General features: G+C 41.8%; 1 protein-coding gene across 1 annotated transcript; it reads left to right on the top strand.

Annotated features, from left to right (window-relative positions):
- The first annotated feature begins 11,668 nt into the window (after positions 1-11,668).
- TFAP2D (transcription factor AP-2 delta) lies at positions 11,669-65,043 on the top strand. Its single transcript, XM_059699650.1, has 8 exons — positions 11,669-11,707; positions 12,638-13,135; positions 16,613-16,673; positions 26,513-26,678; positions 26,847-26,965; positions 39,330-39,471; positions 44,074-44,187; positions 64,824-65,043. The coding sequence occupies exons 1-8, from the start codon at positions 11,669-11,671 to the stop codon at positions 65,041-65,043; spliced, it is 1,359 nt and encodes a 452-aa protein (XP_059555633.1).
- The last annotated feature ends 7,046 nt before the right edge of the window (positions 65,044-72,089 follow it).

The raw sequence follows: 72,089 nt of genomic DNA, 5'->3' as shown, positions 1-72,089 counted from the left end.
AACCTTAATTCCCTCCTTAAAGGCCCCATATCCAAATACAGTTACATTGGGGGTCAGGGTTTCAATATACAAATTTTGAGGAGACACAATTTAGTTCACAACAGCACTCAATCCCCACATGTTGCTAAGTATTTCTGCATAAAACAGCACAGGTATAGACAATCTGAAATTGATTGTGTCTATTTGCTAGAGACTCATATTGAGTGGAGATATTTCTCAGTGGAATAAAAAAGATTTTGTTAAGTTTCACTACTCAGAAAGGAGCTCTGGATTTTCTTTGGTCTCTCTTTTCATTATCTCCTTTCCCTGTAATGCAATGTACTGATTTCATGGTAAAGAGTTCTTTAATTGGGTATTAAGATGGCCCAATTTTCTGCATTGGGGTGGAGTTGCATAAGCAGTTAAGTAAGTTAAACATCTCCCTGCCCTTTAGCAGTTTTTAATGTCCAGTCAATGAATCACTTCCTAAAAATACATTTTATGGTGTCAGAAGAACCCTAACTCTGTCATTCCAAGCCATCTAACTGGCACTCTTCCCAACCTAGTAAGAGTCATAACACAGCCTCTGTCTCATGTCAGATAATCTAACTTAGAGAGGAATAGGATGAACTTTCTATACCTATTTCCTAGTAGGCCAGTGGTCTTATTTAACTGTGGAAGTACGAATAGTTTCCATGTTCTCTGGAAAAACACAAATTTTTGAGTGTCCTTTGGTTTGCTGATTTTGAAAAAGGGGAAAAAACATTAGAGTGAACAATTTGAAACCCCAGACCTGTGTTTTTTAAAAATATATATATTTTATTGATTTTTTTTTACAGAGAGGAATAGAGAGTTAGAAACATTGATCAGCTGCCTCCTGCACACTCCCCACTGGGGATGTGCCTGCAACCAAGGTACATGCCCTTGACCGAAATCGAACCTGGGACCCTTCAGTCCGCAGGCAGATGCTCTATCCACTGAGCCAAACCGGTTAGGGCTCCCAGAGCTGTTTAAAGCGTGGGTTATTTTGGCTACCATCATCTATATGACAATGGTAAACAAGCACATTGTCAAAGTATACCATTTCTACATCTCAAGGATTTTGAATTTTGCTATCAACTGTATCTGAGACACACTTGACTTTGTCCATGAATAGTACCTTTAAATGATGCCTCTCTAACATTCTGCATTACTATTCCTCCTCCACCGCAAGAGTCCAGGTAATTAATGGGAGAGCCTCCTCCTCTAAGTCCAAATTGAATGTACGAGGGCAGAACACCTACATGCGCTTAGTTTTGTCACCATGTAAATTTCAGCAATTCTATTAGAACACACTCCTAAAAGACTAATACTGTTTCAATGTATTTAACTAGCAAAAGAAACCTGTTCTCTTTACCTGCTAGCACATAAATACTTGAGAAGTAGATAGTGTTCACTCATACAAAGAACCTTACACTGTATTATTTAGCAGAATGTCTACATTCATTACAGATATGTCTAATATATGGTACATATTTAATACATCACAGCCTATACGTGTTTTCAATGTCCTGTTCTAGAGAGAAGTCTCAATGCTAGAATTAGTCCCTAATTCCTCCTAAAAGGAGGACTTGAGAGATATCATTTTTACGTCTAAAAGATAGCAAAGCATAAACCCATACTGCCCCACTTCACAAAACTTAAAATGGATATTCCATGGCATGACTTACTTCCAGCCAAATTGGCAGGATACCTGCTGAAAGCCGGTCCATCCTTGCTGCTTGACACAGTCGCTGCAGGGAAGAAACATCTGCACAGCTTATGTCTCAAGGGACCTGGCGTATATGGCATACTGTTCTTAATATGTTTGCTCCCCTTCTGAGCACTATCTGTTTTAACCAAGATCACCTCTCCGAGAAAGGTTGTTTCCCCAGGTGGGATTTTTCCCTAAAGTTAGGGATTAACAGGACTAAGGAAGGGAATAAAACCCTTTAACTAAGTGCCAGGTGGGTAATTAATCATTTTAACTACGAACAATCACTTAGGATAATCTCCTTCAGTTACTTCCTTGTAGCTTATCAGAACAATAGAGTAGTGACTTTGGAATGGAGATAACGAACACCCTAACCTTTAGAATAGAATGGATAGGATTAAAATCAAATGGTATAAATACAGATGTAACAGGAGAAAAAAGGGAGAACCTCGCTATGCTGATCAACTGAACGCTGTCTCCATGTCATTCCTTCTTCGCCAACTCCGTCCACACCTTTGGGAACCCCTGGACCTGTTGGGGTTGGACCCCAACAGATACCCCTAAGGGGAAGAGACTCCAAGAGTCAATAGAGTGGGGTGTCTTCTCTTTCATGGTCATTTCTTCAGTAAAGATACTCTGTGTGGAGATAGAGAAAGTGAGTGAGTTGTTACGAGCAGGAGAGGAAAGTGATGGAGAGAGGATTACCAACGGGCAGGAATGGTGAAATGCTCTTTCTGGGACTGAAACCTCCATCTTTTTCTGAGATTGTTGGGAGACAGAGAGGAGTGGGGGAGGGGGAGAGTGGTGTCTATAGTTTCCATTAAGGGTTTTATGACAGTGGAATAAAGAAGAAGCTTGAGCAAAAGATGTCCCCTTTAGAATCTAGACTTTTAGAACACAGTCCTCTGACATGGAAATCAGTAGAAATGTCTACCATGAAGAGAGATAAACCAGAAGTTAGTGTTGCAAAGGATAGGTCATGGAAGAGAAGCGATACTCTTCATCACTATTAGGGCTACAGACCCAATGAGAAGGCTTGGCCTGTGGGAGGAAGGTAATTTACAAAATAACTCATACCCTAGTCATTTAAAAGAACATTATCAATTGCAAGTTGTTTCATATATATTTACCCCCATTTAATTCAACCTGGCTGTGAGAGAGAACAGAGTGGTTGAGTGACTTACCTGAAGTCACAAAGCCAATCAATGGCAGAATATGTGCATTCTTCACCATTAAAGATAAATCAAAAGAGGGAGATTCACCCTAGCAATTATCTGATGCCCATATGGTGCCTATATCCAGAACTCACTTAGAAAGAGGGCTGCCAAAAATAGCCGAAAAAAAAATTAATGGAATGTCCAGTTGGGTAAGATGTGTAATTAAGCAGAACTGGTACAAATTTCTGGACAATATCCCTGGGCATTCCAGACAGCAGAGAAATTGAAAGAAACAAAGGAATAAGGTAAATATGGATGGACCAGGAGTTTCAAAACAAAACTATTCAAGGGTAAGTAAAAGACAGACATGAGGTCTAAACAGCATTCACAGAGCGAGGAGATTCGGCAAGATTACATAATGAAGTCAAGAAAGTGTAAAGGCAAACACTAGCACAGCCAAGTTGAAGAATAAAAGGGCGATTGCACCAGAGATTAAGATAAATAAAATTATAAGGCATTGTTCCAGTACATAAGGAAGAAGAAGGTCAATGGAAAAATAAACATAACCTCTGAGAGGCTGCTGGGGTAATTGACATTAGAGGCAGACACAGCTCTTTTACTTAAAAAAAAAAATAACACACACGCACACAAAGTAACTGGAGGACTTGGTTGCCACAATGCTCCACAAAGCTGCTATCAGGGAGAAGTGCAGGGGCTTGGGGTTGACAACAAGACACAATCACGGGGTGGTTAGAAGATAAGGGAGAAGATCAGAACTTGAAGTACTGCAGATAGACAAGCATCTCCCCCACTCCAGCCCCACCCCCATGTCACTGAGAAGATGCCCAGGATATTGAGGCAAAAGTGAGATAAATCTTTGGAAAGTAAAAGGGAGGGAGCTAAAACAGAACAGACTCTCAGGAAGGCATGTGTGGTGGGGGGGGGGGGGGATACAGTAGGAGTGAGAGAAGGAGGGAGGGAGGGGAGAAGAGAGAGAGAGAAGAAATGAAATTCAAAATTTAAAAGACCAAAATGTTAATTAAGCCAGGAGGAAATAGTAATTAGCCATTTAAGAAATGGAATTTGAGCCCCCCTGGGTGTGGCTCAATGGTTGAGTCTTGACCTATGATCCAGTAGGTCATGGTTTGATTCCCTGTCAGGGCACATGCCCGGGTTGTGGGCTCCATTCTCAGTAGGGGGCGTGCAAGAGACAGCCAATCAATGATTCTCACTCATCATTGATGTTTCTATCTCTCCCTTCTTCTGTAAAATCAATTAGATAGATAGATATAGATATAGATATAGATACATAGATACAGTACAGATTTAAAAAAAAAAAAGAAGAAGAAGAAATTGAATTTGAGTTCTGGGAGGAAGACTGAGCTGTCCATTCCCTGGGTCCTGAAGGAGAGGCTTGGGAATGAATGGATGCAGGCATCTGAGTTCTGACTCAGTCTTGTCACTGCTTAGTCGTGTGACGTTACACCTTACCTTTCAGTAAAGGGTAGGATCTCATGGCCTCTGAAGTCTTGCCCAGCCCTATTTACATTGGTTCCATCTGTCCAAGGGCCAGGAAAATGAGCCCTAGAGAAGCAAGGATGCCCTAATAAGGCCTCTTCTTCGGTCGCCTCCTTAACAACACCCTTTTTCCAAATACTTCCCTCTGGTCCAGGCTGATGTATGTACACAACATATATACAATCTTTTAAACCTCACAACAGCCAAAGGAGCTGTTAGTATTATTTTTCCCATTTTACAAGTGAAATCCAGTAGAATCAGGATTGAAGCGCAGGACCTGTGGTTCCAGATTCAGCCTAACAATTAATCTCAGTTTCTGTGGGGTCCCCGAGGCCAGCACTGGATCTACAAAGTGACAGCCGCCCAGGCCAGGCTGGGAGCTGGCGCAGGAGACTGGTGGCCCCTCTGGTCCCCCTGAGGCCTGGCGCGGGGTGCAGCCTCCAACGCTCCAATCCGTGAGGGGCGGCTGAAGCACTGACTACAGGGCTGGGGGGATAGAGTCCAGGGCTGGGGGGATAGAGTCCGAGACCAACCAGCCAGAGGAGGAGGGACAAGCTCCGAACCACCCCGCCCCACCCCTGCCCCACCCCTGCCCCACCCCCTCCCCGCACGCAGTCAGTCACCAAAAAGGACAGGGATAAGATCAGGGAAGCCGCGGGAGTCAGAAAAGTTCCGGTCAAGGCAAATCCCTTACTGCAAAAGAAACCTATTGGGCCTCCATGTGTGTACCTTCTGTTAGGCTTCTGGAGAGGAACGGAGACGTGGGATAAAAGGAGGACAAGTTACTAGTATATGTAGCAGCAGAGGCCAGGAGCTGTCGTAGGGGGAAAAAAAAACCAAAAACCCTTTTTGAATTTGAAACCCAAATGACCTATTTCAAAGCCCTGCATGACCTTAGCAATCACTCATATTTCTTTGCACCTCACTTTCACAGCCATTTCTGTGACCCCGTTTGCACTAATACCTACCTCGTGCCAAGATTAATACGTACTACACCTACCACATAATGCATACCTCGTAGGGTTGTTGGAAGGGTACATTGCTTGTAAAGAGGCCTGACGCGTGTAAGTGCTCCTTAAATGTTAGCTGTTGCTGGCTTTGCTGTTACCAGTATTTTGGCCCTATAATCACACAGTCCTCCCTACTTGAGTCATGGGGAGGAGTGTTGTCCGGAGCAAATGAGCCAATACTGGAAAAAGTGCCCAGCAACCCAAGGCTGTATACAGGATCGGAATGCCCACAAGTGAACTTCCCAAAGCCTCTATTTGCTTCAAGGTCAAACAACTGAAGGACGGGAGAGAGGACGGAGCGCGCGGCCCTTCTGGAGCGCACGCGTGTCTTAGCTAAAGGAGGCAAGTATCCCTTGGGAGGGCAAGACCTTAGCCAAAGGGACGGCTTCCTGCCGCAGAAAGCACAGCCAGCGGAGAGAACACTCCGACGCCCCGCCCTCCTGGTCTCCGGGGTGAGCCCCCTCCCAAGCCGAAGCCGGAGGCTGGCGAGGCTGCGGTGCTGGCGCCCGGGGCGGCAGGGCGAGGGTGGGCGAGTGCGCGCCCTGCCAGCCTCCAACGCCACAGCTGTTGCAGGCGGGCGAGGAGTCTGTCTTCTCAGATGAGGGCCTCAGCTCCAAGTTCTACTGTTATCAAAGAGAAATTTTAAGACAAGAGAGTTCTTCCGTTTAATTTTCCACTAATATGTTCGTAAGGCTTCTTAATTGCTTGCAAATGCATTTTCTCTGTACGATTATGGAATCCCAGTTGCCTGTCGGCCCGCAAGGCTAAGACGGTATACAGATCCTGTATTAGGCTTTTGATAAACAGCCCAGAGGGCGAGGTAGGGTCATGCAAGAGGTTAAAAAAAAAAAAAAAGGATTGGGGTGGGGGGAGGTGGAGAAAGGAATATTAAAAATCAATGGCAACACTTAAACTGAAATGACTGGAGTGTCTGTCAGAAATGTTAATTTTTCTCTTAATATCCCAAAGCTCTTTTAAAGAGTGGTCTTCCATTTTTCCTTTTGCAATTTAGTAACGTTTTATGTGAAGTGGCCTTTCTGTTGATGAAGGGGGTGGATTACCTAGAAGAAGGCAGATGGAAAAATGACCCAAATCATAATTGGAAAGGAGAGTGGACGGGCCTTCAGAAAGACAGAGGCAGCATCAGCGAGGGCCAATCGGAGTAAGAAAGGCAAGCATTCATTTGGGGTGAGAAGGGGATCTGACCGGGTACTTGTGCATGAACACCTAGGCTGCCATGCCTTTTCTCATCAACTATTACACGCCTTTAGCTGGGTCGAGTTTTAGATTCCTGACTCCTGCCCAGCATTTTCCTGGTGTTTGAAGAGCTCTTCTTTCTCCACTTTGACTAATGAGTAAAAAAAAACGAATGAAGCCCTAGCCGGTTTGGCTCAGTGGATAGAGCATTGGCCTGAAGGGTCAACTGTAGACTGAAGGGTCCCCAGTTCAATTCTGGTCAGGGGCACATGACCAGTTGTGGACTTGATCCCCAGTAGGGGGGGGTGCATACGGCAGCTGATCAATGATTCTCTCTCATCATTGATATTTCTATCTCTCTCTTCCTGTCTGAAATCAATAAATATACATTTTTTTAAAAAAATGAATGAACCAGGGGTTGGGATACTGTGTAGCAGACCCAACTTATTTGCCTTTCCACTGCCTGAAGGATTGCCCTGACTCACCCACCCACAGCAGCAAGAACAGGAAGAGGTTAGGAGAAGCACACCAGAGTAGATCCTTGGATAAGAAGACCTTTCCAAAGTGACTGTGGGACGAGGGCGCTGAGAGCTCCCTGTGTGGTTGGCTCTTGGAGACTCCAGGCTGAGCTTGTCTTAGAAGCCCATCCAGGGCGGAGGCCTCAGAGGCCAGGAGATTCACAGAGTGGTGTAAGGGTGCCTGCGGGCAGTAGAACCAGAACACCACTAAGAGAGGAAACAACATCCATTGGCTTTCTTTGAATTCTCTAAAGGTATCTCTGCTCTCCCTGTGCGTCCCAAATAAGCCATGGGAAGACAGAGGCTTGGGAGCTTTAGGATAGGAACTGATGTTCAGATCTACAACTCCTGTTTTGCTTTGTGGCAAGAACATCTTCCGAATAGTGGATCTCCGGTGCTCCACTGTTCTCCCATACAAAGCCAGGGTCTTTGCAGTCAGGAACATTGTCTCCTATTGTGCAAACTCACGTCTGGTTAGGGAACTGCGTGCCCCACTGGAGCAGAGCACACTACAATTCGCTCTTAGACAATATACGCACGTGCTCTCTTTGAGCCATAAGCTTAATGGATTCAACCTCATCTCTAGCTTCCTCTAAAGAGGAAGGAAGATAGAAAGGAAGCAAGGGAGGGCGAGGGGGAGGGAAGAGAAGAAGGAAAAAAGAAAGGTAAAAGGGGAGGATGGAAGACACTCTGCTTGATCAACGTATGTGAATATGTCTTAAGGAAATATTGTTTGAAAATGCCCAAAAAAGTACAATCCTTAACTACTCCACTTCACTTAGTATTAGGCCATTTTGTGGGAAAGATCTATTCAGGCTACATGTAAACGAATCAATCCATTTGGAGAAGAAAATGATATTCCAAGTAGGAATAAGGAGGAGGGGGAGAAATATATGTTTACTAAAACTAGGGACCAGCACTTGTTTGCTGGTAATTGTCCACCAGCCTCAAACATGCAGTGGGTAACAGACCCTTTCAGTGCCGACGTTTCAGATTGGATAAAAACTGGGGTTTGTACAGGGTCAGCCTAGAAGCTCAAGAAGGGACCTGAGCTTCCCACACCAGCGGCTGAACTGTAGGAAACAATTCAGAAACTCTCTTCTCTAGCTCTGGATCATAACCAAAACAGTCATGATAGATACAAAGACTTCTCTGCAGTTTCCTAAGCCAAGCTCGGTAGAACAATCCCTCCTGGAGTGTGGCGCCTCGAACCAAAAGGAGAAACAGACGCTCTGGGTGTGAAGGGAGGCCCTCTCCAGGGTGCGGGGCTGGCAGGGTCACTCCCTTTTACGAGCTATCTCGAGTGGGCGGGCGCCTTTCTGGCCTGGGGCTTAGGCTGGGAAGCTCACTGCGGGTTCCCCGAGGGAGGGAGCCCCAGGCGATTGTCACCAGCCTCCCACTCGCCTAGGCCAGTTAATTCAATTACTCCGCCCGCTGGAGAATGTGTGGCCAATCGCTCTCCGAAAGGGGCAAAGCAGAGAAAGAGAAATTAGCCTTCGGGGCAAGCAGGATGGCACTTATTAATTGCTCTGGACTATTAATTGGATGGGAAGGGGAGACGGTGGGGGAGTAGGGGGACTGTCTGTCAGAAACAAATCCCGCGCGCGCGCAAGCACAACGCGCGTACACACACAGACACCCAAGCACACTACACACCTGCTTCCATGAGTTTCTTTAGAGAAGGGGCGCGCTGAGCAACCCTAGAGCAGATGGAAGGGAGTGCTGACCAGTATGTGCATATGGCGCGGATGCTTTCCCCAACTTCTCTTTCAGGGACAAACAGATTTTTCTGTTGTTGCTGTTGGGATGAGGCGAGAGGGAGCAGTTGGCTAAATGGAGTTTCCTTACAGTTCAGCCTCTGGTGTGGGAAGCTGGGACACCAGGGTGGGAGCAGAAGAGCTTTCCCAAAGGAGACGTGGTACCCTGGCAAAGTAGATCCCTACATTTCAAAAGATGCACTTTACCCTCCCTGCTTCACCTCCTCTAAATACAAGTTTTTCTCCTTATGCATTATCTTTAGTTTCCTCTAATTCCTGGGGATGGGGGTGGGGGTGGGGGGAAGAAGCACAGTTAAAGGCAGCCCTGGACGCCTCTTATCTTGGTACCTAGAAGTGACTCGGGAAAACAGGGTTGGACTAGGGAGTGGAATGGAGAGATACCATTGCCAGTTCTTTGGTGATGTCCTGAGGTATGCAGAGGAGACAACCAGAGGTCATTCGGTGGCTATACTCAGCGCCAGGCCCGAGCTCATTACCGAGAGCATCAGAAGCTCAGGGACTGCGTGTGCCTGTCCTCCTGGACAGGGAGAAATACCGGGCCAAATGCGCGGGGACTGCAGACAGAGCAGGCGGTCACGACGTCCTGAGCCTCCCCGTTCTTCCCAGGGGAGAGGATTTTGCGGCTGCCTCCTGGGCCTTAGCCGAGGCAAAAAGGTCCCTTTGCCTTCAATGAAGATGTATCTGACAGCAGGGGAGTTGGGGGAGGGGCCATCCTTTCCATTTGAGTTGGACTAACTGGGAGACCAACATCATCCACCCAAAAAAGCGCGTCTGGCAATTCCCCAGATAACCTGCGGGGCCCCACACATTCTGCGGGAGGTTTGTTTCTTCAAGGGGTGGGGGGCTCTGGATAAAGTCAGTGGGGAAGGGGGGGAACCCCAGCTCCCACAGATGATATTTATGAGTAGAATATAGAGGCCTCACCCAATCCTGGCAAACAAAAGATTTCGCTGCAAGCATTTTGGGATTCAGCCCCTCAGTGCCCCCTGCACTCATCCTACCCCTCCCACTTAAAGATCAAGGTAGGCATCCTTCCTTTTCATCTTCATCGGCTCTCTGTCTCCTGACTCCATTCAACCAAAATATGGAATTTCAAGAAGTTGGGGGTGGGGGCGCGTGCGCACCTTGGAAAAGAAGAGCAAGTGTTGGCTGCTGACCCTTGTGCAGGGCCGAAGCATCACGGATCTCCACTTCAGACAGCGCATTTCAATTCTTGTCGTGTGCCTTTGTCCATTTATATAAAGCAGAGAGTGCTGAGTGACAGCCCCACTTAGCCTGCATGAGCAGATCCTAATAAACCCTCCCAAACCCTGACCTAAAAAAAAAAAAAAAGAAAAGAAAAGAAAAAGAAAACCACATGCCTGTTTGCCTGCGGCTTATGATTAAGACACCTTCTCAGCTTAAACACTTAAAAGCTAACCAAATGAAATGGCAATTAAGACTAAATTACCCCTTCTATCTCTGAGATGACTCTGCGGGGCCAGCCAGTTCTTATGAGGCAGAGGAGTCTGGAGAGAGGATCTTGCACAGCCTCAGTATTGCCGGCATGTAGCCACCGATACCCCTCCAGGCGCTAGACAACTTGGAGCGAGAAGCCACATTTTGAATGAAGTAAAGCTCGAATACTCCTTGAAGGTCGAGAAACCCACGGCAGAGCTAGAGACAGTTGTGTGCTCCCCCCTCTTTATAAAATATAACTTCCAAACATTTAAGGGTTATTTGGGGTAATGGTGTTCCAATACCTGGTGCCCCTGTTCCATGGCCCACCCCCACTCCTCACCCAGCAATGTTTCCGAAAGGGAAGGGACACACACAAAAGAGGGGGAAAGTGGGTAGAGTTGGGGTTTGAAAGACATTTTACCTACATGTGGAATCTTGTCATAAGTCTTTATTCTCTTGTATTTTTCCTAAATATATTGCCAATTACAATGTTTCTTTATGATGGGAATGTGGGATTGTCCATCATGGTTATTTATTTTAAAAGCTACAGAAAGTGTAAGCCACCGCCGGGTGTTTCCTTCCAAAAGAGTAGAAAGAACCCAAATTCGATATAAATATGGGAAGAGCAGTATTGTTTCCACTTGTGTAAAAGCAGAAACCCCAATCTGGATGAAATTGATTCGGGTGCTTGTTGCAAAAAACCAGCTTTCAGCATCCAGGGAGTGGAACCAATAGGAATGAACACTTACTCATGTAAAAGGAAGCTTTAATTAATATATGTTTCTATCTCTAATGTACACGTACGGGGGCTAGATCTTTATCTTCACAATAAAATGTGTGCAAATTCTCTCTGCAGCCATGAGTCCCCACCTCAGTCGGTATAGAAAAGCATGATAAAGGTTGGAAAAAATGGATAAAAATGTTGAAAGAACCTCCAGTTCCTTATTAGGCGAAGATACAATATTTATTCCTTGTCTCCTGGGATAAATCTCTTCTGCCTATTGTCCTCCCAGTTCTCAGTGCTGATGCTTAATTTTCAAAACTTCTATATTACCAAGGGACCTACGACATCAGCCAAAGAAATACTCAGCAAGTACAAAATCTGTTCCAGGGAGCTGCTTTTGTGCAGAGGGAAAAATTTGTTCATACAGGTTTTTAAGTGGGTACGAGGCAAGGAGCTATCTGATCCGGGCAAAGCCATTACAATTTAGATCTCTATCTATAGAACATTTTTTTTTCCTTTAAAAAAAATTGGAAAATACAAGAAGTTTGGATTTTTTTTTCCCGATTCTTTTTTTGGAGGGGGAAATTGCATCGTAAGCTTTCGGAGAAACCCAACATGTCAACTACCTTTCCGGGACTAGTCCACGATGCCGAGGTATTATTACTTTTTTTTTTTTTTGAGCGCGCGTGTGTGTGGCGGCAGTGGCGGCGCGGCGGTGGCAGCTTCCCCTGTCTCTAATCTATGTTGGACCGTTACGTTTAATTATAATCTGGCTTTCGGGAGAAGTTAAGGAAGGAAAGGGGAGAAAGTTCGTTATGACATCTGTCGCCAGGAAGGGCAACTGTGCCCCGCTAAGAAATAGTTGCCATAATGAGGGGGATAGATACGGAAAGAGGATACTCAAGAAGGCAAAGTAAAGAGATTGATGGGGGGAGCCGGTAGGTGGACAAGGGAGGGGGTGCAGCGCGCCCCTTTTGGAATGGGCTTATTCTAAGAAAGTGAAGCAGAAAGGGGGTTCGGATGCTTTGCCCCAACTGGTTACGGAAATGAGCAAGGGGAACGATGTGCACCGACTAGATTTTTTAAAATACATGGACAATGCTTTGGAACAGCTCTGGCCAGACATTCCGGCCTGGACCGCGGCGAGATCTCGGGGTTGGGACGCGGCCGGAGGGGAGAGGCGCTCTGAGCCGGCGGACGCTCATTCTGCTCCCCTGGCTCCCCGAGCCAGTGGCAAACCTGGCTCCCGCAGCCCAGCTCCCTGCGCGAGTGGGGCAGGGGCTGTGTGTGTGTGTGTGTGTGTGTGTGTGTGTGTGTGGTGTCACCGCACCTATATAGGGTGGGGGATTTTTTTTCCCCTCTCTTGACTGTGAGGACAGGGCCGCCCACCCCCAGTCCGCCTGCTCGCGAAGGCTGCCTGGCAAAGGCGCTGAACCCGGGCGGCAGCGGCTCGGGGCGAGCCGTGCGCGCTCGCTCTCCTTGGAGAGCCCGGGAACGCTCCTGGCTCCGGGAGAGCGGCGCCTCGGTGGCACAATGACAAACCTCAAGTTTTTCTGCTCTCCCTTTTCCCCCTCTTCCTTCCAGATACGTCACGACGGATCAAACAGCTACCGTTTGATGCAGCTTGGCTGTCTGGAGTCCGTAGCCAATTCCACTGTCGCCTATTCCTCCTCCTCTCCTTTAACTTACTCCACCACTGGCACCGAGTTCGCGTCCCCCTACTTCTCCACTAACCACCAGTACACCCCGCTCCACCACCAGTCCTTCCATTACGAATTTCAGCACAGCCACCCGGCCGTCACCCCCGACGCCTACTCTCTGAACTCGCTCCACCATTCGCAACAGTACTACCAGCAGATCCACCACGGGGAGCCCACCGACTTTATTAACCTGCACAATGCGCGGGCGCTCAAGTCGTCCTGCCTGGACGAGCAGAGGCGGGAGCTGGGCTGCCTCGATGCCTACCGCCGCCACGACCTGTCCCTCATGAGTCATGGCTCTCAGTATGGAATGCACCCAGATCAAAGACTCCTGCCAGGGCCCAGCCTGGGGCTGGCCGCCGCGGGAGCGGACGACTTGCAGGTAAATAAGCATGCAGTGGATTTGCCTGGCCCTCCCCTCTTCGCCCTCCCCCTCCCGCCCAGTCGATGCTCCGACTGTAAGCCGGCTCTCCAACTCTCTCTCTCTCTCTCTCTCTCTCTCTCTCTCTCTCTCTCTCTCTCACACACACACACACACACACACACACACACACACACACAGCACTTATGGAAAGTTATCAAAACAATTAGAGGAGGCCTGTGCCATTCGGTTCTTTGGATCAAGGCATTTCACCTGCACGCTCCGGAGTCCGGGCTAGCGGCGGCCCCCACTTTCCGTAGGTCTGCACGGAAGTCTTTTGTGAATCCACAGTTCTGCCCCTGAGGGGATGGGGCAGGGGAGATCTGGGAGGCTGGGGTTGAGACTCCTGGACTTAGAGTAAGACCCAATAAGTTGATGACCCATCCTAACCTCAGTCTGGCGCTTTGCTGGGTCTCAGGTGTTTGTCCCGGACTGAGCTGTGGGGAGCTTACTATGAATTGGGGGAGCTGGTTTGTTCTGGAGACATTGTTGGGACCCTGAGCTCTAGCAGAAGTTTCACCAAAGATACTAGATTAATGTGGAGAGCAAAGAATCACAAATGAAAAACTCAAAAGTGTGCCCCAATGAAAGAATCTGCACAAGGCACTTCACCGGGGTGTGGGGTTGAGCCTAATTTCTTTGCCTGAAGCCCACCCAATCCCATCACCCCTTTGGTTTACAACTTTATTTTTCTTCTCCAACCCATTAACTTATGTAAGATGCAACTGCTTAAGAAGAAGGAAATGAGGAAATAAAGAGAGAGAAAGAGAGAAAAGACATAGGGAGAAAGAAAGGAGAAAAGGAAGAGAGAGAGGAAAAACAAAAAGGAGAAAGAGAGAGGGAGGGAGGAAGAAAAGAAGGGAGGGAGGGAGTGAGAAAGGAAGGAAATCAGATACTGTGGAGGCCATCACTCAATTAGATATCTCCTACTTTCTTAATGCATTTTTTGTGTATTCTTTCCAACAATAGAATTTATAATAATGTAAACATATCGTCACAGCCTCATTTCAAACAAATAAGCCCACGCATGTCCAAAAAAGAACCCAGGAAACATGAATTTGTAACTTCTTTTGCCTGAAGGTGCAGCTAGTTCTATCTGTGAGTCCCTACTTTTTCAGTCTGCACAACGCTGGCCAGCTTTTCCACAGTCGCCACAATGGAAGGCGAGATACTGGAAGAGCCCAAGTTGGAGAGGGCAGAGAACCCTTGTTGCGCACAGAAAATCTTTCCCCCTCATTTACCTCCAAGCAAAAGATCATTTTAAAATTAAAGTGAAAGCCCTTACAATCCCAACAAAGAGCCATAGCCACAAGATCGGCACACAAGAAAAAAGATTTGGCTTCATAAACCTTGACTTTTTCATTTGTATTCACAAAATAATTTTATACGCTCAGGGCATTTTTACATTTTTCACAAGGATCCCCTTATGTCTCAAGGGGGAAAGAAATCTGCCATTCAATGCTTTGCTCAACTAAAACCTATTTACTCTTTTTAATAGCCACGTCTGCTGCTGATTTTTTTGTATCTGTACAAATTTTTTTTCTGTGCTCGGCACAAAGCCGGGCATTTTTCAAAAGAGAGGATTAGAACATTTGCAAGCACCAGACAAAGAAAGACTCCCGTGCAAAAGGACACCGTAGTTTATCCAATTTTCGACTTAGTGCCATTCAACTGGTCATTTATGCAATGTCATCTGACCAAACAACGTTTTACTTATGGGGGGGGGGAGTTTGTTAAGTGTAGAGACCAAGATTCGTTTCTTCTAAGAAAGTAAACATCTTAGCGGTACGCCAGAGAATGGGAGAGAAAGGCTTCACTCTCATGGAGAGCTTTGTGGCTTTTTACCTTCCTCACTTCAGATATTTTGAACCTTTTTTTTTCCAGCCTATGTGGTTTTTTTAATTATCTTTAATCTTCTTTTTTCCATTTATTACTCCTACTGAGGGAATATTCATACTGAGAGAAACGCTCCCAGATATTAGAAGAAATTGAGGAGTGTGGTATACGATCTAGTTATATATCTATGCCTATAGATAAACATATATATCATTTTATATATGAGTACATATGAAGCAAGTGGTAAATCTGGCAAGCCATTTTTTTCCGCTCCTCCTGGACTTAGCAGAATGAAAAAGAAAGAAAAAAAAAGTCATAGCTACTTTTAAAACGAGAACTGGGGAGGGGATGTGTGGGAGAAACCCCGTCTCTCTCCTTTTATTTCTTTCTTTTTAAAACATTCATCAGCATATGCCTCATTTCAAATGCAACAAATGTAAATATGCTTTTCCCTGCACAGAATTTTAAGTGAAAGTCCAATGGTTTGGAGGGCGGTCTAAGTCTGCCTAACAGATGCAAACAGTCTTGTGGCTTCAGTTCCATCTTTGAGTCCCCTAAAAAGATTTGCTATGGCCAACAAAGGAAACTGTCACACCTTTTCCCATCACTGCTTTAATTTATGCTCAGTTTCCAAGGTTTTTTTTTCCATATTGATTTGATAATCACTTTAAGGCAGAACAGTTCAAATAAGAAAGAGCTCGTGAACTGGTTGAAAAGGGGGCTCTTACAGGCCCGCCTCAATATGGTGAAAATGGGGACGCGAAAGGGAGCCAGGACTGTAAAGGTTGTTTTGTAAAGTGGGTTTTTATTATGCACCGACTCTCTCCGCATTTACTTAACTCTTCACGGGCTGTTGGGTAGGTTAACACCCTTCAAGGCCTCTTTCATGTCCAATACCTCGTTTGTTTGTAAAGGAAAATGAGCCTTTAACACATTTGGACTCAGGGAGGGGGAGGAAGACACATAGAGAGAAATTTTTATTTTTCTTAATCAAAAATCAGCAAACCCTTCCCTCCTTCCCAGTTCAAATGACCCCCAAATCCATTAGGCTCCTGAAGATCTACAGTGAGTGAACCTGAAGGTGTTCCCTCTATAAGACCCATTTTGGGTAGCATTATAGGGTGCTCCTCCAACTGGGGTAAAGCAGAACTTTCATTAGTTAACTTAAATCCCCCACTTGAAATGACTCCTCTGAGCTCCCAAGAAACCCACAGTGCCAAACTTGACACATTTGGTGTAATTTGCTTCATGCAGAAACTGCCATGGAGACTGTATATGTGCCTTGATGGGGACTCAAAGGGTTTCTCATTCTCTTATGCCAAGATGAAAGGCACTGAGGCCCTTTGAAGTGTAATATTTCATGGTGCTGTAAAATGCATACCTTAAGATTTATACAACTTTTAGATTGTGGTTTTCTGGCAAATTTTTCCCCCTTATTATGCATGCTGCCAAACTTGCTCTAGCTCAATGGTTGCGTTAAATGTCTATGATCAGGTTATGTGGATATGAGGTTCAGGGACAGGACAGATGGAAAACTTAACTCATATGGTCATACTTATTAATATCTATTTGAGTGATTCTATGTATTTTCCTTTTATTAAGGGCTCCGTGGAAGCCCAGTGTGGGCTTGTTCTCAATGGCCAAGGTGGAGTCATAAGAAGAGGTAAGTAAGGACATGTGAAAACATTCTTTTCCTATCTATTATGTTGTTTTGAAGATCTGGTGGTGCTTTTAAACATCAGATCCCTTGTCTGGTGATTGAGAAAACAATTATTCTTAGTCAATTACTCTTGTCCCACACAGACATACCCACTTGAAGAAGCCTCCCTTCCTCCACAGAGGCCTGAACTTAGCCTGTGCCCCTAAGACCTCTGATAGAAGAGATTGGCTGTTTCTCACAGAACAGTGACAGAATCAAAGTTCAAGACAAAAAAAAAAAAATCCTTCTCACACCTCCTTCCCCAATCACCACATGCTGGAGCAGAATCTCTGGCCTTTTTTAGTCCTAAATGTGCCAGCCACAGCCTGGGTATTTGAGGTGATGGTGTTAGCTTGAGGCTTTGAAGAATTCTGTGAAAGGCTGGATTCGTTGAGGCTGCAGTGAAGGCTAATGAAACACCAATGTTGTAGCTGCCCTTATTTTTCTAAATGTCCTGAACATTTCTTTCTTTAAGGGAGGGTGGGAGGAGGAGGTGGTGTTAACCGCACTGGATAAAGCTTTCTTGTTCCCATCTGTTGAAGAAAACATCTGAATCCAGAGTTACCCATGGAATTGGAAGGGGGGACAAGAGTAGAAAGCTGTTGATTTCAGCTCAGACACTGAAGGGGGCTGCACCTCAGATGTTCCATTTTGACAAAAGGTTTTGAACTATGACATTTTAAAGGCCTGGAGGCAGTGCAGATTTTTCTGGCTTCCCACTTAACTGTATCCAGTGCCTCTGAAGCTTATTTTCCTAGCAAGCTGAGTAACCCGAGGAGCATACAAGGCAAGGGGGACCAGCTGGTATCCCAACTTCATACAAATTAATAAGATGTGGCCTATTCACCAGGATTAATTCCTGCTCCAGGGCTGCAGTTGTCTTTAGTAGCTGAACCACTAAACACTGAGTCACTTCTGATGGCACCAAGTAAATGTCCTTCAGTCACTCTCCCTCTCTTTCAAAGCTCATTTAAAGATTTCAAAAACAAAGAGAGAGAGAGAGAAAGTAATGTATTGATAGACAGCAGTAGGTTCTTTCATGTTTAAACTGCAGGTTTTGCAACCCAATGTCCAGTGTGAAACTCCATTTAAACTGAGGAGGCAAAAAACAAAGAGTGGTTTCCTTTGGGAACTTGAATATTGTCATAGTGGAAGCTTGAAACTTCCGTTAAATCTAAAATAGCTCTTTAATTGTGTTGTGCCACCCAATGGGTATTTGAGAAGTTTTGTTTTTTAATTACTAGTGTTGCTCCATAAATATCTTTTTTAAAATGAGCAATATTAAACCTGTCAGCCAGGCCAATACTGTCATATTGACATGCCATGACATAGGCCCAAGACTAGTGAAAATTGAGAAAAAATATACATCCTGTTGGGAAGAAGGGTTAAAAATGCAGAGTGAAAGAAGGGCCAGGTGAAAGGAGCTGGTTGCAGTCTGTTGGGGCGGTCACACCAAAGGTGAGGCCAAGCTCTCCCGACGCACGAACATGTCGGTGGTGCTGAAGGACAGCGCCACTAATTAGCGCCCGGAGCCGGCTCCTCCCAGAGCCCAGCTCGCGCTACTGCGGTTTTTGAGTTCAGCTTGATCACCCTCTCAATTGCTTGGAAATTGCGTCAAATTGTACAATACCTGACAGAGGGTGGGAGTTATTCGAGGTCGAAGGTGGGAGCTAGATAGGAGATGGCTGTGTAATCAGTTGAATTTTCGGAGACAGTCGTAGGGGACATCCCCACGCCCTCCTCCCCCAAAAGACCAACGCTCTTGGGTAACTACAAGGTCAGAGGGAGCTGCAGTCCTGTCCTATCAGAGCCGCAGAAATGGTCTTCCTTGGATGATGTTTTCGTATTCTTCTAGGATCCGGTGCCAACTCACTTCACCTAACATATCAGCTCCGAATCTGCTATTTTAACTCTAATATTGATCTTTTAGGAGCACAGCCTGGCTCCAAAGAAAAAGGGGAGATAACTTGGGGGGTTTGTTTTATTGTTTGACTAACTCTCTCTGTCTTCCCCCGCCCTGCAAAAGGAGTTCAGAATTTAACTGCTGAGTTTATTCATTTCCTATGTGTCTTAAAGATAGGCCAATTAACTTGGGATAGCCCTGGAGACCAGGGTGTGCTGTCTGTTTACTCTGAACAGATCAATGTGCATGACAATTTACAAACGGATAGCAAGGGTATCAAGGAATTCTTGCATTAAAAGGTGGTGTAGATCCTTCCAGAGCACGCCCAGCGCATCATCTCAGGACTCCCAGTTTTTGAAGAAAAGCTAAGGAAGCCTCTTGTCTCTATTGTCACAGTAGTGCACAGGGTTCCTAATATCAACAGTTCTAGTCACCTTTGTTCTTCATGAACTCATGCTCTCTGCCATGTTGCCTTTTTGTGTAATAGCTTAGATGGGAATACCCGTTTCTCTTCTAACCCATGCCTTACAGGTAACTCTCCCCATGAAACATAATTTCTGGAAAAGCACAACTTTTCACCATTTTCCTTCTCCTGCTAAGCTCTCAGATAAACTTACATTTCTAATGATTTCTAGAATTTACTGTGGGAGAAAAAAAAAATGGATTTGACTTCCAAAGACCCCTGAAGAAAGGCAGATCCCTAAATGCCCTACAGGAGTTCTCCAGGGAGAGGTATCCTGTTTTGCAGTGGCATGTGTGTTGGTGGGGAGAGGGAGTTCCAGTTAAAATTTGGCCACTTCTATAGGGAAAGATCAAAATACCATTTTCCTGACTCACTTTGGTAAGTGGCAGTTACGTTGTGTTTGCCTATAATGAAGGCCCCATCGCCAAAGAAAGCGCGGAAGAGGGGGCAGCAGCAAGGTAATTACCACCTAGATAAAATATTTGCCACCGCCTCTGAGGTGCAGCTCCCCGCGCGCTCACTCTCGGTTAATGGTGTGCGCGATTTTGCCCGCAGCTCCGCCACTCGAACCATCAGAACCAATAATCTTTACTTTACCCAGTCCTCGGGTATCGATAGCTTCTCTCGCCTCCGGGCGTCGGCTTTGATATGTTAATATTTCTGAGTAGCAAATTCTGCAGAGATCATATTAATGTTGTACGTACAGAGTGGAGCTTTGCCTTCGTTGAATATTCAGATACTGGATTTCAAAAGGCATCTCTTGAAGAAATGAGGCTTCTATTTACAGGAGTCGTCTGTGTTTTTAATCATTAAAAAAAAAAAAAAAAAAAAAAAAGGAAAACCCACTCTTCTTTTCCCCAGGAATCTTCTGAGACTCCCTTATGGCCCCCTCCCCTTTGGCAGGCGCTGGCCCCTTTCTTTTCTCGCCCTGAGAATTTAATAATAAGAGAACAATGTTGATGACAATGAGGGCCACGGTGATGAAGCTAATAATGAGGGGACCCAGATTGGAATCGCAGGGGTAGGGGGGCTCCGTTGGGCTGGGCGCTGTGGCCTTCAGAACAGGATGGAGGTGAAATGAGAAAACCCAGTTTTTCCATATTTGGGTGGGAAGTGTCATGTTGGCCCTGGCCTTTTTTTGTGAAATCGGGATGGCAAACTCAAAAAAGGAAAAGAAAAAAAAAAGAAAAAAGTGAAGAGGGGAAGCGCCCTTGTTTCGCTTTGTGATCGCTCTGCCTCGCTGCCCCAGGCTAATTTCAGAAGCTTAAGTACCGCCATAGCCTCTGGGCCACGCAGAGAGGGAGCGCCGGCCGTGGGCAGGCTGGAGCACTTTCCGGATTGCCTGTGGCTACACAAAATACAAACTACTTTGAATCAAAACATTTTTGGGGAATTAATATGATCTGAACTCTGCACGTTTTAAGAGCGCCGGAGTTTGTCAGATCGCTTAGAGGTGACTGGCACGCCAGGCGGAGGCATTTAGGCTGCGGCACAAACATTGTCAGATCTGATTTAATTAAAAAAAAAATGCTTCGGTGAAACGGAGCTTAGCATCCATCGCCCATTCTGCCAATAACAGGGTGGGTGGATCTGACCGCTTTTCCCTTCCGAAGCCCCCACGGCTGCCCCCGGGCTGCTGGGCCAGGAGGACCAGCTTTCTCCCGACCTTTCCAGGTCCCCGAACTTTGAGTCAGCCTTTGGGTCTTTCAGCATTTCCTGGAAGGAGTAAGATTGGAGGAGGGTGGGGAGACTTGTGCCTCTTCTTTTGTCAGAGCTTATGGACTCTCTCTACCTCAATACTCAAAACTCATTTCTATGGCTTATTTATTGTGCAAATAAGGCCAGGAAAACACCTGGAGCCTCGCCTGGCTCATTAGTCCCCACCTACAGATTCCGAATTCAGTCACCTTTCCATGAAGTCTAAAATTCAGATACCAAAAGACCTGGATGTGGTTTGTTGGAAATCTATTTTGTGGGAATGGGGTGGGGGAGCTGCTTTTCCAAAGCCTAATGCCTTTTCCCCAATTTCCTTATTGCTTTGAAAATCACCAAAAGCCAAAGCACTCTATCTTTGGAAAATGGGGATTAACACCGCACCCCCCCCCCCCCCACACACACACATGATTACACACCCACCGCCACATTAAACTAGTAGGTCTCCCCTGGCAGGCCTCCGTTTCTTTTGTTCTGCCTGGAACCTGCACCGGGAGGAGCGCTTTTCAAACCTGGGAATCCAGTTACACCTGGCACCTCCTCCCCCAAACAGTGCGCTTTGCTGCTCAAATATCAGCTGAGGCCTGTTTGATTACAATGAAGCCCCCATCCCTTTGTTATTTGATCACAATTAGTATCTGCTTCCAAGGACTGAGTGTGTGTTGGGGCTGGAGGGGCGGGGGGATTACCTGGGGGGATTTCGATTGAAAAGGGCAAGAGGCTAGAGGAGAAGCCGCCGGGAATGATCCTACCCCACCCCGTTTAAACGTGTGTACCTCGAAGAAATGCACCAGCAGAACAAACTGGGACAGGAAACTCTCCTAATCGCTTACACATTTTTAATGTGTCAGGAAAAAAATTAAAAAAACCACGAGCGATCACTGGAGATGAAGAAGGGGAGGAAAAAAATCCCTGCCGTTTGTATTTCTTTCATTTGAATTGTAAACATCTGTTTGGCTGTAAGGCGAACAGAACATTTATTTTGCTCTCAAGATTTGGTCTAATTATGTCAACACCGACCGGCAGCGAGCGGGCGGCGGCGGCTTTGGAGAGGCTGCGCGCACCGGCCGCTCGGAAGCCCGGCAGGAGGTATCGATCGCACCTGGAGGACGCGCGGGGCCTCCGGCCGCCACCCGCTCTGTTCTGGAGGCGGGTGGGGGCCACTCAGAGGGCACCCGTGGCTTAGAGGCAGCTTTGGGGGTGCCAGGGGAGCCGCGGTTCCTTGGAGACGACCGTGGCTGTTTCCTCTGCCCTAATTGCCTGGGATGAGAAGAGGAAAAGGCGCGTTGGCGCGTGGCTTTCTAATCCCGAAGCAGCGCCAAAAAGGTGGGTGGGGATCTTGTCACGCTCCACAGCTCGCACCCAGTGACGTGGTAGTTGCTCAGCGCCATGGTGGGATTGGGTGGCTTTTGCTCAGGGCGTTGAGCATGCGTGTATCCGTTTCCCATTGCACCTCCTCACAGTCTGGGAAAGTAAGTAGAGCAGCTGTGAGCATCCCCATTTTTCAGATGGCCAGACTGAGTTCCAGAGTTACTCGCCTACAATCGAACGGATCGCTAGTAGGCCAGCCTGTTACTTGCAGCCCAGTCCTCTTTCCACTCCCCCACTCTCCACCCCCCCTTGCCTGCAGACACAGGGCCAGACTTGTGCAGCCAGGCCACAGAGGGCGCAGCCCCAGCCCCCTGCTTCTTCTAGAGGCCTGGGATCTAACAAGGTCTGCTGGCTGAAGGATCTGCTTCTATTCTTTTGTGCATGACTTTGTCATACACACACTAAGCCCTTGGCTGACATTTTCCTATAGCGGTGGCAAAGTTAGTCCCTTTTATGATAGCCAAGTCCTAGGCGAGTGGCCGTGAGTAGATAGTCCCTGATTTCTTAGGCTGTTACTATAGCTACACATCTAAGTTTACAGCAACACTGGAAATAGGATACCCTATCTCCAGGTTTCAGTTTAAAAAACAATGACCTTCATGGAAGTAGCGCTTCTCTGCACTATGAACGGAAAAGAGATGTGCTCCAAGAGTTCTGCGTGAGGACCCTGGCTGTGGCAGCAGAGACACTCCTTACCGGAGTGCTGGATCTAGAATGAATATTACATAATTTCAATAAGAGCTGGCAGGCAACACAGGCAAGGGAGGAATTTCAACTAGTAACACTGGGGATGGACGCTGTAAATGGCTGGGCATGGCTGACTCTTGCATGACGCTCCTTCTTTGAAATCTCACCTTGGCCATCAGTTGTCTGGACCCCCTTCTAGAATCCCCACCTCCTTGGAACCTTCATTCCAAATGCAGAACTCTGGCTATGTTGGCCTATTGCTTTTTAATTCCTCCCTTCAAAATAAACTGGGTAGAATAACAGGAGGTTCCCATGCTGCTGTAAACTTTACAAGTTGCCAAATCTTTAGCCAGGACAAGAGAGTTCCCTAAGGCTGCAGCAATGCCAAGTATCAAAGCAACAGAAATTCCCTTTAAAGATGCTATGACATAAAAAACAAAAGACTCTAGAGTTGATGGCTAATCTGAATACAAAATAAATCCTCCAGGCAATTTGTGTGTGCATCAAGCATACTCTTAATATGCAGCCTGTATAACTTACCTACTAAATGCTTATCTGAGCATAAGCCAGAAACCCAACCTGGATGCAGGGGAGAAAGACCAAGGGCCCAGAGAGCTAGCGCTTAGCAAGGTAGCTAGCTGAACAATGGCTTTCCTGGGAGCAGCTGGTTTTCAGCACATGGGGTTTTCCTTTCCCAAAGAGTGCTGCTTCCTATAGGAGAACGTCTAATTTGGCTCCTTTTACAAAAATTATAATATTTTGAATCTCTCTAAATAAGGTTTTAAACCCACTGTACATTAGTAAAGATAGGAAATGTCTAAAAGTGTGTTCTTTCCCTTAGCAACCAGGAAGATAACACATGTACAGACCCTTTTTTCTCACTCATAATAAACTTGAGACGCATTGGGTGAGTGGTCTTGTGCCCTCAATTGAGTACAGGCTAGTGTACAAGAGAAGGGGCTTTATGTAAGAATATGCATTTGCTTATGATTCATAGTGGCTGTGGGTGGAGGCCCATTTTCAGTAGAGGGCTGGGTGAATTTTGACTATAGATATCATTATGGCTTTTTAAAAATATTTTTGCTTCAGATGACCTCACAGTGACCTAAATTCTAAAGTTCTCAGTTCTCATAATATGACACTAAAGCCCAGATTCACTGATACCTAGCTTACTTTCCTGTTCATCTCAATGCTTTCGAAGTCACACCTTTATTTCTAAAATGCTTTTTGCATCTGTAGGTATAAAGTGGGAGCATAACCAAAAGTATAGTCCTGTTTTTGAGCCCAGAAATCTAGGAGAACTGTATTATTATTATTATCATTATAGTAGTCCCCTCTTATCCTCGATTTTACTTTCCACAGTATCAGTTACCTAAGGTCTACTGCAGTCTGAAAATATTAAATAGAAAATTTCAGAAGTAAACAATTCATGAATTTTAAATTGCATGTTGTTCTGAGTAGTGTGATGAAATCCTGTGCCGTCCACTTAGTCCTGCCCTGGACATGAATCACCCCTTGGTCCAGTATATCCATATGACATAGTCTGTCTACTCATTAGTCACTTGGTAGCCATCTAGGTTATCAGATCGACGACTAATCACAGTGCTTGTATTCAAGTAACCCTTATTTTACTTAATAATGACTCCAAAGTGCAAGAGTAGTGATCCTGGCAATTCGGATATGCCAAAGAGAAGTAGCAAAGTGTGAGTATATATAGGAAAAAATATAGTATATATATAGGGTTCAGTACTATCTGTGGTTTCAGACTTCTACTCAGAGTCTTAGAACATATCCCCTGTGCATAAGGGGGGAATACTGTGCTATTATTTTAAAATTGTTTCTGAGAATGACAGGTGGGGAAGCACAGGTAAATTTGTGTTTCTAGCTCCTGCAGAAGGCATTCGCATGGTTTCCCATGGTGTTGGCCACAAGTCTAATAATAAAAAAAATTCAGTTTGTCAATTAAGATGATGGCCCCTCAGGTTTTAACTGAGGGCAGGTATCCAGGCACGAGCACAGGCAATTTAGCCTAGTGTACAGGGCCCACCTTCCAACCTGGAGAGAGAGGGCTAGCTCCTCTGATGTTCTCACTATCCCCGCTTCTGCCTTTGAGGGACATGCCAGGGTGATCACCGGCCACAGAATGCTCAGGGAGAAATACATCAGTCCCAGCACTTTGGGGGAAATTCAGATAACGGTAAGATGGCCAGCAGGAATTCCAGAAAGTACAGGGGTAGAAACACTTTAAGAGTAGGGCAAGGTTAGCCTGTTCTCTCCACCCAGATCCAGGACCCCTCTGCCCTTTTAAACCTCCTCCCAGGTTCCTTGGTAACTGTGCCCAGAATCTAAATACCAGAGACTCCAGAGCTGCTCAGTAGGAGGGCAGGAGTATGTGGGAGGCCAGTGGTGAGTACTAGACCAGGGCTTCTCAAACTTTAATGCACACACGAACTACCTGGCGGTCTTTTAAAATGCAGATTCTGACCCAGAAGGTCTGGGCTTGGGCCTGAGATTCTGCATTTCTAACGACTCCTAGGAGATGCCAGTTGAGGACCACCCACTGAGTAAAAAGATTTTGGATAGCACTCTCCTAAGCATTTTCTCCCTCTACCTACATTTTTTTCCCCCTTCTTTTTTGTCATAGAACTTTAGCCTTTTCTGGAGATGAGTCTAAAATAGCTCATAACCGAAGAAATCAAATGTATGCTCAGAAAAGCAAACTTTGAATTTGACTTTGCCAAGGAAGCTCTTCCCTCAGCTTGCTCAGTGAATTGGGGGGAGGGAAGCTGAGAGCAGCCTTGGATCCTGGGGCTTTGTAGCCACCTGGTTAGCAGTGTGGACATTGGCTCAGGAATTATGCAGTAAGGGAGGACTGAGCAGCAGGAAACTCTCCCCAGCAAGGATCATCGTGAGTCCTCAGCTCCACTTCAGTTGCCTGAGGTTAGGAAATGTGCTCTTGTTCGTGGAGGAGAGCAGAGCTCCAGGGGCTTCCTGGAGATTATCGGCCACTCACATTTACCGTGTTCCTGTTACTGTATGCTAGGTCATGTGCTGTGCTTGACTGTGTGTGATGATCCCAAGGGTTGACCTATTATCTACCCACATGTGTTGGAAGTTTCTGGAAGTGGGCAAATGAATTTTAGTGGTGCCTGTAGTTGGTAGACATATACAGGAAAGGAGATGGCAGCTCTCAAGCTTTTTGGAAAAGAGCTTTCAAAAATTTTGTCTATATATTAAGTCATGGATAAAATAAATCCATCTATGTGCACACACATACATATACACACAGCCATGGATAAATAATACCTACCTTTTGCGTGATTAATTGGTGGAGTTTGGAGGTTTTAATTAATTGAAGTGTTTCTTGGCATGCATGATATCAAAATGAACACTGATGGGTCAGCCTACACTCCACAGTATGCTAATTTTTACTTAAGTTAAGATAATCTATCATAAACATCTCCAGTAGATATTTGAAAGACAAAATGTTGAGTGTCATTTGAAAGGACATCTACAGAGCAGCTCTGAGATGATTCAGCTGATGTGCGTGTAAGGAAGGTGTGCGATGCATCTCTGAATCCTGAAAAGAGCCTTGGTGTTAACTGTCTTTCATGCAGTCATCATCTCTCACTGTCATTAATATACAATATGCTTTTTCCTCCAAAGGTGGCACCTGTGTGGTCAACCCCACAGACTTGTTTTGCTCTGTCCCGGGCCGGCTGTCCCTTCTCAGTTCTACTTCCAAATACAAGGTGACCATTGCGGAGGTAAAGAGGCGCCTCTCACCACCCGAATGTCTCAATGCTTCACTCCTCGGAGGCATTTTGAGAAGGTACGTTAAAGTTGTTTCCCAGCCCTGTGGGTCTCCGACACCACGCTCCCCAACCCTCAACTCTTACATCGTCTGTCCCATGTTGAATTCCTCAAGTAGTCAAGAGTTCTCATATTTTCCCTCAGAATGTGAATTGTCAAAACTTAGTGTTTGCTTGTGTTTGGACAGAGCAAAGTCCAAGAATGGGGGCCGCTGCCTGAGAGAGAAGCTGGATAGGCTTGGCCTGAACTTACCCGCAGGAAGACGGAAAGCAGCCAATGTTACCCTCCTCACTTCCTTAGTTGAAGGTATGGCTTTTCAGCTCTGCAGAGTAACGATGGAAGGTTAGCAATTCTTTGAAGCACAGGGTTATTACATTATGCTGTCTAATTTTTGTCTATGCCAGTGATTTTCAACCTTTTTCATCTCATGGCACACAGAAATTCATTACTAAAATTCTGCGGTGCACCAAAAAATATATTTTTGCTGATCTGATAAAAAATAGGCATAATTTTGGTTCATTCACACCAGACAGCTATTATTGTGTTGGCTATTGTCGTTTTATTAATTTGAGAATCTAAGGGAAAAGAGGTCAGTGCCCTTGACTGAATAGTCAGGTATTGCGTGTTTTAAAAATTCTTGTGACACACCGGTTGAAAATCGCTGGTCTATACTGTTAAGCAGGATAGTTAACAGTTAGTTACAAGCGAAGTTTCCAATTCATCTTAATAATTACTAAATTGCATTTAATATAAAGATCAGATAATTCATAACATTATTTAATTTATGGATCTCAGCAATAATAGGGAAGAATGCAACAATGGAAGATTGAGGTACTTTAATAAGTATGCCCTAAATAACAGCATCAAAAATTGGCTGTACTATTGTCATTTTTATTATTGTTTGTTTTAGAGTTCTGATCAATTTGACTTAAATCATTGTAACTCAGTGCAACATGATCTATAGGGTAAATAATAATTCTTTATAAAGAGTTCATGGGAGTCTAGGCATGATACTGAGCCTGAGGACACATCATTTGAATCCTAGCAGACATCTATCTCCTAAAGTACCGTGCAGTTCCATGGCTTATGGGTAGAGAAACTGAGTTACAGAAAAGTTAAGGTTAACCAGTGGGGTAGAGACAGAGGTAGAAATATATTCCCAGAAGTTATTCTCCCCCCCCCCCCCTTTATCTTTTGTTTCTTCTATGAGGACTAAACTTTGCATAGTCTCATTCAATCTTCTTCTAAGAAGAGGTATTATTGAAGTTTTGTTTTAACTCTGTGGGGGAACTTTTGAATGTTAAAGGAGGGTTCTGTAACCCAGAATGCTATTGTTTTAAATATGAACAAAGAGGCTTTTTTCCAAGAGTCACTTAAGTACTCCTATGGCACTTTTCTTGCATTGGTTGCTCACTTGTCTACAAGGCGCTGTAGGAGGTGAAAAGTAAGTGACACACAAAAACAAGCATCCTGTATTTTTGCGGATTACCAATGCATACCACTTATTGTACAACTTTGTGAAGTAGCGTGTTCTTGACATTTGTCTTGGCAAAATTGCTTTGGTGACTTTGCTGTTAACCGTTATATTTGCATTGTTCTCTAATTGTAATAATAACAACTACAACAATAATGTTATTGGCCACTAACATTCACTAAGTATTACTGTTACTGTATTCTCTAGCTGTGCTGTGTTTGCTTGAGTGAGTTCATACTGCAAGATGACATGTGGTACAAGGAGTTGACCAGTCATCCACTTCTATGGGTTGGGGGACTGGAAAGAAGGGCAAAGTAGAAAAAATGACTAAGGTGTTGATTCTAAAAGGAGAAAGATTTCTGCTCAATTTAAGTGAGAACATCATTAAAATTATAGCTATTTAACACAACAATTGTTCATGATGTCATAGGAATCGCATGGATAGTGGGACTTGATTGGTTCTTACACCCAATTCTGCAGTGGAATTGACTGAGAGGTTTATTTAAAATGCTTGGACCCCATCCCTTAATCAATTGAAATCATTCTCTGGGGGTATGGCCCAGGCATCTATATTTTTTAAAAACACCCCCAGTGATTCTGATTTAATGAGGTTTAAGGGTCATTGCTCTGTTTCCTGAGATCCTTTCCACCACATAGGATGGACTGAGTATGAATTCTCATGAAATTTATAACTGATGTGAAAAGTAAAGGCCTTAAGAAAGACTTTTCTCCATGGTGTCTGTGAATATACTGGGCAGTACAAACTGAAGAGCCATAAAAGGATATATTCACAATTCTTATTGATTTTTATAGTAGCCAAAAGCACTGGAGTATCCTGTGTGGGAATTGTCGATCGATGCTAACACAGAGGATGCAGGTTAAATATGTGAGCTCCTAGGATGATCTCGTGGTCTTGCCATATATTCCTTCAGCTGCCTCTCACAAAAGTACCTAACTTGTGTTCTACTCATTTGGTCTCTGCTTACAGAGGAGTCACATCAACCTTTGCTGATGAAGCTTAAGATTTTATTCTTCCCAGATACAACTCAAATTAATTAGATACATTTGAAGTCCCCAAAATACTAATGGTGTAGAGAAATATATCTTTGTTGTTGTTGTTGAATTCCAGGCACTTTGATGGAACTGAGGAAAAGAGAGTTAGGAGCAAAGGGACCTTTTCCATTACTCAACTACTCACATATTACATTATGATCCTCAAATGCACACTGTATCACACACACATACACACACACACACACACACGTTTTAAGTTTCATCACTAACTGCTATGTTTTCTGATATTTTTATTCTATTCCATATATTTGCTTTCTTTTTAAATGCTGATTGTAATCCCACTAAATTTATTTAAAGACTGTTGAATCTTGGGTCATGACCCACAGTTTAAAAAAACAAATTTTAGAACATGAAGAGAGCTTTACATTTGAAGAACAAAGACATTCCACCTGAATTAAAACAGGGTTCATTGGGCTAGTGGTGACAACTGATGGCTCTTTTCCAGCCGGCAAGATGCCATGTGCTGCGTCAGGCTCAGAGTCCTTGGAATCCTCTGGGTGATGCCAGCTGTATGCAGAATAATGGTGACCCAACTCCCATTTATCAATCTCTTGGATATTGAAATAGTTGATGCTTCTCTTTAGTTCTTTTGTGACCTTGGTTCTTTCTGTGCTAACATGGGTCTGATTCTGTTACCTCAGGTTTGTTTTGCTTGTGCAGTGTTAGGTGGTACGTAAATTAAAACCTCACCATGTTACTAGTTGGTGTGAATATAAGGCTTTGAATTAATCATGTCTCTGGGTAATATTGTTCCTCTTCAAGCAAACATTTTTGTAAAAGCCAGCAACATTTTAGATTTTTTTTTCAAAAAATTTAAAAATCTAGATTTCTATTCATCAAAAATGGTCCCTCAGCTTTCTTATATTCGCTAAAGGCTTGGTCCACAGATTCGTGCACTGGTGGGGTCCCTCGCCCTGGTCTGCATCCTCTCGCAATCCAGGATCCCTCGGGGGATGTCAGAGAGTAGGTTTTGGCCTGATCCCTGCAAGCCATCACTTGAACTCTCTGACAATACTTAGTTGCCCGAACTTAGGATGGCATTACATCTTAGTTTGTTTCTCTTTTCTGATTATCAACAGTGTCTCATGTAGTTTCAATAGGGCGTCCATTTAGTCATTCATTCAGTCAGTTATAAGATTACCCTACAAACCCTTTTTTTCTAGTCCAAACATACCAACTAAAGGTAAGAGAAAGGAATGCTATCACTTGGTGCTATTTCCCTGTTTTCTTTAGTACCGAGCCTATGCAATTGCATTGCCAGGAAACCAGGAAAAAGAACAACCAACTTGACAATGAATTCTTTCCCATAGAAGAGGCAGTAGCAAGTGGAGGTACATCACATTTGCTTGATGTGTGATTAGTTCATGGCTTTTTACTTTAAGAAGAGGTATTGTTCACTGCTTGAGGCTTCTAGGATTCAAACACTAACATTCTTTTGCCAAGAATTTTGATAATGCATGCACAGCGCATGCTTACCATCAGTTGCTCTTCTCAAGGGATTGAGAACAAAGCTGATAGTCTCATTGCCTTTTATATAGGTGCCACAGTGGGTGTTTAATGGACTGTGGAGCTTAAGGCTAGTTTCCAGGGACTCATGGCAATTATAGGCCTGAAAGGACTATCATCCCCAAATAACTCCTCCACTACCCATTTCAGACATCACATCCCACCTTGTCCTTCCTTTGGGATAAAGGTTTTCAGCTTTCTTCTAAAACTATACATGATATAAAAAGGATAATAAATGGACTCTTTGTCATCATAACTCTAATTGGTGCTTGTTTAGTCAGACAATCCCCTGGAACACCTCAATCATGAGGGTCTCTGGTGTTCCCATTGGCACCCAAACGCTCTAGCATTGGGCTGTGCATTTCACAGCTATCAATGGGATTGGGCTCAATAGAGTAATGCTAGTAAAGCCTGTGTTACACATTCATTTCAAGGTCTCGGAAAATGGCTCCCCCCCCCCCCAGGCCAATAGGTATTATTTCATCTGTAAATTTCTTTTTTCTTGTTTTTAATATATTTTTATTGATTTCAGAGAAGAAGGGAGAAGAAGGGAGAGATAGAAACATCAATGATAAGAGAAAATCATTGATCGGCTGCCTCCTGCATGGCCCCTACTGAGGATCAAGCTCGCAACCCGGGCATGTGCCCTGACCAGGAATCAAGCCATGACCTCCTGGTTCATAGGTGGACGCTCAACCACCTACCCATGCCAGCCGGGCTATAAATTTCTTATTCTAAGTTATAGAATAATTTCTATCTGAGAGACGCTGCTTTGATAAATGGTATTAGTAAGAACTAGTATTTATCAGAATTTTCAATAATCACAATGAAACAGAGATTGTATCATACAATGTTATGAACAAATAGACACCGTCTTAGATGATCTTAAATCATTTACTTACTTCCTAATATTACCCGAATCTATGATTTCATTCATTTTTAGGGGGAAGAGGTTGAGGCAGAGGAAATAGGCTACCACACATATGACTTTGTGTTTGACTATGTGTTCAGAGTGTCCTTACATTCCCGCTTCTCATGGTGACTGTGGCAGAAAAGGCAAATGTGTTGAAGCCACTATTGCCCGCTTTGGTCCAGCTCATTACACATTGTTGTAAGCTGTAATGCTCACTAAAGACATGTCTCTGCATTATTTTCCTTGTGATTCCATTTTCTTTTTTCTGTTACTGTCATTCAAAGTTTATGCCTCAACTAATACGCTTTTCAACCACTCTGTTCTGCTTTTCTCCCAATATTCACATTTATCAACATTCCTACGTGTTCTAATAAAATTGCAATTGTTATTATTGATGTCTAACTCCTACTGAGCAGCAGTGGATGTTTTGGAATGGCTCATGCTTTAATTTACAACAGATGTTTGAGTTTAGAATTAAATGTAAGAACAGGGCCAGAGAGTAAGTTTGCTTTGAATTCATATAATTTTAAATAGATAATTTATACAAATGGTAAAAAATACAAAATTTGAAAAAGAATATATAGTGAATTACCTCCTTTTTTCTTTGTTCTTCAATCATTCAGTTCCCCTCCTGGAAGAAAACAAATGTCATCAGTTACTCTATTCCTTTCCAATGACATATGAGTATATGCATGGGCTTTTTACTATACGCACTTTCTGCTTGTTGAGTTTTTTTTTTCTCATCTTATCTTAGTGTTCTTTATTTTTTAGTGATTATAAGTTGTCCATTCTTTAAAACACTCATGGCATTCTATTGTTTGAGTGCATTGTAATTTATTTAACCAGTGCCCTACTGAATTTCATATAGGTGTTTTTAATCTTCAGCTATTACAAACAGTGCTGTACAATGAGTAACCTCACACTTAAATGTAAATAATTCTGCAGATATGCAAGCACATCTACTCAATAAATTCTTAGGGATGTGTTACAGGGCTAAAAGATATTTACATTTGTAATTTCAGAAGCTTATGGAAGATTGTTCTCCGTAGTGGTTTTAAATTTAGAATCCCATCAGCAATGGGGGTAAGAAGTATTGATATGGTAGTACTTCCCTCTACTATAATCCAAGCAGGACACTGTCAATTTTTTAATTTTTGCTAATTTGATTGATTATAAAAAAGGCTACCTACACTATGAAGGAAGATGAGTTGTGTATATTTTTAGGAAAATTTTATGAGCTTTTCTATATGTTCATTTACTTTATCCTTATGGGATGAGTTTGTATATTTTCCTCATTGATGCATAAATACTCATTATATATCAGAAAAATTGGCTGTATGTCTCTGATATGAATTGTAAAGTTTCTCCACTCCTGGCTTTGGTTTATCTGTTTGCTGTTTGTCTGTTTGGTTTGTTTGTTTGATTTGTTTATGTCTATGTCCTGCAGAACTTTTTGATGTTAATATAATCATATTTCTCATCTATTTCATTCCATGGCTTTTAGTTTGTATTATCATACTTTAAAAGGCCCTTTTTAAAAAATCCCATTTCATCTTCTAATTACTTTGTGGTTCTTTTTTATGTTTAATTCTTTGATGTATCTAGACTTTGTTTTGTTGTTGGATGTATGTTATAGATCCAATTTTATTTTATTTTTCCTCATATGGCCACCCAGTTGTCAACACACTAGGTGTTGATAATCCATTTTTTCCTCACTAGTATGAAAAGCAAACTTAATCTTACGCAAAATCTCCCTACACAAATATACTTTTTCAATAGACTGATGGCTTTGTTTCCCTAATATTGCTGTCTCCACTTCTACCATCACATGTTCTTTTTTTTGTTTCTAGAGTTTATACTATATCAGCCAAATAATAAGGCAGAACTTCTCATGCAAGAGCCCAGATATAGGCGTGGACAGTTTAATATTACCTCTGTAATGACTGCCTTCCCTTTGAATAAGCCACAGATTCCTTGTATTTGGGAGAGACGTATAGTCAATTCCTACATAATACTTTCCCTTAGGGCAGTGGTTCTCAACACTGGCTTGTGATTACTGCAGGAGCTTTCAAAAATGCAGGCGCCCTGACTCCAGAGAATAACTGATATGGGGTAGAACCCTGACTTAAAAAAAAAAAAAAAGGACACATAGCCCAGCCGGAGTGGCTCAGTGGCTCAATGGTTGAATGTTGACCTATGAACTAGGAGGTCATGGTTCAATTCCCAGTCAGGGCATATGCTTGGGTTGCGGGCTCAACCCCCAGTGTGGGGCATGCAGGGGGCTGCCAGTCAGTGATTCTCTCTTATCATTGATATTTCTATCCCTCTCTCCCTCTCCCTTCCTCAATAAAAATATATTTTTTAAAAGACACATGAACCATAAACTCTCAGGTTATGAAAGTAGCAAGGGTTGAAAAACAATGCCTTCAACTATAGTCTATTAAGTGGCTCTACTAATAAGACAATATACTCTATTTCTATGGGTTTGCTATATATTTTGCTCTTTGTAGCAATTCTCTTTTGTTCTACCTTTTCACTATATGCTTTGGAAAGGGTGCCTCACAAGACTATTATTTCAATTAACCAAAAAATATATTTCAAAGCTTTTTCATTGAACAAATGTTCACTGAGTACTTATTATGAATTAGATGCTGTGCCAAGTGTGGAATGGTGAACAAAATTATCTCTTTGAAAAATTAAGTGTTGGCATTCAAACAAAATCATCATTAAGCTAGGGAACCTGCCACATAATAAGGCACCTGTCTATATTTTACACTGTATGACATATAGTGTTGTAGAGTACATTGCTTTCAGAATACTTTGGGGAAACCTATAACAGATATATTAACTTTGTCCTGCAACTCTAGGGTTTACTGTAGCTGGATATCATAAGATAATTTATTTTTTTGTTTTTAATCCTCACCTGAGGATATTTTCTCCATTGATTTTTAGAGTAGAATAGAAGGGCAGGAGGAGGGGGAGAGAGAGAGAGAGAGAGAAACATTGATGTGAGAGAGACACAGCAATTGGTTGCCTCCCACACACACCTTAGTTGGGGCTGGGGATTGAACCTGCAACTGAAGTATGTTCCCTTGACCAGGAATCAAACCTGTGACCCTTTGGTCCAAGTTCAGTGCTCTAGCCACCGAGCTAACCGGACAGGATGTAAGATAATTTATTTAATGTAATATCCAGGTTTAAACATATTCTCAGATTTGCTTTCTAATAGGTACTTTCTTGAATAATCCCAAAGGTAGACTTAATTGTGCTCTTGCCCAGTACATGTAAATAAGACTGAAATCAGAAATATGTGACTGGGATTAAACACATATGAATTTTTCCATTTAGTTAATAACATTGGGTAGTGCAATACTAAGTTAAACCTGAATTGTTTTTAAGGCAATATTTATAGTGATAGTTGGTAAGAATTATCTAGTGAATAACAATGTAGAAATGTCCTTTAGTACAAATTAGTTTTAGATATTGATATTTAGTTGCCTAAAGTACACTTCCCCCTAAAATACAATAATTTTAAAAGAAGGAATAAGCCCGAATGACCATATAAAAAGTTGAAAATCAGGTGTATTTCCTTTTTGTTAAAAATGCATTTAGATCTGCTTCTGGTAAAATACTGTGGGAATCCAGAATCTCAACAAAATGAGCAATCAACTCTCCTCAGAAAACATTTTCCCATTCACTTTCTACTTCCAGGAGGCATCAATTATTGCCGTTTAATTTTTTTCTTTCATTTTTCACTTTTTGTTTCTGAGTGGGAAATATGAGTGCCCTGTAACCAGGGAGCAAACCCTCTTCTTATGTTCTTCCATATTCTGTCATTTTACTTGTGCCGGCTTTTTGAGAGAGTTACTCAATACGTGCCATCAAGTGGTGCTGTTATTATGGAAACATTGAATATTCCTTCATGGTTTCCACTTTTTTAGAAGTGGTGGTGTAGCCACATAGAGCCGAAAGCCTTGCACTTGGGATACTCCTGTCTAAGCATTAACACCAGTCCCCAAACCGTCCTCCTCAAATGTATCCTCCTCCTACAGTGTTCTTGGAATGACATGAAATACAGTGGGTGAACTTGCTAAAGTTAGCGTAGGGTTCAGTTGAGTAAGTAAAGAAGGAGTGGGGGCTGGTTGTCAGGTGGCACAGTGCACTGAAATAAAGGAATAGCTTAAATCTGTTCTGGAAAAAAATAGAAGAAGAAGAACCAGGGCATTCCACCTGTCTCACACAGAAATAAGGTGGGAGCAGCTGTACTTGTGAATGCATTTGGGGGTAGACAGTAAAATGTTTTGGGCCTGTTATGGACCACACTTTTCACTATAAGTTACTGTACTTGCTTGTTGCCCATGTGGGTGTGTTTTGGGGTTTTTTAAAAATTGATTTCAGAGAGGAGAAAGGGAAAGGGAGAGAGTGATAGAAACATCAATGATGAGAGAGAATCATCTATCAGCTGCCTTCTGCATGCCCCCTACTGGGGATTGAGCCAACAACCCGGGCATGTGCCCTGACCGTGACCTCCAGGTTCATAGGTCGAGGCTCATCCACTGAGGCACACCAGACAGGCCCATGTGGGCGTTTTGATCCACCACAGAGACAGGGATGCTTGTAGATCTCTATTTTCACGAACCAGTCAAATAACCTAGCAATTTATTCCTATGCTTTTGTGATCCTGACATTTCTATATTTTTTAAACCTGTTGACTCTAATATATCTGCTGTACAGCATTTAACTATAGATTTGTCATCCTTACTGAACATCACGTGTGTTTTAACTCACAGATCCACTTCCTCATTCTTTCTTGGGTCCTTAACACACGAAGCTTGGGTGGCACGATGCACACATTTTAACTACGTAGCAGAGTGTCTTCACTTGCCACCTCTTTTGATGCAGCATCACTGTACATCCAGTAACAATGTTACATCACAAGCAGGAGGAAGCAGTAAACAGAACTAAGGAAGGATCTGGCTGTCAGGGTAAATGTAAATAGCAGCTGTTCCAGTCAAACTGTTTTTAAAGCGACCACACGGTGAGAGCTTTGCATAAAATGGGCCAGAACTGCAAAAGTGACTATACTATATGCCATTATAACATCCTTTTAAGGAAATATCTTTGTGCCATTTTTTTTTGCCAAATATGCACACATGTCCTCCCCTAATTGGTTAGGGTGATAAACAGGGTATTAAGCACTTTAAAAAGATGGCTTGTACATTGCAGTGTTATGCAAAACTGCGGCCCTTCAAGAACTAGCACTACCCAGACTAATCGGTATAGAGACCCTTCCCATTTAGTTATGTCACCTTTCTATTTAAAATGGAGGAAAGAAAATGATGTTTTCTGGCACATGAATATAAACATCTTAACTAAGATTTATATGTTGCAGCTGTGTTGAAACAGAATACAGAGGGTAAGGGGGATCATGATGAGATAGTCTGCCAAACATTGTCTGATCTAACATGTTTACCTCATGGTAATATTTATACTATGTATTGAACTAGACTCTTCTAAGACCTAGAACAGGACTTCTCACATTGCAGAAATAATGATTTTTTAAAAAGTTGTTAAACACTCAGTGAATGGCTAAAAAGAACGAATGACAACATTAGTGTCTATTGATAACGTAAATAAAAATTAAACACACTTGCATACATACGAGTCTAATTTTAATGCTTGTTTAATATTTGTACACATAGAAACTTCATATCAGGATATTAACTTATCTGCATATAAATGTACTTTTCTGTCAAATAAACAGGACAAAACCACCACCAGTTTCTCTTTACGCAATAGGTATAAATCATAGAAATAAACCAGCATTCAATAGTTTTCAGCCTTGTTCCTCGTTAATATACATCAGGGAAAACTTTTGAGATAAAAGCTTTTAGGAAAAGACTATAAACAAATATTGAACCGATTTAATTGCATAATGCTGAAGTCTTTAGGGAGATGTATACTGAGGTTTATAATTTACTCTGAAATGCATCAAAAATAATATGGATTGAGTAGAAAGGTGAGTGGATATTGATAAAGCAAGTAAAATATTAAGGGTGGACATATGTTTGCAATATGTTTGAAAAAAAATTCTTATGAATGTATTTACTTTTTTCCCCTGTAGCATTTTTAGTTGTAATAAAGGCAAGGTGTCCAAGAATAATTTAAGATAAAATTACTCTTAGGATTATATTTTCTCAGTTAAATATTATCCTAAAATGTTTTCCTGTTTTCTATTATTGGTAATTTTCTTTGTCCTTAATTATAAATGAGTTTCCCAACCTGAAAAATTATTATTTTTCATTTCCAGAGAAAATGAATATATTTACTGAGCAAAATATATGAAAGTTTCATTAATATTAACTAGCCTATTTTGTATATTTACTTTGTATAACTATAAACTATTCCTACTCTATAATAATATTAACCATTTTTACTTCTTTCTGGTATTAAATTATCCACTACTCTGTTATTCTATGAGTATAAAGCAGGATTAAATCCATTACATCTTAGACTATTACTCTGGCTAATCACCATACAAACATCATATGATTTGGACATCAAGCCTGACTTTTGAAAATTTTTCATGGCAAAATTTGATTGACCTGATGGCTGTTAGATGACCACCTCCTTTGAACTTACCTGAAACATTTTATCTCTAACACTCATTTGATACTTGTAAGACAACAGCTTGTATTATATATAATGTCAACTATGTCAACAAACATGTACAGATTATAGATATTACTTCTATAGGTGCAATATAAATTATAAAGTGCTAATATAGTGTTTTTGTGTTTGTTGTTATTGCTGTGACTAGTATTTGGTATGGTTGTCACTTTCCTATAAACAGGGCTGATCTTTGATGTCCTTTTATATCCCCCATTACTCTTACCTAGCACTGTACCTTGAACAAAGTAGGTAGTGAAAGTTGCTTTTTAAATGTTTTTAATGGTTGAGTAAGTGTTGGCTTGATTGAGCTTTAAAAATACTGTTGTTTTCCAGACCAAAGTCCATCAGTAAATCTTTACCAATAAACCATTTTTGCCCCATGTCTTAAAAATGTACTTGGGTTTAAGATTTTATGAAAGAACCAAGGTTATTTATGATTTTATTATACTGATGAAGCATCAAATGTTTTGTAATGTACTTAAGAAGCATCATTAGCAACATAATGATATGAAACCAATAGAATTCATTTATCTCACTTTCCCAAGTGTTCCAGCTTCTTTGGAAAATCATTTAGACCCGTTGCCAATATTTTGATAGGTCCCCTGGAAAAGATAGCTGAATATTTCGGATATACTGAGAGTGGGCTGTAGGTTGAGCAGCAACAAGATGACGTACCCACGAAGCTTGTTCCCCAGGCCATTAATTAATGCCCCTGACTCTCAGATGATGTCAGTCTGGCCTAACGGCCAGCGCCTCAAGGGGAGTCAAAACTCCTAGACTGCGGTTCTGGGTTTCCCCCTTGATTTTCCACATACCCCTACCTGCTAAGTAGCTTTTGTTCCTCAGTTTCTCCTCATCATACCCATCTTACTCCATCCCCCCAAAGGTCCTTTCCCTGGGATTATTCAGAATGAACAGGAAAAATGATCCATCTGACCACAGCCAGGAATGAGGCGTGAGGAAAATATAAGGCACTTCTCTTCCTGAGTTCGGTCAATCCTGAGAAACTGACTTTTATTGTCTGCCAACAGGGGAGGCTTTACACTTGGCGCGGGATTTTGGCTACACTTGTGAGACAGAGTTTCCAGCCAAAGCCGTAGGAGAGCATCTTGCCAGACAACATATGGAACAGAAAGAACAGACAGCAAGAAAAAAGATGATCCTAGCGACCAAGTAAGCCAACGGGGAAGCCCCTATGCCGCTTTATTCTCCGTGTTTCCATTTTCTATGAAGTGGGGAGGCACTCGGAAAGAGAAAACACCTTCATAATTTCTTATGGTTTCATGGTGCGTATTCTAAAACAGAGAAATCCTTCTCCCTGTCCTCCTTCTGCAGGAATGGTTGTATAACGGTTCACCACTACCACCACAGCCGCCGTTAACATTCCAAACACAAGTCCATTTTCTTGGGAGCTTCTGTCACTCTGTTGAAGTGTCTGGGAGTCAGTGTATTCAAACTGATGCGGAGGTCTTGTTTTCACACGAATACATGTTAAAAGAACTTGAGAGAAGAGAAGTACTTCCATATTTGTCAAAGTTATGCTGAGGCATCTGCCGTAGAGTAGTAGCTTCAACTTGGGAGTTGTATTTTCTTTCTACCTGGGATCTAAATCATGTATATTATGTTAGGTGATATTTTGACCTTTGACTTCAAAAATATTGTGAAAACATGTACTTTTCTTTGATTCTTCTGCCCATAGCTGAACATTTGCAGACATTAAATATCAAGCAAAAATTTAATTCTCTAGTTTCAATGACCTTATTTTCCATGAAGTATACAGGCCATAAACGTCTAGAAATTAGATCAGAGCCTTTATAATTTTTTCTTTTTTGGTTATTTATATCCATCCATCTTCTTATTAAATAATGTGAAATGAGAATTAAGAATCTGAGACAACCTGGCTGGTGTGGCTCTGTGGTTGAGCGTCGACCTATGAACCAGGAGGTCACGGTTCGATTCCCAGTCAGGGCACCTGACATGCAGGAGGCAGCTGATCAATGATTCTTTCTCATCGTTCATGTTTCTATCTCTCTCTCCCTCTCCCTTCCTCTCTGAAATCAATAAAAAATATATTTAAAAAAGAAGAATCAGAGACAATGCAGTTATAGCAAACATATACAGTACTAGTGGTCATCAAATTAAGTAGATAAAGTAAAGGATGTGTAGGAATAACACACTTTTTCTACAGCTTACCAATAGATCCAACATGTGTTCTGAGTGGTTTCTACTTCACTGATGGTAAAGCATTGGCTGTTTTTAATTAAAATACTCAGAGTTGCCCTAACTGGTTTGGCTCAGTGGATAGAGCGTCGGCCTGCAGACTGAAGGGTCCCAGGTTCGATTCCGGTCAAGGGCATGTACCTGGGTTGCGGGCACATCCCCAGTAGGAGATGTGCAGGAGGCAGCTGATGGATGTTTCTCTCTCATCGATGTTTCTAACTCTCTATCTCTCTCCCTTTCTCTCTGTAAAAAATCAATAAAATATATTTTAAAAAAAAATCTACAAAATTCAAAATTCTTTGTATGAGAGATCCAATTGCTGACCTGCATTGGCTCACATATTTATTTTTATCTCTGTGAATAACAGATTTACTTGTATTTAATTATATTGCCAAATATATAATTGTATGAAGGCCCATTGATTAAGTGTCATTAGCCTCCTGATTTCTCTTTATTTCTAGTGCTTAGTTGACTAACCAAAATACTTTGGTGTAATTAGATAGTTATTTATGAGGAGAGATAAAAACTGAATTAGAAAATTTGTGAAATCTAAAAAGTACTGGATAAAACATGTATTTGATTTATGGAGACACATTTAAACGTCTTCCTTAAATTTAGAACTAAATATGATTAACATTTGATCTACATAAAGGTAAAGCAAAATAGTTAACAAGTTTTAATTGAGCTTTACCATACCATTAATCATCAACAGGGGAAATATAGAACTTTCAATTCAGACATCAGCTAAAAATTGTGTCCTTAAGGACAATGACGTAAGTGACAAAGTTAGAATTTATGATTCATCGAAGATCATCTTTTGTTACATAATTCATAATGTGACATTTTGTTTGAAGAAATAAGAATATTTCTTATTGTAGCTTCATAAATAAAATTTTAAATAAGAATGAAACTAGGCATAAAAATAATAACTTTGTGTCATAATGAGATGATGATGATAATTGCCAAGAGGATATCTACAAAATTATCATCTCTTTTTAAGTCTAGAAGCTTTCCTAAGTCAGTGAATTAAGCAGCAGATTCAAATATCTAATACTGAGAATTCTGAAACTCCTGATATAGCTTAATGCATGGTGTCATTGAATTGCTTAGCAAAAGTTAAATTTTTCCACATTTTTGCCATTTCCTCATTTCTTTTTTTTTTTAAATATATTTTGTTGATTTTTTACAGAGAAGAAGGGAGAGGGATAGTTAGAAACATCGATGAGAGAGATTGATCAGCTGCCTCCTGCACGCCCCCCAGTGGGGATGTGCCCGCAACCAAGGTACATGCCCTTGACCGGAATCGAACCTGGGACCCTTCAGTCCTCAGGCCGATGCTCTATCCACTGAGCCAAACCGGTTCAGCTCCTCATTTCTTTATCAACTTAAAAATTAATCATAACTTGTTGTATTGTTAATATAGTTAGAAAGTTGATTTACTACCTTATAAATTAGTTTACTCAATTTTCCAAATATTTCCCTTATCGTAACACAAGAACTAAAGCAATGTTTCAACCTTCATTTTAATTTTTAATATATTTAAACCTAATAGAAAATTTTTAAAAACATATCTTTAAACAACTCCAATATGTTTTTATAATAATGGATCATACTGATGGACTGCCAGATAGCAATTCATTTTGCTAATCTGAAAAAATGATAGCATCAGTCTGTATTTAAATTTTTAGGTAGAAATTTCCTTAAAACAAAGATAATATAGTCAACTGTTAAGTAACACAGAGCACAACAGATAATGATGCTCACAGATGTCATCATTTGATGCCATTAAACACTTACCTTGAGTTGCTATTTATCTATTAAAAATAGTTTACGTACCTGAAAGTCAGCCAACTGAGTCTAACTCAGAACAGAGAAAGTGAGAACTTCAGATCAAATATTCTCAATGGAAGTACAAACATGCCAGAGACTCAGCAAAATATCTGCAGGGGCCTGTGGAGGATCCTGTTTTCTTTAGGGCAAATAAGGACTTACCTCTGTTCATTGGTTTTTCCTCTCCCCATGATCCTCTTTACTTCCCCCTGTGTTCAAAATGACCAAGGCAAATTCTGTGAAATGAAGCAATATTTGAATACTGGCTATAAACATGAAGCTCATTGTTCATTAAAAAAAAATCTTTGTAAGAATTCAATACATTTTAGGCACCTAATAATAAACAAGACTCCACTGATTTTAACTCAGTGATAAATTATGTGTGCTTCAAGATATTTTGTCATTTCCCCCCCTAGCCAGTTTGGCTCAGTGGATAGAGCGTAGGCCTGCGGACCAAAGGGTCCTGAGTTCAAGTCCATTCAAGGGCATGTACCTTGGTTGTAGGCTCCTTCCTGGACCGAACCCTGATTGGGACTCGTGAAAGAGGCAACCAATCAATGTGTTCCTCTCACACTGATGTTTCTCTCTGTCTTTCCCTCTCTCTTCCACTCTCACTAAAAGTCAATGAAAAAATATTCTCGGGTGAGGATTAACAACAACAAGATATTTTGTCATTTTCTCGTAGTTTTTTGTTAATGACACAAATGCTTTGGACAGGAATTGGTGGCTGGGACCATGGAATAACAATCACTTGGAATAAATTGGCCCTTTCATACTTGTCTTTGGCTACATGGATAATTATCGTCAGGGCTACATGATTACATTTTATGACTGCCCACTGTTAATCCAGACAAGTGAATCAATTCACTAGCATATTATCCTTTGAATGTGGAGTGGCCTCACTTTAGAAGATATATTCTTTTCAGCAACTTCCGGGAAGTCCTTTCCTTCACTCTTTAGCTACTGCATTGATCTAGCGTTTTGTTGCCATTGTTTTAAAAAATGTTTCTGTATGTTTTGCTTCTTTAGAATATATCATTTGGAGTATGTATTGCAAAGCCTTTACTTTTATACACCATACATGGTAATGTGGCAATTAAAACTGAAACCAATGATCCGAAATCATAATCATTTAAAGTAAGGAAAACAGCAAGCAAATGTCCTTACATGGAGCATGACAATCATTTTTGTGAGGCTAGTGGATGACATTGTGTATAAGTAACCACATCAAATATTAAACTACGAATTTAGTCTACAAGAGCCTGAATTATAATGAAATATTGGGAAAAGGGGGATTTTCCAAAGTTCACTTGAATCATGGTTCTGGAATAAGCCTATAACTTGATTTAAACTTCTTTACAGATGTGATATCACCTAAACATCATATTTTAATTTAAAAAGTAACAATTGCTCATAATCCTTTCACATAGGTATCCCCTTGTCCTGAGGTTAACCTATGAATATTCACCGTAACATTAACCTTGGTTTTATCAGTGCCCCTGGACTGCTGCTCACTGGAGAAGTGTATGATCACACTATGTCGAGAGCAGCACTGCCGCTGTGCACCTCATCTGTACGTTGCAGATGAAACTTCGCAGGTTGCTTTATGACACTGTATCTAGTCCTCTAGTAAAAGAGAAAACAAGCCTTTAATAAAATGCCATGGGATGAAGTTAAAGCCCCCGTTTCACGAGTTCAACTTCAACTTTGAACCTTTTATTTTAGACAAATTTGTAAAGAATTCCAAGACCTCTTGAGCCAAGATAGATCACCCCTGGGATCCTCCAGACCCACTCCAATTCTAGACCTGGACATCCAGAGGCACTTAACACATTTCAGGTAAGACTGGGTTTCTAATTTGCTCAGACTTTCTTTTTAAATTGTTCAAACTGTCTTTACTAATTGCTCAAACTGTCTGTACTAGACATTTTGTGTTCCTATCACAATTCCATTTAGAGATATGACATATATGTATATGGTGACTAAACTGAAGTTTTTGAAATTCCAAGCATCTAAAATAAAATTGTAAAAATAACTAATGCATGAAGCATTTGAGATAAGAAGAGTTAATATCTTTGGTGATTATCAAGAACTTATGGCTTTAAAAGTAGCCACTATTATTTTAAATAATCACACTTTGGATTAGGAGTCTGAAGTCTGTTAAATAGTTCTTTCCCTTAATTAGATAAATTGTTGAATGAACAGATGATATGACAAATTAATGGGATATTATAGACTGATTTTCCAGTATAATTTCTACACAACTAGAAATGCAACTGGTTCTTAAGTTAGTCCACACCAACATATTTAAAGGGCCTAGAATGTATTATTAAAAGCGTATTTTGAATTTTTTTTTGAGAGGCTTTGGACAAGAATATAATATTTTTCCTGGTTAACTTATGCCCTGGATGCAATGTGGAAAAGAATATATAACTATTTACGTGCCTTCCAATTTAAAATTTTAGGATTCTATGCCACATGAGAGTTCTCATCAATATAAAAATATTTATTCTCTTTTAATTAGTATCATTTAGCTTAAATACAATGCTAAGGACAGAGTAATACACATTACATTTTTAAAAGTTTTAAATACCTCTCAGTGATTATAATGCTGTTGAGGGTAATACCCCATTATGATAAAAAATAGATACTTAAATAAATTAGAATTTTATCTGTGGCATCAGAAACATTTAAATAGAATATTTTGCCATAAGTTCTCAAGGCTCTCAAAATATAATAGACACATCTCTGAAGACTAAATTTAGGATTTATCTTCCAAAAATGCAGAAAATATAGGTTATAGTTCACAGGACTTTTCTCCTATGACTCAGCTGGATTAGTGAAGGTGAGTGTTCTAAAACTGGAAGGAAATACAATGCCTATACAGGTAGAACAAAATACTTTGGAGTCAATAGAAACATCTTCAAATTTAGACCCTTACACATTGGAGCTGGGTTGTTTGGGGTAACTTTTACACTCTTTTCAAGCCTCTCTTTCTCTAGCTGTAAGTGAAATAAGAACCCCTCCATTGTATCCTGGCAGTGAGCTAAAATGAGAAAAATGAATATAAAGTAAGCATTCCAATAAATGATGTATTTTTTACTCCACCACTGACCCAAGTTTGAAAGGTACAGATTGCTCCACTATTGTATCTGTACATATATTTTCCATATTTTTATTTGTGTACATACTAAAAATATCTATAGTTTTTACAGAAGTTTAAGTCAAAACTTAATACTTTTCATACTAATTTAATTATGGATTTAAGGATGTTTAAGGTACAAATTTACTCTAAGGAGGAACTTACTGTTCAAATACAGAGAACTGGATCTCTATGTCATGTCTACTAGGTTATTACCAATTATAGATGCTGCAGCCTTCATCATCTGTGAGCTCAAAATAAAATACAGCATCAATGTGTAAATCTAATATCACCCACAGTGTGAAATAGTCAAATCATTTGGTTTGCTCAGTATAGGCACAAACTGCTAATGTGTTGATACTTTAGTCATTTGACAACTTAATGCCACAGAACTCTTTAGAGAAAACTTTAGCTTCTAACTTAAGCTAAATGTTACCCAAATGGGCTTTAAATAATCTTATTTACACCCCCATACAGAATATGGTAACAAGCTAGTCTGGTATCTCCCAGAGAAGAGCAAAAGTCTGATCCATAAAATTTTGGTGTTACTTATATGTTGAGTATTTTGATATCAGAAAGTTATGAATTCCACTTATGCTATTTTTAATGTTTGCTGGATTTTAAATTTATTTTTCTTTAATTACACTCCAGATTAATTATGTAGATGAAATCTTTTGATTTTATAATGGGAAACAGTATGTTAGAAGTCTCTTAATCAAAATTCATTTTATAGCAAATTTTCTAAATTATATCTTTGTAAAATTGTGGTGAAAAACACATAACATAAAATTTACCATCTTAACCATTTCTAAGTGAGCAGTTAAGTAGTGTTAAGTGTATTCACATTGTTCTGCAACCAATCTCCAGGACTTTTTCATTTTACCAATGAAACCATGACTATTAAATACCAATTCCCCATTTCCTGCTTCCCCCAGCCCCTGGCAATGACCATTTTACTTTCTGTCCCTCTGAATTTGGCTACTTTAGATGCCTCATACAAATGGAATCATGCAGTATTTTTTTCTGTCACTGGCTTATTTCACTTAGCATAATGTCCTCAATCAAGGTTTGTCTATGTTGTAACATGTGTTAAATTTTCTTCCAAAACTGAATAATATTCCATTGTGTGTATATGTGACATTTCACTTCTAACTTGAGCTAAATGTTACCTAAATGAGCTTCAAATATTCTTATTTACACCCCCATGCATCCATCAATGGGCACTAGGGTTGCTTCTACCTCTTGGCTATTGTGAATAGCGCTGCTGTGGACATGGGTGTGCAAATGTTTCTACAAGGTTCTGCTTTCAATTCTTTTGTATCTATACCCAGAAGTAGAATCACTATGTCATATTATAACTCTACTAGAGGCCCGGTGCACAAAAATTTGTGCACTCGGCGGGGAGGGGGGGCCTCTCAGCCCAGCCTGTGCCCTCTCCGCAGTCTGGAACCCCTCAGGAGATAACGACCTGCTGGCTTAGGCCCGCTCCCGGGTGGCAGAGGGCAGGTCCAATCCCTAGGTGCAGCCCCTGGTCAGGCTCAGAGCAGGGCCAATTGGGGAGTTGGGGTGCCGCCCCTTGTCATGCACAGAGCAGGGCGGATCGGGAGGTTGTGATGCCACCCTCAGTCATGCTCAGGGTAGGGCCAATTGGGGGGTTGGGGCACCGCCCCCTGTCACACTCAAGGCAGGGTCCATGGGGAGGTTGCGGCGCCACCCCCTGTCATGCACAGAGCAGGGCCCATCAGGGGGGTTGGGGCTCCGTACCCTGTCATGCACAGAGCAGGGCCAATCAGGGGGTTGAGGCGCTGCCCCCTGTCACGCACAGAGCAGGGCCCATCAGGGGGTTGGGGAGCTCCCCCCTGTCACGCACAGAGCAGGGCAGATCAGGGACTTGGGGCACTGCCCTCTATCACCCACAGAGCAGGGCCAATCAGGGGGTTGGGGTGCCACCACTCTCACACTCAGGGCAGGGCCGATGGGGAGGTTATGGCTCTACCCCGTCACACACAGAGCAGGGCCCATGGGGGATGGGGGGGTGGGAGGGGGCTGTGGCACCACACCCTGTCACACACAGAGCAGGGCCGATCAGGGGGTTGGGGTGCCGCACCCTGTCACACACAGAGCCGCAGAGCGATCAGGGGGTTGGGGAGCTCCCCCCTATCAGGCACAGAGCAGGGCTGATCAGGGGGTTGGGGTGCCTTCCCCTGTCACGAACAGAGCAGGGCGGATAGGGAGGTTGTGGCCCCGCCCCCTGTCACACACAGAGCCACAGGGTGATCAGGGGGTTTGGGCGCTGCCCCCGTCACGCTGATCCTGGTGCCGGGAGGCATATTACCCTTTTACTATATAGAATAGAGGCCTGGTGCACGGGTGGGGGCCGGCTGGTTTGCCCTGAAGGGTGTCCTGGATCAGGGTGGGGGTCCCCACTGGGGTGCCTGGCCAGCCTGGGTGAGGGGATGATGGCTGTTTGCAGCTGGTCACACACCCTTCAGGGTGGGGGTCCCCACTGGGGTGCCTGGCCAGTCTGGGTGAGGGGCTGAGGGCTGTTTTCAGGCTGGGGGTGACTGAAGCTCCCAACCGCTCCTTTTTTTCTTTTTTTTTCTTTTTATTCTGGGCCAGCTTTAGCTTTGAGGCTTGGCTCCAGCTCTTAGACCTCCGCTGCTGAAAGTAGGTTTCTGGCCTTTGCTTACAATGTTGCGATCCTGCTGGCTGAAGCCCGGCGGACTAAAGGAGGTTTCTGGGGTTTTGTTTAGCCTCTATATTTGTTACATAGTTGCTTAGAGTTGCAGCTCAGAGGCCTGCAGCGGCAGGCGGGGAACGTTGGAGTCCTCCGTCACTGAAGCAAGCAAGCCTCATGTTAGTTTCAAGGTGCCTGGCTGCCCACCATCTTGGCTGGCAGTTAATTTGCATATCGCCCTGATTAGCCAATGGGAAGGGTAGCGGTCGTATGCCAATTACCATGTTTCTCTTTTATTAGATAGGATTGCAGAAACTGCCTTACTATTTTCCATAGTGGCTGCACTGTTTTATTTTCCCACCAACAGTGCCCAGGAATTATATTTCATTTCTCCACATCCTGGCCATCACTTGCTATGTACTTTTTAATTTTATTTTTGGTAGTATTTATCCTAATAAGTGGGAGGGGATATTTCATTATTGTTTTGATTTACATTTCCCTTATGATTAGTGATATTAATCATTTTTTCATATGCTTGTTGGCCATTCTGTGTCATCTTTGGAGAAATGTCTATTCATGTCCTTTGACTGCTTTTTAATCTGCCAGTTTGTTTTTTGGCTGTTGATTTTTACGAGTTCTTTATATATTCTGGACATTAACCCCATATTAGATACATGATTTGTAAATATTTCCTATGGTGTAGGTTGCCTTTTTATTCTGTTGATTGTGTCCTTTTTATATAGATGCATAGATGTTTTTGATGTAGTTCATTTTGCCTATTTTTACTTTTATTGCCTGTTCTTTCTGTGTCACATCCAGGAAATCATTGCTAAATCCAATGTCACAAAGTTTTTGGCCTACTATGTTTTCCTGTAAGAGTGTTATAGTTTTAGGTATTGTGTTTAGGTATTTGCTTCATTTTGAGTTAATTTTTGCATATGATATAAGATAAGTGACTGACTGCATTCTTTTCCATGTCATAAATTACACTAGGTCTCACTTAATATCCTCCATAGGTTCTGCAACTTTAAGCAATATGTTGGATAATGAAACCAATTTTACTCTAGGCTAATTGATACAAACAAGAGTTAAGCTCCTATGACATCTCATCAACACTATATTGAAACTATGTTATTGTGGGACCTGCTTTGTATATCCTTTTAAACAAAAGGTTTAAACATGGCTTAAACATTGCCAGTTAAAACCCAGATTGAGTTCTACTAATGTAGACTGGATTTAAGTGGGTATCTTGGATTTTACTGTGCATTTATTAAAAGTAGCCTGGATAGATTATCTTTTTTTTTTTTTAAATATGTTTTATTGATTTGTTACAGAGAGGAAGGGAGAGAGATAGAGCGTTAGAAACATTGATGAGAGAGAAACATCGACCAGCTGCCTCCTGCACACCTCCCACTGGGGATGTGCCCACAACCCAGGTACATGCCCTTGACCGGAATTGAACCTGGGACCCTTCAGTCCGCAGGCCGACGCTCTATCCACTGAGCCAAACCGGTTTCGGCTGGATAGATTATCTTAACAGGACTGTAAAAGTCAGCGTGTTGCCTGACCTTGAAAGAGACTCCACACGTTACAAGTGCAGCCCTCAAACCTGGCTTCACAGTGGACTCTCTCTGGGAGCGTTTTAAAACTCTTAAGAACTGGAGTACCCCTTTAAAGATCTGATTCAGCAAGTCTAGGATTGCACTCAGGCATCTGTTCTTTGCAGATCTGAAGCTGATTCTGATAGTGAGGCAGCATTAAGAACCACGGTGCTGGGATATTCCTAGACTATTGGAAAAACAATTCTTATTCATGTTTCAAGTGACGCTGAGAGTTATGTAAAGTTCTGTCCTGTCCACTAACATATGAAAGAGATTCCTAACTTTGAACACAGTCCATTGGCAGAGTCTTATTTTCCAGTTTTTGCTGAGCGCTGGCTGGGAAAAAAAGAAGAGAGCATGATTGGATGGGCATAGAGAATAATTAGTAACATCACCTGTATTTAGTCAAAATCTCCTTCCCAGTGCAGACCACTTGAATTACACCTGATAGCGTGCTTGATTTGGTTCCTTAAGAACTGTGGCTTACTTTCGGCAGCTTGAATATGTCCCGGTAAAGCGAGGATGTGATCAGAGTAGTTGACATATCAGGGTGCTCTGGAACCCTGTGCGTGCAGGGACCCTCCTCGATTTTCACAGCCTGGAAGACTGCTGTTTCCATGAAAATTAAAGGAGGCAGATTTATTCATCATATATAATTTAGTGAGTGTGAAAAAAAAAAGTATCTTGCTATAGAGAACACAGCAGACACCACAGCTCCTACTGAAGTGGGAAGAAAATGAAATGAAATCTGTAGGAGACCCTAGACAATTCCCAGGAATGGCAACGGCTGTGAAATCAGTGACATCGGGTTCCACGGACAGAACAGGTTCTGCTAAGATAGAAACCCAGAGCCCTAATTTTTCAAAATGTTAGGAATTCTCCTCTGAGGTCTCAGGAAATGTTAAAAACTTTTCCCTTTTTTACCTTTTACGCTCTCATAATCACATTGAATCTGAAGTCAAGCATCTGGCAACATGAATAGGGAAGGAGGTTAGACTGTCGTTAACACTCACTCAGTTTAGAAAGAACAGTCTATCAGAAACAGAGGAAATTTTCTTTCTCGGCACTCAGTTGGCAGCCTGAAATGTTATTGTTTCTAATATTTTACCATGCTAATGGCAGACGGTGAAAGATATCTAACTAAAGGACTGTCCCATTCTTTAGGGACTTTTAATGTGGAACACAATTAGATTCAAAGACTTATATGAGAGAGAGTTTATAATAGAGAATTAAGCAGAGTGCAGGCTTTCATTTTTCCATCCACAGTACTTAGCACACAGTATGTGCCCAGCAAATATACGTTAATAAATGAAGATAATGATGCTAGCTATGTTAGGCCTTAGATGAATCCGCCACTGATTCATTCCCCAGGGCCATGGGCTGAAGAAGTGGAATGATCAACGTGCTTACTAGTAATTCTCCTATTTGAGTCAGAAAGTGTGCTGACACCGCACCTTAGAATTAGATGCTCCTGCTACTCCCATAATGCTTTGAAAATAAGAAATGTACAGCATTCCCAGATACCTGTGTGCCTGCTGGTGATTAAATTTTTCCATTGATTCTCACTGTTGAAAGCTCCCTTATATTCCCCACTCTTCTTCAATATTTGGATCTTCTGTTCAGCATCCCTGTCAAGTTGTCACCCGTTCCAGGCTTGAAAACTTGCAATGATAGACTGCTCTTTGCTCGAGTAAGCATCTTCCTATCTCTGACAGCTCTATTAGAAATGCCTTTTTTTCCCAATGAGGCAACATCTGTCTCCCTAAAGCCCCCCTCCTTGACTCAGTTCTATCCTGTGCCCCTCCCAGTCGCTAAAGACGGCTCTCATGCTTCTCTGAGTTTTTTGTTCCTGGGCTCTTCATCCACATATGTCATGCATCCCGGCCAACTCAACCAGCATCTTCTGAGTGCTATGTGGTTGGCAACATGCTGAAGAGAGGATGTTTCTCTTTACTTAAGCGTGAGCATGTTTGGTCCTCTCCGAGGAGCCTACAGTGTGTATAGTCCCCCTCCCTTGGGATGGGAAAGTGGCAGGGGAGGTAATCTGCAGTGGGTGAAGTTCTTTTTATTTATTTACATATTTTATTGATTTTTTTACAGAGAGGAAGGGATAGGGAGAGGGATAGAGAGTTAGAAACATCGATGAGAGAGAAACATCAATTAGCCGCCTCCTGCACACCCCCCACTGGGGATGTGCCCACAACCAAGGTACATGCCCTTGACTGGAATCGAACCTGGGACCCTTCAGTCCACAGGCCAACGCTCTAGCCACTGAGCCAAACCAGTCAGGGTACAGTGGGTGAATTTCTTAATCTTGCACGAGTATTTTTAGGGCCAGAAGAGAAATGAAGAAATTTAAATTCAGTCTCTAATCCCCAAAGAAAGCATCATGAAATAAATTACACAACTAAGCTTAGCATTTAAGAAATCAAAATAGTAAGCTTCCTTTAGGATGTTCTGCCTAGTCCAAGGGGACATCTAAGCCCATTTTATTTAAGAATATTGGAAATAGTGAGCCTGAATTGTGAAGGAAAAAAAAAAAATCCTTCCCAAACTTAAGCTCCTTTACATAAGGTTGAAATTAAACTTTAAAAGGTAAACTTCGCAAGTGAGTGCCATTCCCAGGTGCAAAGAAAAATATACTCACCAGGTCTTATTCACCAGCTAAGTGGGCAAGGGTAATCTGTATTTACACAAAAGGAAGGAGACTCCCTTGAAGTGAACCTTGCACTAACAGCAATGTCGACTAGACTAAAACAGTTTTCACTTCCTCAGCAGACAAATGGAATCACGATGCTCTTCTCATATGAATCAACATTAAATCACTTACATTAATTTAATACTAAGTGGAAAATTAAAGAATTCAGTCAGTTGCCAATATTTATTGCACTTCACAAGTTGTGTGGCATTTGTTTTAAATGCTACAAGAGGTACATATGTAAAAGCGGGTCATTTGATGACATTTTCATGGATTTTTAGGTTCAGCAGGGAGGAGGTTAGTAATTGAAATAACAGAAACCAGAGGCAATTGTTTCTAATAATAAGTGGCAAAAATGGCCCACAATAGTTACGTGTGAATAACTGATTTGAGGGAATGCATACACTGGGGAAGAAATTCGGTGAATTTTTATTTAAATAACTTCTGGTTTTTTGAGCTATGGACTGGGGAACAGACGTAGGGAGACAGCAGGGGATCATGGGAAACACTCAGGGGGATGTCAGGGGGCCTAGCTCAGTCTTGTCTCGGCTACCAGCTGGACGTGTGGATCGAGGGCAGGCACTTCACCAGTCCAGCCTCTGGGTGTCCATCTCTAAATCGATGCAGTTAAGCTGGATGATCTCTAAAGCTCCTTCTAGACCAGTGGTTCTCAGCCTTCCTAACGCCGCGACCCTTTAATACAGCTCCTCATGTTGTGGTGACCCCCAACCATAAAATTATTTTTGTTGCTACTTCATAACTGTAATGTTGCTACTGTTATGAATCTTAATGTAAATATCTGATATGCAGGATGTATTTTCATTGTTACAAATTGAACATAATTAAAGCATAGTGATTAGTCACAAAAACAATATGTAATTATATATGTGTTTTCCGATGGTCTTAGGCGACCCCTGTGAAAGGGTCGTTCGACCCCCAAAGGGGTCACGACCCACAGATTGAGAACCGCTGTTCTAGACCAATGGTGTTTTACTCCATTGTTGGTTGACTGCTCTGTTTTAAATCATTATTTATGCTATATTTCCATACGCTCTCATTTCTTCTCTTTATGCTTTAGCCACTCATTTATTTTTAAGTCAACAATTGAATAGGGTTTAGCTAAAAAAGCACAACAGTCCTAAGATTAGTGTCTGCATTCCTTTATACTATAGAAAATATTAATGGTCTAGTAGGGAGAAATATAAGGAAATGGTTCACTTATCCACAAAAGCTCTATTCCCATACGTTAAAAAAAATAGGATAAAAGTAAAAAAGAAAAAGTGTTTACCTTAAAAAAGTTGACTTGTCTGTGTTGGATTTTGGTCTCTCCTAATGGGTGTTCAATGATTGCACCCTTAGCATTGAACTGGACTGCCCAGAAGACCATTGAGCAGGACTGAAATGAAATGGAATTCCAAAGACCCATTCCCCTTTGGGACCTCAGAATAAGTGGCTGAGAAGAGCAGGAGTGTGGCCTTAGGGGGTGAGGAGGCAGCATGTCTCCCAATCTGGCAGAGGTTCAGGGCAGTCACAAACACATTTCTCCAAAGTGAGTTTCATAGAGCAGTAGTCCCATGAGATGCGCCTTGAAATTGTCTCATGATCAAGTGTTTCTCGGATCAAGAAACCCTGACTGACTATTACACCTCTCTTGAAGTGCACCAGTGCACATTAGCATGTCAAAGGCTCCCAGAACCTTTGGAATGGAACCATTTTTGAATGAAAGGAAAACTTAGTCCCCTGTTTTCAAAACTTGATCACAGAAACTATTTGTGTGTGTGTGTGTGTGTGTGTGTGTGTGTGTGTGTTTTCTCAAAATACTTATTGACATTCCATAGAACTCAGGTTCTGCCGAAGTTCTTGGGGGAAATGCTGAAGAAATTCATCATTTTCACTTTCCCAGAAAGGATAGCAGTCATGGTAGTTAGGTATTATTTCTTGGCCCTAAGAAAACACATCCAACTCCCTAGCTGCATTTAAACTGTTTTAAAAATACTAATGTTTTGGATCCCTCTCAAACCAATGAAATCAGGATCTCTGGGGTGGGACCCACACATTAGTATTTAAAAGAAATAAAAAGTTCCTTGGGTGATTCTAGGTTTGAGAACCACACCAGCTGAAGAAGCCACAGACCACTGTGAGTGCTGTGAAGGCCTTGCTAATGAGTACATTTCAGTGATGTGTAGCCACCAAAGCAAAATGTATCATAAATACGCACCTTGATTAAACTCAATTTTAAATTACTTGGGCCATGGGATAATATAATCTACGTAGAAAATAAGTACAATCAGACAGTGTCCATTTCCTCGATTTCTTCAACCTATTAGGATAGATGCCATCAAATTCTGGAAGAATAGGACCGAGCTACTTTCCTCCTGGTACGATCTCTCTCTCTGGCCTATATTCAGGGTTGTGCTGCTTCAGAGAGATGAACAGAAGGAAGGTTTTTCCGAGAAGGCCCACAATCCTTTGCTTGTGTTCTCCAGGGTCTGTTTCCCAGCCCCCTGCCCTCACAGCTGTTCTCATGAGTGCAAGAAGGCACTTTTCTGGCCGCCACCAAAAACTAGAGTAGGGAGTACAGACTGAGCCTGGGGCTGTATTTGGAACTCAGCCTGCAGTAGCTGAAAAAATAGAACTGAAGTTGATGTCAGTGGCATCCACATGCAATTCAGAAAATCAAAGATACACATTAGCAAACATCCATTGGAATAATGCAACATAACAAAATAGTAGCAATAATAGCCCAAACTATTTCAACCTTTACACATACCAAAAGAAATGGAGGAAGAGAAGTGGGCTTGTCAAACATTGTCCAGGGAGAAAACTGAAATTTGACAAAATGAAATGAGAAAATGGCAGTTGGCTATTTTCTCTTGACTTTCAGTCTTCCAGTTTGTAGCATAATAGTATCTATTACTTCCAGCTTTTGGTATAACGAAAGAAAGCTAGAAAAATCCATCCATGGTTGGCAAACACAGCTGAGTGACCCAGTCTTCAGTGGCAAATACTAATGAGGCTTCTGTTTTCTTTTCAGTACATATTAAATCAGTGTTCGCTTAGTAGATGGAAAGAATGTGCTGGAATCCGGGCCCATCTCTTGCCAATAGAGGAAGAATCCAGGGGAAGATTCCACAAGAGTTTGCTTTAGGCTATGTTTTAGAAAATTGCTTTAGTGGTTTAATTTAAATTAGTTTAGACAGATCAATTAAAGTAATGATAAAGCACTTGTGAAGGACAATTCGAGCAATATGGAAACAGTTTTGTCTAGGATACAACAAAGCTAGGGAAATGTAAACCATATTTACTCAGATTAAGGAAAGTAAAATAGCTCTTGTCCCTCTGGTAGATTGTCCATTCACAATCTTATATTAACTTCCATTTCAAATTAACACTGAAGTTTTGGAGATTTTTAAAGATAAACACATAAGGCCTTGGCCCCAAGGAAAAAAAAAAAGCCCTTAATCAAGGATGACAACGTGTGAAGAGAAGTTTTTGACATTTCTATTCTATGGAAGTTTCTTGATAGTCATCATCATTAATGTCAAGTACAGTCATGTGGCACCTTAATTATGGGGGTAATTTCTTTTGCTTGTTTGTTTCTTTGTTAATCCTCACCTGAGGATATTTTTTCCATTGATTTCTAGAGAGAGTAAAAGGGATAGAGGGCAGAAGAGAGAGAGGGAGAGTCAGAGCAAAGGAGAGGGAGACGGAGAGAAAAGGAGAGGGAGAGGAAGAGAGAAACATTGATGTGTCTCTGAGAAATACATCCTTAGGCTATTTCCTCTCTGTGCAAACATTATAGAGTATACTTACACAGCCTATCAGCCGTGGGCAAACTACGGCCCGGGGGCTGGATCCGGTCATTTGAAATGAATAAAACTAAAAAAAAAAAAAAAAGACCGTACCCTTTTATGTAATGACTAGGGGCCCGGTGCACGAAATTCGTGCACTGGGGGTGTGTGTGGGGGAGTGTCCCTCAGCCCAGCCTGCCCCCTCTCACATACTGGGAGCCCTCAGGCGTTGACCCCCATCACCCTCCGATCGCCTGATCGGCCCCTTGCCCAGGCCTGACGCCTCCGCCAGAGGTGTCAGGCTTGGACAGGGGACCCCCATCTCCCCGTGATCACTGGCTCTGGCCCCCGCTCAGGCCTGAGGCCTCTGGCCCAGGAATCATGCCTGGGCAGGGGACCCCCATCTCCCTCTGATCGCTTGCTCCAGCCCCTGCCCAAGCCTGACGCCTCTGACCCAGGCTTCAGGCCTGGGCAAGGGGACCATCATATCCCCCCAATCCCCGGCTCCGCCCCCCACCCAGGCCTGATGCCTCGGCCAGAGGAGTTGACCCTCATCACCCTCCGATCACCAATCACCGGATCGGCCCCTTGACCAGGCCTGAGGCCTCCGGCAGAGGTGTCAGGCCTGGGCAGGGACCCCCAGCTCCCCGCGGTTGCAGGCTCCGCCCGGCTGAGGCATCCGGCCCGGGCAGCGGGGACCCGCAGCTGCAGCGGCCCCGCGATCGTGGGCTCCGCTTTAGGCCCAGGCAAGGGACCCCTAGCTCCCGGGACTGCCAGCTTCGACCGTGCCCAGCTCCCATCGCTGGCTCCACCCCTACTTCCTGCTATCACTGGCCAGGGCGGCAAAGGCGCCTGATTCTCCGATCATGGCTGGGGGGCAGGGCAAAGGCGGCCCCAGGGCCTCCTTTGTCCTGCCCCCCAGCTCTTAGCTCCCCGCTGGGTTTCCGATCACTGTCAATGGCAGGGGGCTTCTTCCTGCTTTCCCTTTCGCCTCCCTGCGTTGTGCCTATATATGCAAATTAGCCGCCATCTTGTTGGCAGTTAACTGCCAATCCTAGTTGGCAGTTAATTTGCATATAGCCCTGATTAGCCAATGAAAAGGGTATCGTCGTACGCCAATTACCATTTTTCTCTTTTATTAGATAGGATGTTTACTTTGAATTTATATTAGTTCACACAAACACTCCATCCATGCTTTTGTTCCGGCCCTCCGGTCCAGTTTAAGAACCCATTGTGGCCCTCGAGTCAAAAAGTTTGCCCACGCCTGGCTAGATGGTGTAGCACCATCGTATATGCTGTCAGTCACTGACCAAAACGTTGGTATGTGGCACATGACTATAGTTTATATGTATAAACACTGAGTTATAGATTGGTTGCCACTAACATCTGATTAGCAAAACTGCAGAAGGTAAAAGAAAAATGATTGTAATTTATTTCCTTTCCATTAGAAATCTCTTCTCTTTCAGCCTCCATTACCTTTTTTATTTCTGACTCACAATTTCTTCATTTAAAAAAGTATTTTTTTCATTGACTTCAGAGAAGAAGGGAGAGGGGATAGAAACATCAATGATGAGAATCATTGATCAACTGCTTCCTGCACGCCCCCTACTGGGGATTGAGCCTGCAACCCAGCTTGTGCCCTGACTGGGAATTAAACCATGACCTCCTGGTTCATAGGTAGACTGGTTCATGGCTCAACCACTGAGCCACACCAGTTGGCTCAGTTTCTTTGCCACTGATAGAGAATAAAGCTTGAACTGTTGCAATATATTCTCCTTTAAAAAGTTAAAGTATGCATCAGAACTTATTCAGGTCAAGTCATTGGTCAAGAAGAGGTTAGGAAGTCACCTTATAAAAAGGCAAAAGCTGTAAGTCCGCAGGTGTGCCTTCTTCCTATTATTAACAACTAGCTAATTACAGTGGTAACAGATTCAGCAAACAGTTACTCCTTTCCTGAACTCAGCCAATTTGAAGAGATGGTTTATGTTGCAGAAAGATGCTCTAGAGAATGTTAATTGGGAGATCTAGCAAAATAGGAGTTTTTAAAACCATGAATAAAATTAAGAAGATGACTGTTAAGTATAAGTTACATTTTCTCTAACATCAGGTGCTATAAACTGTCAGTCTAGATTTTTCTCAGCAGGTGATTATATTGCTCACAATCAGTTGTCAGAAACTTCCTGCTCCTCAGTGTGAAATTAGTAATAGGAAAATGAAATCAATGGGCTGGAATCTAGTTAGAGACAGAAAGAATAGTTCAAGATAAATATAGCTACCGAGCCTGACAAGCTATGATTCAAACCTCAAATTTTGACCCTTGCTTTTTTTAGTTTAGACTTACTGATTTGGTAAGACATTTTCCTAACAATTACTCTTGAGTCAGATCTCTCAGTGTACTGCAAGTGGATATGTTTTCCTTAATCTCCCCTAAATTTCACATCATTGATTTTGGCCACCAACTAAGCTTTTTACCACATTAAGGTATTTCTGCACGTTGGTTTTTGCTATCCAACGCAGGAATTTTCCTCTCTATTTTAATTCCAGCCATTAAGTTACAAATCCATGATGCCTTCAACCACGTTGTCAATTGACATGTCGAGCAGCGTGGAATTAATGAGAGCCTTGTGGAGCTCCACCAGAGATGTCCTTCAAGGTTGACAGTTGCCCTTAAGTCCACACTTTGGGTTTCATCGTCCAACCAGCTGTGACTCTTCCTCACTCTGCTGTCATCTAGCTCACTTCCCCTGCCCACCCCCCGACCCGACCCCTACTTATCACGTGGTATTTTGGGAGAATTTGACAGATGCATTGCTAAAATCCTACAGTAAATTGCATTGCTACTGCTCTATAATACTTTTATAGAGGGAAATAGTAGCTACTTTATTGGGTTCAGAAACCCAGACAGCACTTCAGTGATCACCTCTCTGTTAACATTTCAGATTTGTAATAATCCATTACATGAACAAAGTGTGATAAACCCCTTCACTAGAACACTTACAGCAATAAAAAGAATCTATTGATAAACACAACAAAGTGGATGAATCTCAGAATTATTATGTTAAGTGAAATGAGGCAGTCACAAGAAGTCTATAGACTCTATGATTCAGTTTAGATGGTATTTAGAGGAAAAAGCAAAAACTCTGGGCATAGAAATTGGAGCACTGATTCTCAGTAGCTGGGGGCGAGGAGAGTGAATGCATTGAAAAGGAGCACAACCACACTTTTAGATAATGGTGGTGATTATATGACCCTATGAGATTGTCAAAATTCAGCAAACTATATACCTAAAAAGACTAACTGTTACCCTATGTAAATTCAAACTCAATAAACTTGTTTTAAAAATATCCCATTATAAGAAATTTGTTAAGGGACCAATTAAATGTAATTTAAAAACGTAGTTTCTGCCGAGGCCGGTTTGGCTCAGTGGATGGAGCGTCGGCCTGTGGACTGAAGGGTCCCGGGTTCGATTCCGGTCAAGGGCATGTGCCTGGGTTGCGGGCACATCCCCAGTGGGAGATGTGCAGGAGGCAGCTGATCGATGTTTCTCTCTCATCGATGTTTCTAACTCTCTGTCCCTCTCCCTTCCTCTCTGTAAAAAATCAATAGAATATATTTAAAAAAAAACAAAACGTAGTTTCTCAAATCTGTCTCTTTCCCCCCACTTTGATTATAAAGGCATGTTTCTCTGTTCCATCTCACTACATCCTTTCTCATCTCCCATAATTTTTCAAAGATTACCTAACATGCTAGTGTCTCAGAAACACAGTCCTGTGTTTTCTTTATCCTGAAATAGGAGTTTCCTATACTTAAAATCTCAACTCTATTGACAGTTTGAAAAGAGCAAAGCGCCCTGACCAGTTTGGCTCAGTGGATAGAGCATTGGCCTGTGGACTGAAGGGTCCCAGGTTCGATTCCGGTTAAGGGCATGTACCTTGGTTGTGGGCACAGCCCCAGTAGGGGGTGTGCAGGAGGCAGCTGACAGATGTTTCTCATCGATGTTTCTAACTCTCTATCCCTCCCCCTTCCTCTCTGTAAAAAATCAATAAAATTAAAAAAAGAGCAAAGCATCTTAATTAACATTTAGTCTTTTATATGCAAACATAGCACTATCTTCCCCAAGCCAGGCCTATCCCTGTGTTATTTCCCTTCCTCATTCTTAAACTTTAAGGTCTGCCTGCATCAGAGACTACCAAATGGAACCAAGGAAATGTTAGCCTTTGTTAACGCAATGATTCCATACATTGAAGTCCCCACTCCTTCTCCCCAAGGCTGCTGCCCCCTGGAGGTGACTCTTACCCAAATGCAAGCAGCAGAGTAGTATAGGCTAATGACAGCAGTGCCCCATCTCAGCCTTGTTTGTTTTATTATTTTTGCTTTTGATTTGTGGGTTTTTTTCCTTTGTTTTAGCACTCTTTATTTTTTAAGATTAGACTATAATTATGATAACAAGTTTATAGTAGGAGCCCAAACCACACATTTTTAGAGACACATCGCATCCTTTTTGCCACTTACATTAAAATTGTGTAGACTTTGATGATCACTTTTGCTGTAAGGCCACCCATTCTTCTTCCTCACTTTGATGACTGAGATCTTACTCTCATGGGTCTATTTTCTTCCCATTGTCTTCTCTCTGCTCTACTTCACATTTTTGGATGGAATGTAACTCCATTCTCCTCAGAATTCTATTAAAGTCTTCTCATCACTGTGGCAGGAGCATCTCTTTTTCAATATCTTAATTAAGGGATCAGGAAACTAATTTCCTATTTTCATTGACATCCAAAGAGCTTTGAAGGGCGAGTAGACTTTGATTGGCTTAAAAGAAGAAAGAGGGCAAACAAAGATTCACAACTAAGAATGACCATCATAGGTTTGGAGATGGAGAGGACATATGCCTGAGATTAGCCTTTTTAAAATAAAGTAATAGAACACATGATCAAAAGGATAAAGGAAGGAGACCTAGGAAATGCAAATGTGTTAAGAACTCCATATAACATTTGTATCCTCTGCCATTCTTCAGCAAAAATTTTTTAAATGTGACATTAAGATGATAAATTGCTAGCTGTCTCTTTCACTTGTTTCATGAGGGTCAACTTTTAGATGAATTTGAATTTAGAACTTCTAGATTTTGACTACCTACTTCAAACCATCATGGCTACTGTTTACCCAGGTAATACTTGATATCTACTTAGGAAATGTTCTCTGATGTTAATCTTATGAAAATACATGCAAATGCCAAGTATAACCGAATATTAAGTCTGTGGTTAAAAACTAATATTTTCGAAAGAAAAAAAGCAATCTCCAGTATCAAAGACTTTTAAGATTGGACTATAGTGTATTACATTACAGATGACCTTAGTTTATTTTCCATCTAGGACTGAAAGTCAGCATTACCAGTTCTGTTTTTCTTCTATTTTTCTATATGTTCTACATTATTACTTTTCTCCTTTTTGTATGTCACTAAGAGTGAGATATACACTTGTTTTTCTGGAGTGGTTGGGGCCAAGAGACTGTCATAATATTCCCAGAAGTTTGTTGGTGTTGTTGTTTTTGATCATCCTGTGATTTCACATTTTTCTGTGCTATTCTAAAACAATGTGAGATTAATTATTTGGCTTCATAAACCTCACTGAAAGCTATTAGAACAGAGGTTATGCTTTACATTTAGTATCACCTAGGGAGGGGGCAGGCAGATGCATGCTTTTCAATGTGAAGGTATTGTTAAATTAAGGAAACCAACAAAATTTGCATAATGTTTTTCATGTGGAAAGGTAACAGTTCAAGTAATCACTTTTCTTATGTTGAATGTTCCGCAATCAATTTATGACTTCTCTGTTGAGCTCGGTGATCTTTCAACTTCCATAACCTGTTCATGCCTGCATTTTAAGAAGAGCACCATAAGCATGGATAATAATGAGTTGAAGCTTAGAGTTGGAAAGAACCATGCAGATGTTCTAGTTAGACCATTGTCATCTTACAAGGCTAAGTAACTTCCCCCAAATCACAAATTGCCTAAGGTCAGAGCCACTGTGAAGACTTGGGACACCTGGTTCTCAGTGCAGGGCAGAGATGACAATGCAACCTGCTAATGAGCAGGTATATATTTCAGAAGCAAGAAAGGCCATCAGCCAAGAAGGATACCAGCTTAAGAATCTTTCATTATGGTGACAACTCTTCTGGACATGGAGAATTAAAGCATTTATATACACCTATCCATTTTGTACTTGATTTTTAAAAACCCTGGTCTTAGACAGGAAGTTGAACACGAAGAAGTAATATCTTCTGGGCCTACAAGTCTGCCCACAGAACAAAATTAGAGAAACTAAGCTGAAACTGCCAACATAATGTGATTTGGCAAAGAAAAGGACTAAAACCCACCCTTAGCCCGAGAATAACATAAGTAGAGGCAATAGAGAATATTAGATTTCTCAGGCAAATTATTACTTCTCTGGCATTAGTTTCTTCATCTATAAAACAGAGATAATAATACCTACTTAGTGTTGATGCCAGGATTATGTGAGATGATACAGGATAAACTACCCAGAATAGGGCTTTCCATATGGTCAGAACTCAAATATTGGCTATTAACTTTAATGTTTAACCTAGCAAAATTCTGCATATTCAGTTATAGATGAAGAACGGCAGTCATAACCAAAGAGGACATGGCAGTAGAGATGAAAATAAAACTCATCTAATGATGTAAGGATCCCTGCCTGAAGCATGAGAAAAACACAAGAAAAGGGATAGTTTGTACCCAGGTCCAAGCATCTAGATATCGATGGGTGGCTTCCCTCAGTTCTTTGTGTGGGTGCAGCCATGCTTAATTCCTCCACCGCTCCCATCAATTCCATTTGTTGCCCAGACTCCCTGGTAGATCCTAAAGCATATGGATTCTTCTCATTGTAGAAATGGAGCGGAAGTCAGTTTTCCTACTCAGTAGCGCAAGATACTGCAGCAAAGATATGTATATGCTCGAACTATGATGATGTCTTATATTACAAATTTGGTGCACATAGTTGGCCAAGCACTGACCATTCTTGTTTCTTATTAATTGGAGACCGAAGTTGTTTTCCTTTATTGAGTGTGTGAATTATGTCCTAGGCATAAGGCAATCTTTGCAAGATATTCAGATGAAGGATGCTAGCAACCTGTGCAGTGTAATGAGGGACAGGCAAAAAATTTTACCCTCACCATTAAAGCCCCAAAGCCATTATTCTGAGTCCTTTAAATGGATTAATATAAACACAATTTCATGTTATCTTATTATTATCATCACCGCTGGGGTGATATGGGTAGGCGGCATTAGACCCTAAATCCCTCATTTTCATTGTTTTAAAATTTCACTATTTTTGTTCCTAAAGATTACATACCCTAAGAGAGGTAACTAGCTAACATGTTATGAAGGATAGTTAAAAACTTCTAAAGTTTTAACAACCTAGGGCTTGTAAGCAGTTGATAGTTTGGTTTTTTAATATTATATATATATATATATGTGTATATATATATATATATACATATATATATACATATATATATATCATGTTGTATACATAGTATAACATGCATAATATATGTCAAGCATATTTTTCAATATTATTTCAAGTATGAATAATGGAGAGCAACCTGGCAGTGTTACTTCAGAGACAGTTGACCAAGTGGACAATCTGGATGGCTTTTATTCACAAGAAGAGTGAATACACACTTGTTCAACTAGAAATATCTGTCATGGTAGGAAGGGCTACCTATACTGAGGTTGCAATGGCAACCTACATTTGCTTATTAGTTATGATTATTAGTTAATTAGTTAGCTGCTCAAACCCAAATACAGAGTGGTGTACATAAGGTGGAATTTTATTTTTCTCTCACTAAAGAGACTAGAGGTGAGGGGGTCCCTTCTATGCTGCTCCATCTCCATCGCCAAGGTGACTATCCTCAGCTGCATAGCTGCATAACTATTTTGAGAGGACACAAAGGGCACTCAATTTCCTTTCAAGCAGGTGGGAGTCTCATACAGCCCCTCATATTTTATTGTGGGAGGGTTAGTCCCTTGTTCAAATCTAGCTGCAAGGGAAGCTTGGAGATATAGTCCCCAGCTGGATGGCCACCTGCCCAGATAAAATCCTATTACTATGAAGAAGAAAAGAATGAAGTCAGAGAAACAGCCATCAGGCATACTCGACCAACTTTGATTTCTTCTTATATGATCTATGCCCAATCAAGCATGGATATCATTCTTTAAAACGAGATGATTCCCACACACAGAAAGTTGTATTTTCTGACTTTCCTGATGAGACAGAGAGTCAGAGTCATGTGTTAAATATTCAGACTTGCTAATAATTCATGCATGTCAACTCTATTAATGACAAACCTTCTTCCAAATACATTCCAAATTTCTTATGGTCAAAAGGAATACACTGACTTGTGTTCTATCTTCCACAATGCTTGGCACCACTTAGGAATATAAAAAAATGCCTATTGAATTGAATGTTCTGGATCAAATGGGGGATTTATTGTCCTATTTCATACTGTATGTTGCTCATCTCTTTCTCCTACCCCTTCTTGTTTCCAGTTTGATCACTCATGGCTTTGGGACTCCAGCAATATGTGCAGCCCTAAGCACTTTCCAAACAGTCCTCAGTGAAATGCTGAACTACTTGGAAAAACACACGACCCACAAAAATGGCGGAGCGGCGGATTCTGGCCAAGGACATGCCAACTCGGAGAAAACCCCCCTGCGGAAAACTTCAGAGGCCGCCGTGAAAGAGGGCAAAACAGAAAAGACAGACTAGCTACATCAAACAACCTACTTCCAGAGAGTCTTGCTGCTGATATTTTTTCTAATATATATATCATGGAGGGTGATTACACTTCAGTGGATCAAATCTTGACTCTCCCCTGAGCCTCCATAAAAAACAAAAATGGAAATGAAAAAATGAAACAAAAAAGGACAAAACCACAAAAAAAAAGTGAAAAAAAGGAAAACAGCAGTGTAACCGTGTGATGAAATTGTCACTTTTAAAATTTCCTGTTATGATAAACTCCTTTCGTGCACGTAATGTATTGTCCTGAATGATAGACTCCATCACAGTGTTGAGCACTCCTGGGCTTTGGAGAGGCAGCACATGCGTCCCCACCTGACTGATGCACTTTCTTACCCTGCTCTGTAGGAAGGGATCAGAGAGCGTGACCCAACTGGACTCCACCACCAGTGCTGACAGCTCCAGTCTTGACATAACTCCCTGTAACAAGAGTGCCTCTTTCCAATAAGTAGCCCGATCTGGCAACGAATCCCTCAATAAATACTTTGGGAACTGAAAAGGGCAGTCACGAATCTTTGTCCTGTGAATTGACAGAAATTCTAAAATTTTGGTCACCGCCCCCCCCCCCCCCCCCGCCCTTCAGCCCACTTAACTACCAGTGCCTTGGTGGTATTTAAAAATTCCAGAAAACGCTGTCCCCTCTACGTATGCCTATTCCCACCTCACCCTAGGTCCTTCTTTATGTTTGCCCAAGAGCTAAGAAGGGAGTCAGCATAATATTGAAGAAAGAACAAGTGTGAACGCCTCTATCCATTCTCCTCACACGCCCAACCTAACAGTTCAAGGAAGCAGACTGCACTTAACGGGTCAGGGCAGGATGGATACAGTAGTTTTGCCATTCTTGGGCTCCCGATGGAAAGCAGTAGGATTGTGATGCCTAGGAAAGCTTTGGGATAGGAGCAGCGATCTCTCCAGGAAGCCCTGCCCCTCAGAGACAGGAGAGGACCCCAGGGGGCCCCTGGAGGTCCATTGACATGCTGGTGGCCAATGATTGTATGATTAGAGTGAGATCTCCTCCTTCTACCTTTGTGCTTCTTCTACCTGCTCGATAGCCGTGTCCTAACCATTTAGAAGCACAGAAGCGTTCAGGTCTGTGTTCAATAAAAACAAAAACAGAATGATCGGAGGTGACTTTTGCTTTTAAGATGCTTCCTTTGTTTATAGCTTGTTCCTACAGTTCATTGTCCTTTAGTCAAGACACTGAAGACAAGAGGTTCCGGGCTGCAAAGGCCAGAAACTAACTGAATGATAGTTAGGACCATTTAAACCTGAAAGTGTCAAGAAACCTGACTGGTACCACATTGTTCTAAACTTTCTACTGTTAACATTTTCCAACTTCTAAGCAAATCAATATATAGGTCATCATCTATGAAAAAAATAGTTTAATAATGTGTGGACACACCTGACACCAAGTGTAGCATGAAGATATTATCCTCTTGTTAACGTGTTTCAATTACGTTCACTAAGTGTCTGCCATAATATAACCCCATGGGAAAGATTAGTATTATTTTTAATTGGAAGGAAATTAATTGCTCAAGATTTTTTATGTAGAGATCAAAAAAATATTTTTATCTAATAATAATTCTTAAAATTATTTGACCTTTATCTTCAGCCATGTACAGAAAAGGGGAACCACACCAATAAAAATCTAAATTTTCCAGACTAAATTCAATTAACAGGAGACACTACTAAGGAATTCTATAATAAAGGGGTTTTATAGTTAGTAGAAAAGCTTACTATAAAGAAATGAATTATGGGTTCATGTTCATCCATTTTTAAAATTTTACCATTTTTCAAGGCTTTAAAATTTTTTAAATAAAATAGAATAAAGCTAAGATTCTGCAGTTCCAAATTTCATCACAAAATAAATTATTCCATTTTTCATGACATTTTCCATATTGTAATATATACACAAAAATGATGAATATTTCAGTTTTATAAGTAGTAGGAAAGCTATATACAGGTAATGTGGACCACTAATATTTCCTTAACAAAACTTCCACATTAATTTTCTTTTATTCCTTTTATTATTAACAATACATATGTATTTAATATGGCATTTTGATATGCATATCTGCTACGGACTTAATGTAGTTATATACCATGTAAAATGTTCACCAATAATCAGATGAAAAGTTAGATCTGGCTTATAGTACCAGCTTGTTTCTCCACCCATAGTTGTTACTAGCTGGGGTTCTTAACACCTCAATGGGGTATTTTTTATTAACATTGGAAACAAAAGTATAACTAAATAATTACAGTACATATTATTTACCAGGATTTGGGGTGTCTTCAGAGCCTTAAATGGACAGCACCCATCATTTAACTTAACCAGCCACTGGGACATAAATGAATTGATGGACTGGTCATATTTAGAGTCATTATTTATTATCATATCCTAATAGACATTGTTAACATACCAACTTTTGCCTTGTATATAATAGGTACTTAACACTTTTTAAATAAATGAATAAATAAATGTGTGTGTGTTCTTTGTCCAAAATGGGCCAAAGGACAGTTAACTTTTTATTCTTTTTAATACTCAGTGCTTCAATCTGGCTTGCTTCTTCCATGGTCATTTATAGATAATTCTTTTTTATTTGAATAAGGAAATATTTTCATTATCTCATATTAGTGGCAAGTAGATGTAGCTAATATAGAACAATGAAGAAAATTAGATTAAGTATCAGAATTTCAGCAAAAGTAAAGTTATAATCATTATTAGTATCGTAGTTTATAGTAATGGAAAGTAGTTCATAGAAATCTACCTTATTTTCAGTGTTATAATAGGTAATAAAACAATAAAAAAGTTTTTCAGATTAACTATTACTTGCCCAGAAAACTGTGCAAACTTCTCATAATTACACAAAATTAATGGATAATTTTCATATTTAAACTTATGAAAGATTAAGTCAAATTCCTATGAAAAGAATTTTTTGTGTTAAAGCTGTTTCAATAATCAATTTCAGGGCCACTTCTAAGGCTATTTTATCAGCATTACATTTGACTTAAGGTTGGCGATTCTAGAAAAATCAATGAAAACTCTGTATCACTCTACTCTTTCTTCTCTAGAAAGACAAGAGCACTGGAAAGATGCCTCATCTATTCTCCTGCTCACTTTTTTTGAGATGGTATGAAAATAGAAATAATTCTTTCTGACTTTAAGTTCTTTTATCCCTTCCCCCCAACCACTATTTTTTGAGGGTATGTTCTCTTCAATGTCTAGGACATAACATGACCCTTTAGCACTTATGAGCATCCTGAACCTAGTGTGACAGTGGTAAGAATTTGATCTTTTGTTACCTGGTGCTTTTAAGGTAAATGTGTCAATAAATTATTCTTGTTACTAATGAGTAAAACAATATAATTTCATTTCCCTGTATTTTTTTTTGCATTTTCTGCTTCTTTGGAGGCATTTTAGACCAGTACAATTTTTAACATGTATCAGAATGCTCTACGCAATGAGCATGCCATCTCCTTACAAAAGCCAAGTCAACATAGGACAGGTGCCATGGTCTAGTGCAGTGGTTCTCAACCTTTTGGCTCTTTAAATACAGTTCCTCATGTTGTGACGCAACCATAAAATTATTTTCGTTGCTACTTCATAACTGTAATGTTGCTACTGTTATGAATCATAATGTAAATATCTGATATGAGGATGGTCTTAGGCGACCCCTGTGAAAGGGTCGTTCGACTGCCAAAGTGGTTGCGACCCACAGGTTGGGAACCGCTGGTTTAGTGGCTAAGAACATAGACTCTGAAACCAAATTACCTGGGTTCAAATCATGGCTCTTTCACTTCTTACTGTGTGACTGTGGGCACATTGTTGAACCTGTCTGTGCTTCCATTTCTCCTTCTGTAAAATGAGAGTTATAATAGGTACCTGCTCACAAAATTACTGTCAGAATCAGAGTTAATGTATCTAAACTGCTAAGCGTAGAACTAGTGCCATGTGTTAGTTATTATCTTAAATACTTGGACAAAATACACTTTTATCTAGATATCAATTTCTTCTCAGTTTATTGAACCCTTTCTGTATGGCAGGCTCTGTCCTAGAGACTGAAGATACAGAGTGGAATAGAAATTATTTTGCAAGTTTCTCACAGTCTCCCACGAAGATCCCAGACATTAGCATCCGGTAAGTGCCACAATAAAAATGTGCACAAGCTGCCCCAACACAAACCAGACCAGGTCCAGGAAATCTGGGGAGGGCATGAAGGGTAGAGGACAGGGAGGAAGGTCAAGGAAATGGATTGTGATCAGGGAATGGGAAGGTGAACATCAGGAAAAAAAAGGATTTTATAGTTCCGGGTGAATAAAAACATTTGGGGGCAGGATGCGATTTTGAAAACGAACAGATGTACCTTGTATTTCTGGTCATTTCTACCTTCCTCCCTCATGTTTTGGGCAGCTAGCATTTTATCCTGCCTGCCTCAGGGCAGAAACGGGGCCCAGTGGAATGCAGACAACAAGAGTTGAACTTTTGCACAAGTTTTCAGTTTCAAAATCCCAGGCCCTAAGGAGGACTTGAGGTTTCAAAGTTTTTCTGTCAGGACCTTTTCTTTCACACACACACACACACACACACACACACACACACACACACACACTCACACAGTGGAGACCATAGTTCCCAGATCGGGAAAAGAAGGAGAAAATAAAAGATTAATTAAAGAAAGCTTAGCTATTATGTCATCTATCTGAGAAGGGGCCATATTCTGGGAGAAAGGTTGGAGACAGAGGAAACTATATTTCCATCTCAGATAAAAGCCCAGGCAGGAAGAACAACCAGCATAGTGATGGAGCAGAAGCCAGGTCTATGTGGTGTGTGTCCATCAGATGGTTCTCACACAGCCTCATGGGGTTTCTCCCAAGAATCCACATGGCATGGAGAGGCCAGGATGCGGTGAGTTCAAGCACAAAACAAAGAAGCAGCACCTAGCCGATTTGGCTCATTTGATAGATCGTCGGCCTGCAGACTGAAAGGTCCTGGGTTTGAGTCCGGTCAAGGGCACATGCCTGAGCTGTGGACTTGAACCCCAGTAAGGGACATGCAGGAGGCAGCTGATCAATGATTCCCTCTCATCATTGATGTTTCTCTCTCTCTCTCTCTCTCTCTCTCTCTCTCTCTCTCTCTCTCTCTCTCTCTCTCTCTCCCTCTCCCTTCCTCTCTGAAATAAATTATATATATTCACAAAGAAGTAGCAATTCCTGCAACCCAGAGGCATGCAGCAGCAAAAGCATATTTCAGGCCCACCCAGGAGCAACCACGGTAGCTGACAAACATGCAGAGTGCCTGCAGGTTGGACACAAGTACATACAGGAGAAACCTGAGACATGCCAATCAAACACCAGATGAGAATTCGGGTGTATCAGGCTCCACTCAGAAGAACAGAAGCCTCTCTAGGTACTTCCAAGAGAAAGGATTTGATAAAGAGAACAGGTTAAACAGGTGTTAGAGACTGAAAGAGCAAAAATGAGACACTGAATCACCCAAATATTAGTAATTTGAAAAAAATAGTGACCATCCCTAGAAATGGTAAAACAAAAGGAAGGCAGTGAGGTTACCGCATCTGGAAGCTGGGAGGAGAGCGTCCGTCTTCCATCGTTGGTGCTGGTGGCACCTCTGAGAGGGTGGAGCGCGGCTGAAGCCAGGAATGTGAAAGGAGCTGGAGGCTGGAAGCATGACCTTCCCCTTTCGCTTGAGGAACGCCCACAGGAACTGGGATATGTGGAGCGTCCTTTGCCTTTCCTTCTTCCTTGGAATTCCCGCCAGTGTCTTCCATTGTCAGAACCCGATTAGAGGCCAGGGGATGAAGGGTTATGAGAAAGGTAGTTTGCAGACTTCCAGCCCCAGCATCTCTGCACATGCCAGCATCAGTAGATGAAGATTCAAGCCGCATGTTCTCCCCCCACTCCAATGTGGTGCTAAATAAATCCTTCCCCACCCAACTCTGGGACATAGATGCAACTCAAGAAGACCCTAAATGGACTGAGATCAAATATCTGCCATATCCTATTTAATAAAACCCTAATATGCAAATCTGTTTTACGGCAGAATGACTGGTCGCTATGATGCACACTGACCACCAGGTGGCAGACGCTTAACGTAGGAGCTGCCCCCTGGTGGTCAGTGCACTCTCACAGAGGGAGCACCGCTGAGCCGGAAGCCAGGCTCATGGCTGGCGAGTGCAGCGGTGGTGGCACTAAGGAACCCTCGGGAGATGTCCAACTGCCAACTTAGGCCCACTTCCCGAGGACATCCTTGAGGAGACATCTCCTGCGGGGTCCTGGACTGCGAGAGGGTGCAGGCCAGGCTTAGAGACCCTGCCCACCCCCTCCCAGTGCATGAAATTTTGTGCACCGGGCCTCTAGTTTAAAATAAGGCTCAAATTTAGAAATAATGGCAGGTTATAAAAAATACAGTTGCCCTTAACATAAAGTCAAACTCTTCTAGAAGATTTACAATATCCTTCTGACCTGGCCTTTGTTCTCTCCTCTAGACTCCCCAGCATTATCTTGAATCCCTGCTTCCCCCATCACATTCTGTCCCCCCTGACTACCTACACATTCTAATAATCTTCTTTGAATTCCTGAAACTCTCCATGACCTAAGACTTTGCCTATATAGTTCTTTTAGCTAGGAACGTTATGTTCTGTCTAACCTCCTTCACCAAGCCAGCTCCTAGTCATCTTAAAAGTCACTGATGAGCAACTGTATGAGTGTTCTATTGCTGCATCACATATTACCACAAACCCAGTGGCTTAAATAAGCACCCATTTATTAGTGCATATTTCTATAGGCGACAAGTCCAGCCAGGCTCAACTGGGTCTCTGCTTAGATCCCATGAGGCTGAGCTCAAGAGGAGAACCAGGCTGAGTGGCTTATTCAGGCCGCGGCAAGGTTAACTTCCTTGTGATTGAAAGGCCCCCATTTCCTTGCTGGCAGTCAGCCAGGGGTCACTCAGAGCTCTCAGGTCGTTACCACATGGCCCCCTTCATGTTCAAGGTCAGCAA

Source organism: Myotis daubentonii, chromosome 6 (assembly GCF_963259705.1).
Source record: "Myotis daubentonii chromosome 6, mMyoDau2.1, whole genome shotgun sequence".
NCBI lineage: Eukaryota > Metazoa > Chordata > Mammalia > Chiroptera > Vespertilionidae > Myotis > Myotis daubentonii.
This window is presented reverse-complemented; position numbering and strand designations above follow the sequence as displayed.

Excerpts from the sequence above, each read along its gene's own strand:
- TFAP2D (XM_059699650.1), top strand. The coding sequence starts at position 11,669 with ATGTCAACTACCTTTCCGGGACTAGTCCACGATGCCGAG. Across the intron at positions 13,136-16,612 it reads CGGGAGCGGACGACTTGCAG|GGCTCCGTGGAAGCCCAGTG; the intron begins GTAAATAAGCAT and ends CCTTTTATTAAG. Across the intron at positions 16,674-26,512 it reads AGGTGGAGTCATAAGAAGAG|GTGGCACCTGTGTGGTCAAC; the intron begins GTAAGTAAGGAC and ends TTTCCTCCAAAG.